At 53.3% G+C, this 70,798-nt stretch overlaps 1 protein-coding gene across 4 annotated transcripts; it reads left to right on the top strand.

Moving 5' to 3' along the window:
* Nucleotides 1-39,887: 39,887 nt before the first annotated feature.
* Nucleotides 39,888-68,965, top strand: SLCO4A1 (solute carrier organic anion transporter family member 4A1). 4 transcript variants are annotated; one of them, XM_049869124.1, is made up of 12 exons: nucleotides 39,888-39,972; nucleotides 53,330-54,208; nucleotides 55,336-55,426; nucleotides 56,039-56,160; nucleotides 56,644-56,755; nucleotides 60,445-60,599; nucleotides 61,489-61,684; nucleotides 63,163-63,328; nucleotides 63,410-63,603; nucleotides 63,884-63,948; nucleotides 64,696-64,844; nucleotides 67,670-68,964. In XM_049869124.1, the coding sequence occupies exons 2-12, from the start codon at nucleotides 53,416-53,418 to the stop codon at nucleotides 67,832-67,834; spliced, it is 2,208 nt and encodes a 735-aa protein (XP_049725081.1). In that variant the 5' UTR covers nucleotides 39,888-39,972; nucleotides 53,330-53,415; the 3' UTR covers nucleotides 67,835-68,964. The 4 variants fall into 4 exon arrangements, with proteins under 4 accessions (XP_049725081.1, XP_049725082.1, XP_049725080.1 ...); XM_049869125.1 differs by having other exon boundaries at nucleotides 63,431-63,603; nucleotides 67,670-68,963; XM_049869123.1 differs by having other exon boundaries at nucleotides 63,163-63,603.
* The last annotated feature ends 1,833 nt before the right edge of the window (nucleotides 68,966-70,798 follow it).

Below are 70,798 nucleotides of genomic sequence, written 5' to 3'. Positions count from 1 at the left end.
TCTGTCTCCCTCACCCTTCTCCCTGTCTCCTCCTACCTGTTTCGGCATCACAGGCAGGAAAGGGGGGGTGCTTATGGGCACCCCAAGGGGGAGAGAGCATTCTCTCTGGACACCCACTTCGCTGCAGAGCAGGGAACCTGAGGCCGTCTGCCCTCAGTGGGCTGGGGGCTAGCAGCTCATACAGGGTTCCAAGAGGACTCCGGAGGAAGCAGCGCTTCAACCCAAGGAAATGATGGCGGAACCTGGGGGGGCTGTGGTGCCGGCTCCTCAGCAAGTCCAGACTCCAGACAGCTGTCCCAGCACAGGACACTTGGGCTGGGATGTGTGGCAGGGTGACCTGGACAGGTGTCCAAGGACACAGGCCTCCCCCCTCCAGGGTGCTGCCCTGGAAAGGCCTGGGAGATGGTGACTGTAGGCATGGCCACAAATGCTTGTCCTCGTGGGGCCTGTGTAGCAGAAGGTGTTGGGGGCCAGGAGGTAAAAGTTGTTTGTCCAAGGTCACAAGCCAGAGACTCCCGGGAACCGCTGGCTGCCTGGTGATTGCCGCAGCATCCTCCTGATGGCTGGAGGCAGGAGAAACCCCCTGTGAACGTGGAGAAGAGGCAGGTCCTGCTGGCCCTCTCTGGCCAAGGATGAAGTGAGAAATGCTGCTGAGCATGTCTCCAGCCCACAGACAACCCCCAGGGAAACATTGGATTGCATCCTTTCTGAAAACTGCCACTCCAGGAGGAGTTTCTGGACATGGGGGAAAAAAAAACCCAGCCTGGATCGCTTCCTTCCCGGAATTAAGAAGAATTATCATAAAAGCATTTGCCGGCAGCGCATGCAGTTAAGTGAGCCACATTCTGCGCTTAATCGATCTGTTGTCCCTGCCGTAGGGACGCTCTCAGAGCAGGCTGGCTGAACCCCATCTGGGAGCCAGGCAGGTGACATGCTGCTGTTCCCAGTGGAGCACAATGTTCCCGAGCCGTCAGCACCGAGGCCTTGCCAGCCCCTCCTCTGCCCAGGGACATGCTCCTTGCTCTTGGTGCATGGAGTTACTTGGCCAGAGTGTGGTCTCTATCTACCTTGCTGGTGGTGTTGCCCACTGGAGCTCCAGAGAGTGGACACAGGAGAGGATGTGAACAATGGTCTCTGGAGTCAGCTCCATGACAGCAATGTCCAGTGCTATCAGCCCCATCGACCACACCTAATCCCAAGAAGAGATAAAAAACCTCCAAGAACTAATAAGTGAGTTTTGCAGGGTCACCAGATGTAAGATCACTGTGCAAAAATAATCGGATTTCTATTGACTAGCAATGAGCAGTAGCAAATTGAAATTTAAGACAATAAAGTTCACCATGGCACAAAAACAAATAAAATCTTGAAAAACTTCACTATGACTCTAGGAAAAAAAAAAAAAAAAACTTGGAAAGTAGGTGTAAATTCTGTAAACTGGAAACTACAAAACACAGATGAAAGAAAAGTAAGTGGGGAGATAAACCATCTTCATGGATCGGAAGACGCAATATTGCTGACGTGTCAGTTCTACCCAAACTGACCTGTGGATCCAAAGCAGTTTCAAACAAAATCCCAGCAGGATGTTTTTGCAGAAATTAGAAAATGGTTTTAAAGTTGATATTGGAATTTATATGGGAAGATAAAGGAACTAGAATCACCAAACATTTTTGAACAAGAACAGGCTGTAGGATTCACACTAGCTCGGCCACAGCGATAAAGACAGCGTGTGGTATCTCTGCAAGGAGAGATGCATAGACCAAGGAAAAGGAATAGAAACTCCAGAGCGCATAGGACAGAGTAGAGCTGCCCCAGAGAGTTTCCAAGGTGCGCCTGGTGGCTTTGAACTGCTGACCTTTTGGTTAGCAGCCGTAGCACTTTACTACTACGCCTATACCTATATGGTCAATTGATTTTCAGTGAAGGTGCAAAAGCAATTCAATAGTGAAAGGACAGTGTTTCCAACAAACTGTGCTGAAACAATTGGGGAAAACCAAAACAGAACCTTGATCCATGTCTCCCAGCAGACACAAAAATTAGTTCAAAATGGTTCCTAGACCTAAACCTAAAACTGTACAGCTTCTAGAAGAAAATACAAAAAAATCTTTATGGCCTTGGGTTAGGCAAAGATGTTAGATATTACACAAAAGTACTGATACATAAAAGAAAACAATTGTAAATTGGACTTTATGAAAATTAAAAGCTTCTCTTTCGAAGACAGTGGTAAGAGAATAAACAGAGAAGCTAGAGACTGGGGGGAAATAGTTGTGATCACGCATCTGATAAAGGACTAGTATCCAGAATATATAAAGAACCCTTAAAACTCAGGAATAATAAACAAGCAACCCTGTTCTTAAAATGAGCAAAGGATTTGAACAGACACATCATGGAAGAAGATACAGGGATGGCAAATGAGCCCATGAGAAGATGCTTAAGGTGCTTTAGACAAATGACACTTAAAACCGCAGCACAGATGCCACCACCACACCTGTTAAAATGGGTACATTTAAAAACAAAAACAAAACAAAACAAAACTCAACACCAAGTACCAACAAGGATGTGGAGCAACTGCAGCTCATATTGCTGGTGGGAATGCAAAATGGTGCAGCCACTTTGGAAAACAGTTTGGCAGTTTCTCATGAAGTTTAGCCTACATTTACCCTACTACCCAGCAATCCCACTCCTGGTTATTTACGAGGTGAAATGGAAACTTACGTTCAAACAAAAACTTGTATTGGATGTTTACAGTGGTATTGTTTGTAATAGCCCCAAACTGTACACAGCCCAAATGTCCTTCTGTGAGTGAACGGATAAACACACTCTAGTACCTCCACACGATGGAATACTACTCATCAACACAAAGGAACAAACCATGAGACGTGCAACAGTGTCGATGAACCTCGAAAGCACTGCGCTAAGTCAAAGAGGCCAGACTTAAAAGGCTACATACTGTGTGATTCCGTTTTGGAACATTTTGGAAAAGGTGACTATCGGAACAGATGGCAGGTCCGTGTCGCTGGGGTATGGGGGAGGGAGGAAGCGTTGGCTACAAGGGGCACTGAAGAATTTCCACTGGGAGAATGATATATGCATTTGTCAAAACTCACAGAACTATACATTTTTCAGGTGTGTTTATTAAAACTTAAAGAACTGCACATTTTTACTGATTCTAGTTATAAATGAAGGTGTAATCTTATACCTTAATTAAAAATATCTTAATTTAAATGAGAAAAGAATAGTCACTCCAGTCTTCTTATGCTTACTGTTTGCATAGCATCTCTTTTTCTATTCATTTAACTCCATCCACCTGTATCTTTATATTTAAAGTGTGTCCCTTGTATCCTGTCTCTTTGCTTTTTTGTATCTACTCTGTCAAGCTTTGCCTTTTAATTAAAATGTTTAGCCCATTAACATTTGAGGTAATTATTAGCGTGGTTGTATTTAGGCCTACATTTCAGGGTTGTTTGGTTTCTTTATTTCTCACTTTCCTTTCTTTTAAAAAAATGAATATTTTTTAATATTTCATTTTAATGTGTGTATTGGTTTTTTGGCTATATTTCTATTTGTTTTGTTTTAGTGGTTGCTTTAGGAATTTCAATATAAGTAAAATCTTCAAAAGCTGGAATATGTGTAAGACAGAAATCTGTCAGAGAAGGAAAGTTCAAATATTTTTCACTAATAAAGAGCAATAGAAAAGTGGTAGGACTGTACCCTGTCAAAGGCAGAAAACTTCGAGACCTGGAAAAGCAAGGCAGTCCTGTCGAGTTCCAGCTTTCACACGTTTCACTGTATATCCTTAACCTTCCACAGTCTCTTTAGAGTTAATATTTTACCAAGTCACATAAAACACAGAAACCGTGCAACCATTTGGGTCCATTTCGCTACCCATCCTCCCGACTTTTATATTACAGTTGTCCTGTGTGTATTGCCTACACACATTGAAAACCCCCTAGACAACATTAGAACTTTCGCTTTAAATAGCCCTTTGTATTTTAAAGAACTTAATGGGGAAAAAGCAACCTTTTGCATTTATTCTGATATTTACTATTTCTGTTGCTCTTTATATCTGAAGGTCTCTTTCCGTCTGGTATCATTTTCCTTCAGCCTGAAAAGCTTCCTGTGGTATTCTTCTCTGCTGGTGACCTGTTCTCTTTGTTTTCCTTCATCTGAAAATCTCTTTATTTTACTTGCATTTCTAAAGGGTACATTCACTGGAAATAGAATTCTGGGTTGAGGGATCTTTTCTTTCAGTTCTTTAAAGATGCTGTTCCACCAACTTCTGGACTCCATGGTTTCTGGTGAGAAATCTGAAGACCTTTGAGTAATTGTGTACGTAGTGTCTTTTTTTTTTTTTTCTCTTGCTGCTTTCAAGATTTTTTTTTTTTTTTTGGTTTTCAACAGTTTGATTATGATGCATTTAGGCATGGTTTTCTTTAAGACCCTCTTTGGGGTTTACTGAGCATCCTGAATCTTTAAATTTATGTCTTTCACAAAATTGGAATGTTTTCAGTCATTATTCCTTCAAGTAACTTTTCTACCCCATCTTTTTCTCCTTCCTGTTGGGGACTCCAGTTGTATGTTAGACCTTTAGATAGTGTCTCTCAGGTCCCTACGGCAATGTTCACTTTTTTTCTATCTTTTTTTTCTTCCTGTTTTTCATATTAGATAATTTCTACTTAAAAAAAAAAACCGTGCCGTCGAGTCGATTCCAACTCATAGCGACCCTATAGGACAGAGTAGAACTGCTCCATAGAGTTTCCAAGGAGCGCCTGGCGGATTTGAACTGCCAACCTTTAGGTTAGCAGCCACCAGGGTTTCCAATTTCTACTTACCTACCTTCAAATTCATGGAGTTTCCTTTTTCATCTCCATTCTGCTATTGAGTCCACCAGTGAATCTGGTATGTCAGTTATTGTACTTTTCAGTTATGAAATATTCATTTGGTTAGTTTTTTAATTTACTCGTTCCCTAATGAGAATTTTTATCTTTTTATTCATTCTGTGTGTGTGTGTATCTCACAAAGCACGGTTATAAATAAATACGTGTACAAATATTCACGTATTATGTAAATATTTGTAAGTAAGTATATAGAGCATAGGACAGAGCCGCTGTAACATCTGGGTCATTCAAGGTTGGCATCTGATTACTGTCGTTCCTCTTGGGAACTGGTCACAGTCTCCTAGATCTTTGTATGTTGAGTAATCCTGGTTTTGTATTCTGGACATTGTGAATGCGATGTTGTGAAGACTCAGTGGTCCTGTGAGGAATGTTGATGATTTTGGTTAGCGGGCGGTTTCACCTATGTTCTGTCTCATCTCCTGTGGGTGGTGGGTCAGCTAAGTTCTCCAAGCTCAGCTGTGCTCTTTGGGCCCACTCTGTGCCTGCATTGTTCAGTGGTCACTCTGAGACCCTTTTCTCTGGCTCTCCTCCTCCCAGGGGCCCCCACCTTAATGGCTTGCTCTGACACCTGCCTTCCCTGTGGGACCTACCAGGATGGAGGGGTCCCGAGCCATCCATTTACCCAGGCCACACATATCCCTCCAGCTTCAGCATGCCCTGCTTTGGGGAGACCAGTGAGGCCAGAAAATGCCTTGGGTATGAGTCCCTCAAAGAGCCCAGAGGAAGACAGGAACCCTCAGCCCAGGGTCTCCGGGGTGGCAAGAGCTCCCCTTGGGGTGGGCAAGGTCAAGGAGGTGGGTGGGTCAGTGGGGCCTTCTCTGTATCTCAGAGCCCAGTAAGCTCTCAGCAGAGTGGCCACCATCTGTCCAGGTTCTCACCTGACCTCCTTGTTTCTGAGCTCAGGGCCCAAGTGTCTGGCTCCTCCCTGGCTGCTCCACCAGAGACCTCAGGGACACCTCCAAGTCCACAGGGCCAAGGCCAAAGCTGAAACCCAGCCCCTCCCCTACCAACACGGCTGTCCGCCCACTGGGCCTCATGGTTTCCCTTGACTCCTCCACCCCTTCACCCCAGTCCCAAACCCAAACGAAGCCGACTGCTGTCGTGGTCAACTCCAACTCATAACAACCTATAAGACAGAGTAGAACTGCCCCATAGGGTGCCCAAAGCTGTGACCTTTATGGATGCAGACTGCCACATCTTTCTCCAGAGGAGTGGCTGGTGGGTTCAAACCACTGACTTTTCAGTTAGCATCTGAGTGCTCACCCCCATCCCAAGTCCCCTCCGTGTACCCTCTCCTTATCTTTCCTCCCCCGTCTCTGTCTCTCGCTGGCGTGATACTGCCCCCTGAACCAGCCCGCAGACTCCACCCCTCCAATTCCTATCAAAGGTGAGCTCTTCCTTCCTGTGGACACCCAAGAGTGCCCCTCCAAATCTGGTCAGAACCTCCAGTGACACCGTGGGTACGTCGTTAACTCAACATGGCCCGTGAGGGGGCCAAGCTGAGGCTGCTCCAGAACCTGGAGCCCCCACCCCCCTCTACCCTCCCCAGCCTCTATCCTCACCACCACCATCTCCCTCTACCCCCTCCCCAGTTTACACACCTCCTCCAGGGAAGCTGGGCTCCACCCCCCCTTGTAGGGTGTTACCTATCACCTTCTCCATGATGGGTGTTGCCCACCATCCACAGAGGGCTGCAAGCTCCCCACACAAGGCCCCTGTTTGGCTCACCAGCTGGACCCCTGCCTCCAGCAGGGCTGGCCCAGGGCAGGTGTTGGGCAGACAGCTGTGAAAGTTTAACAGTCAGGAGCCTTGGATGTTGTTCTCACAACTTCCACTAAGTCTTAAAGATCTGGATGCACTGGGTGGAGCAGTGCCTCCTTCCACAGCCCCTTTGTAAATCTTACTTCACGGTTTCCCTCAGACCCTTCCCCACTCCCAATCAACCCCTTGGAGCAGCCACTCTGTACTGCGCCAGGCTGGCCTGGAGGGGGTCCTCTGTGCTGAGACCCTCCAAGAACTGGGCTGACCCCTCCCACGGCTCTGGCTCCCACCCCAGCTCTGCACCTGGCCCCGCCCCAGCTCCTCCTGGAACCAGCCTTCTGCACTTTCCCCCCAGCTCACCTGGCGTCTTCTGGGGCCCCGAAACTGTGCTCTCACGTCCCTGGGGAAGGCCAGCTTTCTGCCTGGCTGAGGTCTGAGATGGACCCCGACTCTTGCTCCAGGGAAATGGGGTGCAGCCTGAGGTAGGGAATTCTGCCCTGGCTTTCACCCCAGAGTTAGGGGCCCCAGGCCAGCTGGGACCTTGGTCTGGTGGGCTGGGATTGCTGGGCACAGGCCAGGGAGGAAGACCCAGGGCATTTCTGGGTGTCAGAGGCCCCAGCTGGCCCTGCCTGCTTACAAACAATAGGCCTCTAGAGCGCTCTACCTTCTTGAAGGCCCAGCCCCCCCTTTCCTAAGTCTAGAAGGGGCTCTTCTGAGGGACCCTGAGACAGGCTGTGCTGCCTTTCTGGGCCTTGTCCTTTGGAGCAGGGACCTGCCCATGGCCCCCCAGTTCCAGCACCTGTGTAGTGTCAACTGATCTAGTTTGGAGAGGGTGACATGGGGTGGGGTGCAGCTGGAGGTTCCTTGAGTGGGAAGATGGGGCTGCTGGGACAAGGTCACTGGGACAAGGTCACCAGGACAAGGTTGCTGGCTGGCCCTGCTCCCCACACCCAACATCACCATCTCCCTCCAGCCCCTGAAGGGATGTCTCGGGGTCCACACCGCACCCCCCAAACAGAGACAGACAGACAGAGGAGGAGAGAGAGAAGGGCAAATCCGAAGCAGGTGAAACCCTGCATCAAGAAAAACCTTGGCTGGAGAACATGGCACAAAAATAGCAAATAGCAGCAAAGCTAAATGGACCACATTCCAGGCCGGGTTGGGGGGTGGCAGCACCTCTTCCTGTTCTCTGAGGACCCACACTGACCCCAGGCTGGGACGGGGGCCAGGGAAGCACTCTCCAAACAGTTCCAGGCCCGTTTTTTAACTGGGGTCATTGCCTTAGCAATTTTACTCAGCTGGCTGGCAGCCCCCCAGCATGGCACACCACCCCCGTGCTGCAGGGACGTGGTCCTCAGTGCTCCGTCCCAGCCCCAGGAACCTCTCAGTCACTGTGAGGTGCCAAGTGCTGAGGACTGGCTGCCCTCTGGGCTGGGGCTCCCCGGGGGCTCTGTGCCCCAGAGCTTACAGGGAGGAGTGGGGGCAGGGGGCAGGCAAGGGAGACTCAGTTTCCGAGAGCTGCTGTAGCAGAAACACCCCAAGTGGATGACTTTAAAGATCAGAAAATTATTTTCTCACAGTGCTGGGGCTAGAAGTCCAAATCAGGGTCTCAGCTGTGTGGATTCCTCCCTTGTTGGAAGCCCTGGACGTTCCTTGGCTCCTTGGCTTGTAGACCACTCTCACGTGGCGCCTGTCTCCCCGCCACTCCCCCCCCTCCGGCCGTGTGTGTCTCTGTGTCTATCCTGGTCTTTTGTAACTCGGAAGTGATTAGGTTTAGGACCCACCCTACACTCATTAATGTAACAAAAGAAAACTGTATTTCCAAACAGGGCCAGAAATTCAACACATACTCTGTTGTTGTTATGTGCCGTTGAGTCAGCCCCTGACTCCTAGCAACCCCAGGTGACAGAGTAGAACTGTCCATAGTGTTTTCTTGGCTGGTGGTGCAGTGATTAAGATCTTGGCTGCTAACCAAAAGGTCAGCAGTTCAAATCTACCAGCTGCTCCTTGGAAGCCACAGGGGGCAGTTCTACTTTGTCCCATAGGGAACTGACTTGACCACAATGAGTTCTAATCTTTACGTGAGCAGATCATCAGGTCTTTCTCCCACGGAGCTTCTGGGAGGGTTCAAACTGCCAACCTTTTGGTTAGCAGCCGAGGGCTTAACCATTGAGCCACTAGGGCTCCTTCTACACATACTTTCGAAGGGCAGAATCCAGGCCATAACAGCAGCTCCACACACTTCTCCCCTAAGCCACTTACTGTATCAGTCAGCTGCTACTACGTAACTAACAGCTACAACGCATCGTAGCGTTCTTTCTCATTCCGCATCTGCGGGTTGTTTGGGGTTGGGCAGTTCAGCTCTCCTCTATGAGTGTCTTATTCCTCTGGGACTAGAGGGTGACCCAGGGCCAGTTCTCACAGGAATGGCAGGGGTACAAGAGCACAAGCCATATTCTAAGCATACTTCAAGCCTTTTCCTCTCTGTGGCCACCAGTGTCCCATCGGCCAGTGACGGTCATGCCCAAGCTTGAGTCAAGGCCAAGGGAGAAGCTCCCCGCTGTGCAGCCAGCATACGTAGGGTGGGGGCATAAGGCTGCTATGGGGGATGAAGAGTCGGCCGGTCATCTCATCTGTGAACGGACCTGTGGCCAGGAGCACACTCCCTGTTCATCCGTCCTTTCGGGGGACTCTGCAGAGGGAGAATTACAAACACAGCCTGTGGTGTTAGTCGCCCTCGAGTCCGCTCTGACTCGTGGTGACCCCATGGGTGTCAGAGCAGAACTGTGCTCCATCGGGCTTTCAAGGCTGTGACCTTTCAGGAGCAAATTGCCAGGCCTGTCTTCCGAGGAGCCTCTGAGTGGATTCAAACCACCAACCTTTGGGCTCGTAGTTGAGCACATAACCATTTGAGCCACCCAGGACTCCAAACACAACTTTTATTGTGAGTTAAAGGAAAATTTCACAAAGGTGAGCTCCTGGAGTCACCGACATGGGATGATTTAACAGGGCAATGTTCATTACAGTGAACAAATATGTTTCAAAGTCTCCCTTAGCCCAGGTATGTCGGGTGCCAGAGACAACCCAGCCAGTGAACTAAGGAGGTCTTGAGAATGTCTGCTGTACCAGCGACCCTCCACTGCTACCGGTGTGGAGAGGTCAGGGGGTCCAGGCAGCATCCAGCTGCAAGGCAGGGGAAGGGGACAGCCTTGGATAACTCCCTGAGGGATTATAAAAGGACAACTGATTCCCCAGGTTGGCCAAGATTTTTAGGAGCAGAGCGGAGCCAAGAACTGAGCAAGCGCAGCCAGAAACACCCTTGTCCATCCTTGGCCAGCAACAGCCGCCACAGGAGCAGCCAGAGAGCACTGTTACAGGAATCCGCCACGATGACGATAAATGTAAAAAGATTGCTTTCCGGAAAAACTGCTGACACTGGGCTCCTGGGAGAGAGATGGCTTGAGACAGCAGGCCGCTGGAATCCATTCCACAAGTGATGGCTCAGACGTTAATCAATCACCAACCCCTGAAAGTAAAGTAGTCTTGATGGGTAAAATTCCAAAATCAGTCCTTGATGCAGAGAATTCCACAGTCAGTCCTCAATATAGGGAATTCCACAGCCAGCCCTTGAGGTGTGCAATTCCACAGCCAGCCCTTGAGGTGTGCAATTCCACAGCCAGCCCTTGAGGTGTGCAATTCCACAGCCAGCCCTTGAGGTGTGCAATTCCACAGCCAGCCCTTGAGGTGTGCAATTCCACAGCCAGCCCTTGAGGTGTGCAATTCCACAGCCAGCCCTTGAGGTGTGCAATTCCACAGCCAGCCCTTGAGGTGTGCAATTCCACAGCCAGCCCTTGAGGTGTGCAATTCCACAGCCAGCCCTTGAGGTGTGCAATTCCACAGCCAGCCCTTGAGGTGTGCAATTCCACAGCCAGCCCTTGAGGTGTGCAATTCCACAGCCAGCCCTTGGTGCAGGGAATTCCACAGCCAGTTCTTATTGATGTTGCCCAGTGTTCTGAGTGGGGAGAAGGAAGTCCGTGTTGACCTGGGGTGTCCTTGGACAGTCTCATCGAGATCCTCCTGGACGTCTACCCACACCAGCCCCCAGCACACAGACCTCCAAATTTCACACAATGCAGGCACACACACACACAACGTGTTGTGGTCCATCAGAACCACACGTTCATGCCTGCCATCAACAATCACACTGATAAATAAATTGTGATGTCTTCACACAATGGAATATGATATAGCAGTGGGAGTAAGCACTCTCACCTGAGCCAACACCCTGGAAGAACCACACAAACACAAGAAGGCAGATGCATGATCTACTTCCAAACACCAACCAATGAAAACCCTGCGGCTCACAATGGTCAGACCCTGCAGCCAGCAACAACGATAACACTTTGGGGCTGGCGTAGGATTTAAATGAGTTATCCTAGGGGTTAGAACTCACCTAGACAGGAAGTGTTCAATACCTATTTGTGGTTACTGTTAACCTTGTTATTGTTACTACAATTACTCAAGCATGACGCAACCTCTTTCCAAGGAACGCGATTATGAAAATCCAGTGAAGGCATTTGCATACCTGGCCCTCATGGACCTACCCCACCTGCCTTACCAGTGTTTAGGTCCACCGAAAGGCACGTGCTCCAGCTCACAGCAGCACTATTCGTAATGTCCATCAACACTCTAACAGATAAATAAATCGTGATGGTTTCGTAGGATGGAACAGCAGAGCAATTTGAATGAAGCACCCTCACCTTTATTCAACAACCTGGATGAACCTCACAAACACAAGAAGGCAGACATATGGCTGCATACTGGTTTAGCCAAAACAATGGACTCAAATAAGCCAACCATCATGAAGACGGCGCAGGACCAGGCAATGTTTTGTTCTGTTATTCACATAAGGTCGCCATGAGTTGGAGTCAACTTGACAGCAACTAACAACCACAATATAGTGTTGTATGTTTATATAATGTATGTATATATAATGCATGTGTACACAAAGTACATGGATATAATACTGTATGTGTATGTAACGTTGCATGTGTATGTAATAGACATGCATATAAAATGCGCCAATGCCGTACTTGTTTACATATGCGTCTTGTAGCCTGTATACAGGTCTACGTACATGTTCCTCACAAGCGCACTTAAGTGTTCCGGAATTCCCATTCTTTGCGATGTTACCCATAATTGGTTATGATCCACACAGTCAGAAGCCTTTGCATAGTCAATGAAACACAGGTAAACATCTTTCTGGTATTCACCTGACATCAGCAACGATACCTCTCGTTGCCCATCCTCTTCTGAATCCGGCCTGAATTTCTGGCAGTTCCCTGTTGATGTACTGCTGCAGCCACTTTTGAATGATCTTCAGAAAAATGTTACTTGTGAGTCATGTTAATGATATTGTCTGATAATTTACACAATCTGTTGGATCACCTTTCTTTGGAATGGCCACAAATATGGATCTCTTCCAGTAGGTTGGCCAGGTAGCTGTCTTCCAAATTTCTCGGCATAGGCGACTGAGCACTTCCAGCACTGCACCCTCAGAGAGATAGATTGACACAGTGGCTGCAACAGTGGGCTCAGGCATAACGACAATTGTGAGGATGGCACAGGACGAGGCAGTGTGTCATTCTGTTGTACACAGGGTCGGAACAAACTCGACAACACCTAACGGCAACAACATTGTAGTCTATATAATGCTGTACATGTACACATTACTGTACATGTATTAATGTATGTTTATATCTGTATGTGTTTGTCATGTCGTACATGTAAATATTGTATTATATGCTGTGTGTATATAACATACATTTACATAATACACATGTATGTAATGTACACGTATATAATGCTGTATGTGGATATAATGTACATGTATATGGTTATAAGTATATGATGGACATGTATATACTGTATGTGCATATAATGTACATGTATATACACTGTACATGTGTGTAATGTGTGTATGTAATACTCTGTGAGTATATTTTGTATGTGTATATATTGTACATGAACACAATGTACATGTACATAAAATGGACCTACGCTCTACATCCTGCACGTGTCTGTCAGTTTGTCATACCGTGGGGGCTTGTGTGTTGCTGTGATGCTGGAAGCTATGCCACCAGTATTCAGATACAAGCAGAGTCACCCATGGAGGACAGGTTTGAGCTGAGCTTCCAGACTAAGACAGACTAGGAAGAAGGACCCAGCAGTCTACTTCTGAAAAGCATTAGCCAGTGAAAGCCTTATGAATAGCAGTGGAACATGTCTGATATAGTGTTGGAAGATGAGCCCCACAGATTGGAAGGCATTCAAAATAGGACTGGGAAAGAGCTGCCTCCTCAAAGTAGAATCGACCTTAATGACATGGATGGAGTAAAGCTTTTGGGACCTTCATTTGCTGATGTAACACGACTCAAAATGAGAAGAAACAGCTGTAAACATCCATTAATAATTGGAACCTGGAATGTACGAAGTATGAATCTAGGAAAATTGGAAATCGTCAAAAATGAAATGGAACACATAAAGATCTTTATCCTAGGCATTAGTGAGCTGAAATGGACTGGTATTGGCCATTTTGAATTGGACAATCATATAGTCTACTATGCTGGGAATGACAACTTGAAGAGGAAGGGCGTTCCATTCATTGTCAAAAAGAACATTTCAAGATCTATCCTGAAGTACAAGGCTGTTAGCGATAGGATAATATCCATACGCCTACAAGGAAGACCAGTTAAAATGAATATCATTCAAATTTACACACCAACCACTAAGGTCAAAGATGAAGAAACTGAAAATTTTTACCAAATTCTGCAATCTGAAATTGATTAAACATGCAATCAGGATGCACTGATAATTGCTGGTGATTGGAATGTGGAAGTTGGAAACAAAGAAGAAAGATTGGTAGTTGGAAAATATGGCCTTGGGGATAGAAATGATGCTGGAGATCCCGTGATAGAATTTTTCAAGACCAACGACTTCTTCACTGCAAATGCTTTTTTTCACCAACATATATAAACATGGACCTCGCCAGATGGAATACACAGGAATCAGAACGACTATATCTGTGGAAAGCTCAATATCATCAATCAGAGCAAGGCCAGGGGCCAACTGTGGAACAGACCATCAATTGCTCATATGCAAGTTCAAATTGAAACTGAAGAAAATCAGAGCAAGTCTACCAGAGCTAAAATACAACCTTGAGTATATCCCACCTGAATTTAGAGACCATTTCAAGAAAAAGATTTGACATATTGAACACTAATGACTGAAGACCAGACAAGTTGTGGAATGACATCAAGGACATCATACATGAAGAAAGCAAGAGGTCATTAAAAAAACAGGAAAGAAAGAAAATGGATGTCAGAAGAGACTCTGAAACTTGCTCTTGAACATTGAGCAACTAAAGCAAAAGGAAGAAATGATGAGGTAAAATAATTGAACAGAAGATTTCAAAGGGCGGCTTGAGAAGACAAAGTATTATAATGTTATGTGCAAAGGGCTGGAGATAAAACACCAAAAGGGAGAAAAGAACACACTCAGTATTTCTTAAGCTGAAAGAACTGAAGAAAAACTTCAAGCCTCGAGTTCTAATAGTGAAGGATTCTATGGGGAAAACATTAAAAGATGCAGGACGATGGAAGGAATATATAGAGTCATTATACCAAAAAGAATTAGTTGATGTTCAAACATTTCAAGAGGTAGGATATGATCAGGAACTGATGGTACTGAAGGAAGAAGTCCAAGCTGCTCTGAAGGCGTTGGAGAAAAACAAAAACAAAACAAAACAAAAAAAACCAAACCCACTGCCGTTGAGTCAATTCCGACTCATAGCGGCCCTGTAGGACAGAGTAGAACTGCCCCATAGAGTTTCCAAGGAGCGCCTGGCGGATTTGAACTGCCAACCTCTTGGTTAGCAGCTGTAGCACTTAATCACTACGCCACCAGGGTTTCCGGAGAAAAACAAGGCTCCAGGAATTGATGGAATATCAACTGAGATGTTTCAACAAACAGATGCAGCACTGGAGGTGCTCACTTGTCTATGCCAAGAAATCTGGAAGAGAGCTACCTGGCCAAATGACTAGAAAAGATCCATATTTATGCTTATTCCCAAGAAAGGTGATCCAACTGAATGAGGAAATTATAGAACAATATCATTAATGTCACACGCAAGCAAAATTGTGCCGAAGATCATTCAAAAGCGGCTGCAGCAGTGTATCGACAGGGAGCTGCCAGGAATTCAGGCCGGTTTCAGAAGAGGACGTGGAACCAGGGATATCGTTGCTGATGTCAGATGGATCCTGGCTGAAAGCGGAGAATAGCAGGAGGATGTTTACTGTGTTTATTGACTATGCAAAGGCATTCAACTGTGTGGATCATAACAAAATTACGGATAATGTTGTGAAGAATGGGAATTCCGGAACGCTTACTTGTGCTCATGAGGAATCTGTAACCGTAGATCAAGAGGCAGTCGTTTGAACAGAACAAGGGGATACTGCATAGTTTAAAGTTAGGAAAGGTGTGCATCAGGGTTGTACCCTTTCACCATACCTACTCAATCTGTATGCTGAGCAAATAATCTGAGAAGCTGGACTCTGTGAAAAAGAACAGGGCACCAGGATTGGAGGAAGACTCATTAACAACCTGTGTCATGCAGATGACACAAACTGGCTTGCTGAAAGTGAAGAAGACTTGAAGCACTTACTGATGAAGATCAAAGACCACAGCCTTCAGTATGGATCGCACGTCAACAAAAAGAAAACAAAAGTCCTCACAAGTAGACCAATAAGCAATATCGTGATAAATGGAGAAAAGATTGAAATTGTCAAGGATTTCATTTTACTTGGATCCACAATCAGCACCCATGGAAGCACCAGTCAAGAAATCAAAAGACACATTGTATTGGGCAAATCTGCTGCAAGGGACTGCTTCAAAGTTTTGACAAGCAAAGATGTCACCTTGAAGACTAAGGTCCACCTGACCCAAGCCATGGTGTTTTCAATCACATCAGATGCGTGCGAAAGCTGGGCAATGAATAAGGAAGACTGGAGAAGAATTGACGCCTTTTGAATTGTGGTGTTGGCGAAGAATATTGAATATACCATGGACTGCCAAAAGAACGAACAAATCTGTCTTAGAAGAAGTAAAACCAGAATGCTCCTTAGAAGCAAAGATGGTGAGACTGCGTCTTACATACTGTGGACATGTTGTCAGGAGGGATCAGTCCCTGGAGAAGGACATCACGCTTGGTAAAGCACAGGGTAAGTGGAAAAGAGGAAGACCCTCAACGAGATGGACTGACACAGTGGCTGCAACGATGGGTCAAGCGTAACGATTGTGAGCGTGCTGCAGGACCGGGCAGTGTTTCGTTCTGTGGCACATAGGGTCGCTGTGGGTCGGAATCGACTCAACGGCACCTAACAACACAACAAGCTGTACGTTTTGTGACCCACTTGTTAGACTTAATAACACGCTGAGCTGTGGGCACTCGGATCGTTACCTTACGTGGCAGGTTAATACCGCATCCGGTCGGCTTGCCTTGGTCCTGGCGGTGTGGTGTGGGGCAGAAGCAGGGGGCAGGAGGGCTGTGGTCTGTCCTCCCTGTCCTCTCGGCTTCGTTTCTGGAAGGTGCTGATGGTACTTTGCCTTTGCCCCCATTCCCCTCACGGCCCCCATCAGGGAGTCAGGGAGAAATACCTTCCTTGCCTCCTGGGCTGGGGTCCTCGCACTAGGGCAGGGAAGGGATGATGGAAGACTCTAGAAACCCTGCCCACAGCGTTAAGATAACATCTGTTCACTCATTTTTTGCAGACACCAGTGTCCCCCCACCCATAGAATTAGAAGCCATTTTTATCCCACCCTCTTGGTTTACCTGCATTTTTCTAAATTTTATATAATGTACTTGTGTACGTTTTGAAAAAAGAAAGGAAAGAAAATTTATTTCAAAGCAAGAGAGCATGGCCAGCTCCAGCCCACGGGTGACAGGTGTCCCCTGATGATAGTCCTCGGCCCACAGGTGACAGGTATCCCCTGACACTGGTCCTGGGCCCAAGGGTGACAGGTGTCCCCCTGACACTGGTCCCAGGCAGGATCTCTGCACTCTTGGTTTATCATGAATTAGGAGGAGCCCTGCTATTGGGATTTCATCCTGGGAACAAAGGTGCCCTGCCTACCCAGGCATGAGAACCTCCCCGGGTGCTGTGGGGAGTAGAAGACAGTGGGTCCGTGAGAGCAGATGCCGGGGTGACCATCACCTCGGCAGCGCCAATCCTCTCCTGAAGTTACCAATACTGACCCCGAAGACAAGTGAAGATGGGCATGTGGCCACATGCAGATCACACACACAGGCCCTTCCTGGAGGTGGGCCCTCCCCACCCAGGACTGCAGACCTCCCCCACCTGAGGGTCGGGAGGGGCACAGGTGCCCAGCATTCACAGCCACAGGTGGAATCTGGGTGAGGCAGCTGCCCTCAGGGTGACAAAATAAAGGCTGCACATGGTACGGGGTGGCCAATTGCCCCTGCTTGACTCACCCCCTCCTCCGTGGGGAAGTGAGCGTCGTCAGCTCTGGGGCCACTGGGCAGTCTTGTCCCAACACTGTGGTCACTGTGGTGGGCCAGCCGGCCACCCTATAGCAGTACCTGAGCCCACTGGTCCTTCTGCCACCCCTGTGACAGTCCTAGGCCATGGCACAGGGGGCAGAGATGCCTGCATGACGTCCGAGGTCCCGAGCTCAGCCAAAAGGGAGCAGTGATGAGCCGGAGCGCCTCTGGGCTTCTTCTGGGGTCTCAGCTGAGCCCCAGGGCCCGGCAGGGTGGCTTCCACCACACCTTGCTGACCCGCCTCCCTCAACCCTCCTCTGCAGACATAGCAAAAGCAGCACCCCTCCATTAGGGCTGTGGAAGGGGCACCCAGAGCAGGGCACCTGCTCAACAGAGGGGCCGGGAAGGCAGGAGGAGGGGTAGGGTCAAAGAGGAGCCTGCCCGGCACTCTGCCAGCCTCCCCAGAAGTTAGGGTCCCCCTGAGCACCCACCCTGAAAGCCAGGCTGACTTCCTTGCCTTCCTGGCTTCGTCTACCTTCTCCTCAGACTCGAAACGCTCTGGGCTCTTGTTCCTCATCAGCCACCCTCCCACAAAAGACCATGACAGCTCCCAGCAAGTCGGCCTCATAGTCCAGTACTCCAGCTGGAGGGAAAGGGACGGAGCCAAGGATGGGCCCAGTGGCCACCTCTAAGCACGTGCCTCACTCAGTAGCAGGTGGGTTCAAGGCCACCCTACATCTGAGCCCCCCACCCTGCGTCCCCCCAGCCATGCAGCTCCTCGCTCAGGATGCCCTGGGCAGCACAGCCAATCCCAGGAACTCACCACGCCCCCACCCCCAGATGCCAGCCTCAGCCTCCTCCCTGGGGGGCTCCAGCTGCAGACACCTCCCCCCTACCCCTGGACTCAGCTTGGGCACGGCCACCCTCACCTGGCCCAGTGAGGCACTGCCAGAGGTGGGTAGTGGAGCACAGTTTCCAGGAGCCTGGGGGGCTTCACCAGGTTCCATGAGACCTGTTGAGGCACTGCCCTCGGAGTCTGAGGGGGCAGGGAATGTGGGGGGCTGCAGGGAGAGGAGTAAAATCCGCAGGTCCATGCTGCTGGGTGCTCCTTGCTGTTGGAAGCTGGAAAGGTGGATGCCCCAAAGAGGGACTATGGCAGGGGATTGAGCATCCAGCTCCCTCATTTTCAAGGTGGGGAAACTTGAAGGGACCTAAGCAGGGGCTGTGTACGCTCGGGACGGGCAGCAGGTGGGACATGATGGGGACAAGCGGGCGGAATACTGACTGACTCTGAGCTGGTGGGGGGATGCTCCTGCTCTCAGGATGGGTGTGCTCTCCATGGGGCCCACCAGCTGTGTGCTTGTACCGCTGTGTACACCACAGCTCTCCTGCACACGCAGAAGGTAGATTGTTGGTAACACAAGAAAGATAGGAGGTCCTGGGTGGCGCAGACAGTGAATGCGCTTGGCTGCTGACCAAAAGATTGGAGGTTCGAGCTCAACCAGAGGTACCTCGGAAGAAAGGCCTGGCAGTCTACTTCCAAAAAATCATCCACTGAAAACCCCATGGAGCACAGTCTACTGTGACACACATGGGGTTGCCATGAGTCAAAGTCGACTTGATGGCAGTTTTTCTTTTTTTCTTTTTTTAATGAATGTATGCCTTGGTGGTGCAGTTGTTAAGAATTTGGCTGCTAACCAAAAGGTCAGCAGTTCAAATCCACCACCCGCTTTTTGGAAACCCTATGGGGCAGTTCTACTCTGTCCTGTAGGGTCACTACGAGTTGGAATCGAGAATCGACTCGATGGCAATGGGTATGTATGCATAGGTGTATACGCATACATATAGGTGTATATATATATATATATATATATTTAAAAAAAACCCAAAAACGCTGTTGTCATTGAGTCGATTCTGACTCATAGTGACTATACAGGGTAAAGCAGAACTTCCCCATAGGGTTTCCAAGGAGTGGCTGGTGGATCTGAACTGCTGATCTTTTTGGTTAGCAGCTGAGTTCTTAATCACTGCTCCACCAGGGCTTCATAGGTTTCTATCCACATATACTCACATACGTATATACACACAGAGACCCTGCGTGGTGCAAACAGTTAAATATTTGGCTGCTAACTGAAAGGTTGGAGGTTTGAATCTACCCAGAGGCACCTGGGAAGAAGGGTCTCGCGATCTGTTTCTGAAAAACCAGCCGGTGAAAGCCCACAGACCCCAGTTCTGCTCTGACACATGCGAGGCTACCATGAGTCGGGAGAAAGGACTAGAGGAAGCAAGTGACTGCAAATAGGATTCGTCGGCCTGCCATCCTCGGCCAGCTAGTACAAGTAGCCTTGTGAACAAGGGTGGCTGCTCTATCTGCCCCTTTCATAACACCCATTCCTGCTGCCCAGGGCAGGGGCCGGAAAAGCAAAGTCAAGCCGGCATTCCTTCTGGCTTATTTCATACCCAGGGCCACTCATCCTGGGCATCTTGGAGGAGGACAAGGATGTGGCCACCCTAGTGGGGCTAGGATGTGAAGACAGGGTCTTGGGTCAGGAACTTCCCACACACTGGTTCTTTGAAATGACTCAGCTTTCACCAGGATGAAAAGGTCCTGCTCCCATGACCACTTCCTGCCCTGGCCCCTGGGGTTGGGCGGCCTCAGGGACCCTGGGTATCTGCTCAAAGCCCCGGCTTCCCGCTGCAAACCTCGTGTGTTTTGACCTTATTCAATTCTCTAAGCAACTCGGAAAGAAGGAGGTCTTGGCGGCCCATTTTACAAGTGGACAAACCAAGGGCAGAGATCCAAGGCACTTGCCTGTCTGTGGTCAGAACTCAGGTCTGCCCCAGCTCCTGGCTCTTCCTGCCTGCCCCAGCCTGAGACCGCCAGAAGCCCCCCCCTTCCCGCAACCCACAGAGCCTTCCAGAACAGCCCAGCCTGGCACAGAACACAGCAGATTTATCAAAGGAAAGAATTACGCAGTTTCCACGCTGGCTCTGATGACAGGCCAGTATGAAACCGCTGGCCTTGTCCCCCATGAAGCCCACTTCCTGATAGGGATCCAGGCTACTGATTAATTCCATGACGGAGGAGGGGGCTGGTCACCACGTCATCAGATCCAGGGTGGGAGTAACCAGCAGAGGAGCTTGGCATCCCAGGGGCCATGTGGAGGTTGCAGGTCTCCCCACAGAGAAACGAGGTGCCCCCTAGAGTCGAGCTGCCCCCCAGAGACGAGCCCCCCAGAGATAAGCCCCCACAGAGACATGCCCCCTAGAGATGAGCCTCCCCAAGACATGCTGTCCCTAGAGATGAGTCCCCACAGAGACACGCCCCTCCTAGAGACACACACCCCCAGAGATGAGCCTCCCACTGAGACAAGTCCCTACAGAGACGTGCAGTGTCCATCCCTGAGGGCAGGAACGCCACCTCTCACCACACGTGGGGTATCCTATGCAGCGCCACCCACCCACTTATACAACCATGCTTACACACTCCATGCTTACACACACCCTGCTTACATATACCACACTTACACACACCTACGTACATCACCCCACTTACACACAGCACGCTTACACACAGCACGCTTACACACACCCCACTTATACAGCATGCTTACACACACCACGCTTACACACAGCATGCTTACACACACCCCACTTACAGCACACTTACACACACCCCACTTACACAACCCCGTTTACACATATCATGTTTACACACACCCACTGACACAACCATGCTTACACACACTCTGTTTACACACCATGCTTATACATGCCCCGCTTACACACAACCACGTTTATGCAGGCATGCCCACTCACACACTCACCATGTCACACGTGTCACACAAGACATGCTCACTCACACTCATGTCACACATGTCACACACAGGTGTGCCCACTCACACCTGCAGTCTCCTTATACACGTCACACATGTCACATACAGGCAATACCCACTCACACCTTCAGTCTCCTCACACACATCACACATGTCACACACAGGTGTGCCCACTCATACATTCACTGTCCTCACACACATCACACACAGACAGGCCCATTCTCTCATGTCACGTGCATCACACGTGTCTCACACTGGTGTGCCCACTCACACACACCACACACACAGATGTGCCCACTCAGATATGCACACACACACGTTCACACACACAACACCCAGGCTCACATGCATATGCACTGATACCTCACACTCATGTACTCATACACCCATCATGCATGTACGTGTTTACAGCCATCGCATACACCCGCACACAACTCACACACACCATTCCCATCACACACTTGCACCTTCACACGCTCACTCACACATTCACACACACCACTCACACACAGATACACACCCACTGACGCACACACCCATCACATACACACATTCACTCACTCGGACTCACACACACTCACACATCTTTACACACACTCAACCACACAGATGCACACAGGCTCACACACCTCCACGCCTACTCACTTGAACACTGACACACACACTCACGCTCACACGCAGGGCACAGTCGGTACTGAATCCGGCGGTGCTGTTGCCCTTTCCAAGCTTCCACTAGGTGGTGCATCAAAGCCTTCCACGTTGTTTAGTTTTGTGTGGATGTTTTGTGGTCTGGAAGAGCGCAGACCAATAAAAGAATAATGGAGCCACATCTGTAGTTTAAATTTTTTCTGGTAGCCCCATTAAAAAAAGGAAAAAGCAAGTGAAGTGAATTTTAATAATATATTTTATTTAACCCAATATCACCAAAATATCACTTCACCATGTAATCAATATGAGAAATTATTAATGAACTGCTTCACTCTCTTTTTTCTTGGCCTTTGAAACACCGTGAATATTTCACACTCAGAGCACATCTTAATCCAGAGATTAAATTTTTAGCAGGAAAGCTCGATTTGTATTCCTAACTCGCTGCAGTAGCTTCCATACCGACTCGTAGCAACCCTATAGGATAGAGAACTGCCCCACAGCGTTTCCAGGAGCAGCTGGTGGATTTGAACTGCTGACCTTCTGATTAACAGCTGAGCTCTCAATCACTGTGTCGCCAGAGCTCCATCGATTTGGGTTGTTGTTGTTGTTGTTAGGTGCCGTCGAGTTGGTCCCGACTCATAGCGACCCTGTGCACAACAGAACGAAACACTGCCTGGTCCTGCATCATCCTTACGATCGTTGTTATGCTTGAGCTCATTGTTGCTGCCACTGTGTCAATTCACCTCGTTGAGGGTCTTCCTCTTTTCCGCTGACCCTGTACTCTGCCAAGCATGGTGTCCTTCTCCAGGGGCTGATTCCTCCTGACATGTCCGAAGTGTGTAAGCCGCGGCCTCGCCATCCTTCCTTCTAAGGAGCATTCTGGTTGTACTTCTTCTAAGACAGATTTGTTTATTCTTTTGGCAGTCCACTGTGTAGTCAATATTCTTCCCCAACACCACGATTCAAAGGCGTCAATTCTTCTTTGGTCTTCCTTATTCATTGCCCGGCTTTCACATGCATATCATGCGATTGGAAATACCACGGATGGGGTCAGGCGCACTTTTGTCTTCAAGGTAACGTTTTTGCTTTTCAACACTTTAAAGAGGTCCTTTGCAGCAGATTTACCCAATGCAATGAGTCATTTGATTTCCTAACTGCTGCTTCCATGGCTGTTGACTGTGGATCCAAGTAAAATGAAATCCTTGACAACTTCAGTCTTTTCTCCGTTTATCATGATGTTGGTCATTGGTCCAGTTGTGAGGATTTTTGTTTTCTTTATGTTGAGGTGTGATCCATACTGAAGGCTGTAGTCTTTGATCTTCATTAGTAAGTGCTTCAAGTCCTCTTCACTTTCAGCAAGCAAGGTTGTGTCATCTGCATAACGCAGGTTGTTAATGAGCCTTCCTCCAATCCTGATGCCCCGTTCTTCTTTATACAGTCCAGCTTCTGGGATTATGCCCTCAGCATACAGATTGAATAGGTATGGTGAAAGGATACAACCCTGATGGACACCTTTCCTGACTTTAAGCCAATCAGTATCCCCTTGTTCTGTCCCAACAACTGCCTCTTGATCTATGTAAAGGTTCCTCATGAGCACAATTATGTGTTCTGGAATTCCCATTCTTCGCAATGTTGTCCATAATTTGTTATGATCCACACAGTGGAATGGCTTTGCATAGTCAATAAAACACATGTAAATATCATCCTTCTGGTATTCTTTGCCTTCAGCCAGGATCCATCTGACATCACAAATGATATCCCTGGTTCCACGTCCTCTTCTGACTCTGGCCTGAATTTCTGGCAGTTCCCTGCCGACATACTGCTGCAGCCATTTTTGAATGATCTTCAGCAAAATTTTGCTTGCGCGTGATATTAATGATATTGTTCTATGATTTCTGCATTTGGTTGGATCACCTTTCTTGGGAATAGGCATAAATATGGATCTCTTCCAGTCAGTTGGCCAGGAAAGCTGTCTTCCATATTTCTTGGCATAGACAAGTGAGCACCTCCAGCACTGCAGCCATTTGTTGAAACATCTCAATTGATATTCCGTGGATTCTTGGAGCCTTGTTTCTCACCAATGCCTTCAGAGCAGCTTGGACTTCTTTCTTCGGTACCATGGTTCCTGATCATATGTCACCTCTTGAAATGGTTGAACATCGGCTAATTCTTCTCGGTATAATGACTCTGTGTATTCCTTCCATCTTCTTTTGATGCTTCCTGCGTCATTTAATATTTTCCCCATAGAATCCTTCACTATTGCAACTCGAGGCTTGAATTTTTTCTTCAGTTCTTTCAGCTTGAGAAACACCGAGTGTGTTCTTCCCTTTTGGTTTTCTATCCCTAGCTCTTTGCACATGTCATTGTATTACTTTACTTTGTCTTCTCGAGACGCCCTTTGAAATCTTCTGTTTAGTTCTTTTACTTCATCATTTCTTCCTTTTGCTTTAGCTGCTCGATGTTCATGTGCAAGTTTCAGAGTCTCCTCTGACATCCATCTTGGACTTTTCTTTCTTTCCTGACTTGTCAATGACCTCTTGCTTTCTTCATGGATGATGTCCTTGATGTCATTCCACAACTCATCTGGTCTTCAGTCATCAAATGTATTCTTGAGATGGTCTCTAAATTCAGGTGGGATATACTCAAGGTCATATTTTGGCTCTCGTGGACTTGCTCTGATTTTCTTCAGTTTCAGTTTGAACTTGCCTTATGAGCAATTGATGGTCTGTTCCACAGTCGGCCCCTGGCCTTGTTCTGACTGATGATATTGAGCTTTTCCATCATCTCTTTCCACAGGTGTAGTCAACTTGATTTCTGTGTGTTCCATCTGGCAAGGTCCATGTGTATAGTCACTGTTTATGTTGGTGAAAGAAGGTATTTTCAATGAAGAAGTCATTGGTCTTGCAAAATTCTATCATTTGATCTCCGGCATTTTTTCTATCACCAAAGCCACATTTTCCAACACCGATCCTCCTTCTCTGTTTCCAACTTTCACATTCCAATCACCAGTAATTATCAATGTGTCCTGATTGCATGTTCGATCAATTTCAGACTGCAGCAGCTGATAGAAATCTTCAGTGGTTGGTGGGTAAATTTGAAAAATAGTCGTATTAATTGGTCTTCCTCGTAGGCATATGGATATTATCCCATCACCGACAGTGTTGTACTTCAGGATAGATCTGGGTATGTTCTTTTTGACGATGAATGCAACACCCATTCCTCTTCAAGCTGTCATTCCCTGCGTAGTAGACTATGTGATTGTCCAATTCAAAATGGCTAATACCAGTCCATTTCAGTTCACTAATGCCTAGGATATCAATGTTTATGCATTTCATTTCATTTTTGACGATTTCCAATTTTCCTAGATTCATACTTTGTACATTCCAGGTTCCAATTATTAATGGATGTTCGCAGCTGTTTCTTCTCATTTTGAGTCATGTTACATCAGCAAATGAAGGTCCTGAAAGCTTTACTCCAACCATGTCATTAAGGTCGACTCAACTTTGAGGAGGCAGCTCTTCCCCAGTCATCTTTCGAGTGACTTCTAACCTGGGAGGCTCATCTTCCAACACTAAATCAGACAATGTTCCGCTACTATTCATAAGGTTTTCATTGGCTAATGCTTTTCAGAAGTAGACTGCGGGTCCTTCTTCCTAGTCTTAGTATGGAAGCTCAGCTGAAACCTGTCCTCCGTGGGTGACCCTGCTGGTATCTGAATACTGGTGGCATAGCTTCCAGCATCACAGCAACACGCAAGCCCCCACAGTACGACAAACTGACAGACGTGGGTGTTACCAAGTACTACCAAGTACTAGACTTCATAAAATTCACAGTTGAAAAAGTATACTCATATACTTACGTTATTCCAGACATCCTTAAAATCTTTCAATCATTGAATTGATTATCAGTTTTAAATTTTAAATTAAAGTTAAATAAAACTGAAACTTCCGTTCACCAGCTGCACTGGCCACGTCTTGATGGCCACACTTGGCAAGGGCTGCCATATTGGACGGTACAGATCAGACTCTTCTATCTAACAGTGCAGCTCTGCATTACGGAGTTGGGGTTACCAAGGCCATACCCCTGCCCACAGCCCACGCAGGTCAGTAACGCTGAGATGGAGCTAACGAGTGTCCCATGGAACGCAGTCTCCGCAGTCAAATGGACTCAGGAGCCCCATGGCTATAGCCACCTCGGAGGTTCATACTGCAGGGCTCCACAGGGACCTGAGGAGCCCCCCAGTAAAGAGCCTGGATTCCCCCAAACTTTCTCCCCAGGCCGCCCAGTCACCGCCTCAGAAGTCCAGGGCTCTGTGCACCCCAGTTCTGCAAAGGCAGTTCTTCTGTTGAGTCCTCCTCTGCCTCCACCATGGTGAGAGACAGGGGTCATTTGTGTCTCCTCTCACCCACAGTCAGGCTAACCCGTCTGCCGCCTCGATGATTGTGTGAAAACCCGGGGAACGGAGGGAAAAGGGGAGAGCGCCCTTCTCTCTTTCACACACTCACCCTGCCAGGACTCTCCTGATCTAGGATCATGGCCTGGAGGTCCCTGTGTGCCTTCACCCCAATATCATCCTCCACACAGTCCCCCTCCCTCCCAGGTGCCAGACCCCAGTGTCTCACCTTTTCCGGTACTTGCCTAGCTTCTTCCTGCCGCAGGGCCTTTGCACCAGCCACTCGCCATCCTTGGGCAAGCCCTAGCCCTGGGAAGGTGAGGGCCTTGTACAGACAAATGAGTGGCACCTTGTCACTCCTAGACATACCATCAAGGTGTGCTGCAACATTTGACCTACCCTGTCCTTCGAGTGGCCTGTCTTAACTCATGGCATCTACAGCGCCATGAAAGACTCTGCCTGGCTTTGCTCTCCACTCTGTCCCCAGAATGAGGACATTTGCTGAATGAATGAAACAATAGGTAGAGGGACAAAAGCTCTGAACCCCCCCTGCCCCTGGACTGCCAAGATCTGTAGCTATTAGCCCCCCTGCCTCCTCCAGGAACGTGGTGCAGCTGTGGCCCACGGAGCTGGAGGTGGGAGAGGAGAGGAAGGCTGGCTAGGCCTTTGGGAGGCCCTGGGTGCTTGTTGGCATTCCTGGCTGCTTGTAGATGCTTCTGTCTCCGTGGTCACGTGATATCTGTCCCTCCCTCCCCCCTCCCCCCGTATCTGTCTCTCTGTGTCCATCCTCCCCTATTATAAGAACCACCTGGAAGGGGTTAGGCCCCCCTCCCCTGCCACTCCAGTATAACCACCTACGTAACTGAACGTGATCCCCAGACAGGGTCACGTGCACAGGTACAGGGCTCAGGACTTGACATCTTTCGGGGAATGCTGTCCTGGCCCATGGGGCAGAAGCTCAAGGCCCAGGAAATCTGGAGCAGGGACCTTGTTTTGACGTGCGCTGGTGGGAGTCCTGGATCTCAGGGGTTAAAAAAACCAAACCCGTTGCCCAAGTTCGATTCCGACTCATAGACTCATAGTGACCCTATAGGGCAGATTATAACCCGCCCTATAGGGTTTCCAAGGAGCAGCTGGTGGATTCCAACTGCTGACTTCTTGGTTAGCAGCCGAGCTCTTAACCACTGTGCCATCTCAGAGGTGGGGCCTGTGAAACGGGCCAGAAGTGTCCCTTTCTTGTCTTGAGAACCTTTCCAGGCTGTTCGCTCATTCATCCAAAATACTGTTTCTGAAACCCTGCCAGCCAAGGCCGTACTGGGCTGGGCCCGAGGATGCACGCTGGGAGCTGAAACAGCTGTTGGTCTGTGGACAGGAAACCAATTACTACCGAGTTGACTCTGACTGCTGGTTACCCCCGTGTGTCAGGGTAGAACTGTGCTCCCCAGGGTTTGCAATGGCTGATTTCTCAGAAGTAGATCCTTGGGACTTTCTTCCGAGGAGACTCTGGGTGAGCTCAAATCTCCAAACTTCTGGTTAGCAGCTGAGCGTGTAAGCTGTTTGAACCACCAGGGGCTCCAAGAATAGCACACTAGCAAAGGTGCAGGGAGGCCTCTCTGGGGAAGGGGTGTGTTGGGCTGGGCCCCAGAGGGTGAGAGAACAGTGGGCTGAGGGTGGGTGAGCAGCCTTCGGAGCAGGTGCTACATGGGCAAAGGCAGAGGAGGAAGAGGAGAAAGGGGACCGGAGGGTCCGTGTCAGTGACGAGTGGTAGACAGATCTTGCAGACCCTCTGTGGTCAGAAGAATAACCAACGGGCCCCAAAGTTGTCCATGCCCTCGTCCCTGAAACTTGTGGACATGTTACCCTGCATCACAGATGTGGTTAGTGTTACAGACCTTGAGCTGGGGGGATTATCCTGGATTATCCAGTGGACCCAACATAATCGCCTGCAGGTTGTGGGGTAGACAGTGTCACCTGAGTGTTGTGGGGTGGGCGGCATCTCCCACACAGGCTGGGGGTGGGCTGTGTCTCCTATGTAGGTTGACGGGTTGGTTCAGTGAGACCTGGACCTGCCCCTCTGGAACTTCCGCCTGCGCCTGCTGGCTGCCCAGTTGTGTTTTCTGCTGTAATGATTTAACTGGTACCTATCTCACCTTGGTATTTACCTGGCCTCAGGTGCTTTGAACAGGAGTTTACCTAGGGAAAGTGGAGCAGGCCTGGCTCCTGTAAGCAGGTGAGTCATTCCAGGCTATCTGGGGGCTCGCTGGGCTTTCTGAAGGGGCCCACGCCACACAAGCAGAGGCCTGGAGCCTGCCCTATCCTCTCAGACACCGACCGTCTCAGATGTGGCTGTAGGGCTGGGGGAGAATCAGGAAATCTTCTAGGAAGGGTTATGGTGAACCCGTGCGGAGCTCTCACCCTGGAGCTGCCCAGGCAGAGACCCCAGGCTTCTGGGCGGGTAACTTTCCAAATCGAAACTTTCCTCTGGGGCAGGAAGCGTGCAGCTCTGGCAGCTTGACCAGAGGCCCTGCCGACAGAAGCCCAGAGCAGAAGCCACAGCCAGCAATGACTCAGCACAGCAGGGCGAGGTGGCGGGGCTCAGGCCAAGGGAGCCTGGCCGCCTGGCGGGTGAACGCACTCTTGCAAGCTTCTAGAACAAGGTCTACAGGGGGTGCCGAGGGTCTGGCTCCATGCCCATCTCTCATAGCATGTGCTCCTCTGGCACACATAAGCAGCAGAGACAAGGCACAGAATGTTCCAGAAAGGAGGCTCACGTGGGCAGGGACCACAATCTGGGCCAGAAGTGGATGAGAAGGCCCCAAGAGGCAATGAGTTTCCTGTCCTTACAAAAAAAAAAAAAAAACCCCAGAGCCATCAAGTTGATTCTGACTCATAGCAACCCTATAGGACAGGGTAGAACTGCCCCATAGAGTTTCCAAGGAGCACCTGGTGGATTTTAACTGCCGACCCTTCTGCTAGCAGCCATAGCACTTAACCACTATGCCACCAGGGTTTCCATTCCCGTCCTTGGAGAGGCTCAATTAGAGGTGAGGGGACATCAGACGACGAAGGCTTGGACCAGAGGACTTCAGGCTTCCGTCAGCCCTGAGAGCTGAAGGCTCCAGCTCACTGTCGGATTAACAGTGGCTTTCAGCTGCTCCTGAGATGAGGCCTGAACCAAACAAAAACCTGCTCTGGGGCCCATGATGGGATTCACTTCCCCACCCACTCAGGCTGGAGGGCTCTCACGGCTTCTTTGTGACATGGCCACCCTCCTTGTCCCTGTCCCTGTGACCTTGGGGAGCCCTGGGGTCTTGGATCTGCTTATTAAGGCAGTGTGACCTGCCTGTCCTGACTGATATGCTGGAGCCAGGCCAACCTCGCTGCTAAAAATAATTTATTGGCAACTCTGTATTGGGTTTTTTTGTGGGAAGCTGTCATCCAAATGTGTCACTATCAAAAAAGGGAAACAATCTTCCAGCCAAAAAAAGCCAGTGATGCCAGATTCAGTGAGAAACACAGGACAGGCAGTCTCTCGCCAACAACAATTCTTTGCAAGAAACACCAAATTAGTGGGACACCGTAGGACCTGCCTTGCTGTGCGGACACAGACATCTCTAGCTGGTCTGAACCGCACCAGGGGCAGAGGCTCTGGGCCGGCCAGCAGGGTGGCACCTACTCTGGGGCTCTCGCACAGATGCCAGGCTGGCCTTCAAAGAAGCTCTGTCAATGTAAATTCCTTGCCGTGAACTCAGCTTTAGTCACAGGCATCTTCCCGTCCACCTGGTCACACCCCTGGTGCAGACCAGCTTATAATGAGCTCCAGCAATGCAGATGGGAGGTTCCTTCCACTTGTTGAGCAAAGCTGGGTGGTAAGTGGGTGGAAGCAGGCCAGTTCCCCAGCCTTCCCTGGGCAGGGCTGACTGGAAGCGTTTCCTGGCCATGGCAGTCACCATACCGCCAAGTGCCATAAAATCTTCCGTGTTTTCCACCATTCAGTTTATAATTTAATGCTGCCCTGAACCCAAGTCAAAATAAACCAATAACGACAGTAAACCCCGGGTGGCCACCCTCTGGCAGCACGGACAATGAGCCGAGGAACACAGTGTCCGTGCCGCCTGGGAGTGTGACTGCCCGGAAGCAGGGCCAGGCAGGGGAGGGGAGCCTGGCCTTCATGGCCAGGGGCACCCCACCATATCCTGAGACACAGGGTTGAGGGCTAGGATGTCAGAAGAGATGAGGAGGACAGGTCTGCACAAAGGGGAGCAGCCATGGGCTCCCCACAAGACCTCACCAGCCCCTCCCCAGGCCCCACCGTCCTACACACCGTCCCCAGCCAAGAGATGCTGAGCTGAGTTTGCTCTACACAGGCAGGGGCTGCTCAGAGTGAGGACTGCGATGGGAGACAAGGGTGGCACCCTGAAGGGCACTCTCTTCCCTGACTGGACCTGCCCTCTCCACGGCCCTTCCCTTCACGGTTCACCCTCTCCTTCCAACACCTTAGGCCCACCAGTTGGGGTGGTCCTGAAGCCCTGCAGAGCCAGGTGTGCCCGAGGGCATGGGGAGAGACTGGCCGGTGAGGAAATGGCCCCTGCCGTCCCTGCGTCCCCATAGCACTCTGTCTGCTTCTGTCCTATTCACTGGGCTCTGGGTATGGGTCAATTCTGCCCCTTTACAAGTGGGGAAACCGAGGCTTCAAGGGGGCTTGTCACCTGCCCAGAGCCTTTGGGAAAATCTGAGGAAGAGCAAGGCTGGGGCCCAAATGGAGGCCTCGCAGCTGTGTCCAAGTGACTCCGTGACCCAGTACCGTTGGGTCCTTCCTGGGTGCCTGCACCACCCCCCCAGCAGCTCTGCCACTCCAACCTTGCCACCCCCACCCCCTAGCGGCTCTGCCTGCAGCAGCCCTTGGCAAGTGGTGGAAGCTGCCCTCCTCCCACTCTGGTCCCCGTTTGGAATCATCTGGTGCTCAGGCCCTGGGCCCAGGCACATCCGTGCTCTCCTCTCCTCCCAGGCTGCCTGCGGGCTTGGTGAGACACAGAGCTTCCCCTGATTTTGGTCAGGGGTTGATAGCTGGTTTAACCTCCCCAGGAAGAATGGCACCTGAGGACAGGTCAATAGCCTCCTGGTGGCGGCTTGAGCTCCAGGGCCACAAGGAGAGCACTGGTGCCCCTCCCATCTCTCCACTGGCCCACCCACTCTTGTCTCTTCCCTGCCAGCCCCCACCCTGAGCACCCCAGTCTTAGACCCAGATAAATACCACCAAATCACCACCAATGACCTCCATTTCTTGCCTCCAGCCCCAACTGCCTCTGAAACCCAGAGCTGTGCCCTAGTAGCTGACCAGCATTGCTTCTGGGGGCCCAAGGGCATCTCAGACCATCTCTGCCCAGCCTAGAAGCTCTCTGATCCCCCGCAGACCCACCCCCCTAGTCTTCCTTACCTCATGGTGACCCTCTCTCTCTTACCCACCACAGCTGCCCCAGGACCAAGTCCTAGAGGCCTGCCTCCAAAACATCTCTCTTGTCTTCTCTCTGTCTCCCCTGCTCCTATTCTGGTCCCCACCAGTCCCTCATACAGCTCTCAAGACACTTCCTGAAAACACATGAGGCAGCATGACAGCTCAGCATAAGGCCTTTCCATGGCTCTCCTTCAATCTTCAGGTAAAGTTCAAGCTCTTTACCACACACTCGGGGGAGGGCTGGCATGAGGCAAGACTGCCATACATCACACTCGTCCTTGTCATCCTCATCGTCGTCATCATCATCACCATCATTATCTTCATCATTGCCGTCATCATAGTCATCATCATTGTCACCACTATCACTATCATCATCATCACCCCATTATCACTACACCATCATCGCCATCATCATCATCCCCATCCCCATCATCGTCACCATCATCCCCATCACCATCATCATCATCATCACTGTCATCGCCCCATTATCACCATCATCCCCATCACCATCATCACCCCATGATCACCAACACCATCATCATCCCCATCACCACCACCACCATCGTTTTCCTACAAAGCAAGAGGGGGTCTTGGCTCGGTGTAGATGGGTTTTGGTGCTCCAAGCACACCCCTTAGAAGTGGCTGGCAAGGGCCCAGAAAGCAGGGACAGCCCAAGACAACACCACTGGACCGAGGCCCACAGGCCTGGGTGAGAGGGAACTAACATGTCCCAGCCATTTAGAGACCATCATTAGTGAGGTTTATGAGGAAATTATTTATTAGCACACTTGGGGTTTTTCTATTTCCCTAATATGTTGCAACCAGCTGTGAGTCACTCGTCACTACAGATGGGGTCTGCCAGCCTGGCAGTGGCCCCTGCCTTGCTCAACCAAGTGTGAAGTCCACTGTCCTGGGCCCCACCCAGTGCAATGCCCAGACTCAAGTTCCTCAGCCGGACCATCTTCAGGCACGGTGGACCCCGGCCGCTCACCCCACCGAGCCCTGCTGTGGCTCCAGAGATGCAAAACTCATGCTAGCCCTCTGGTGGCCCTCGTGCCTGCCCCAGCGCTGCCACCTTCCTCCTCTGCTTCCCCTCCTTCTGGGTATGCTTTGGCCATCCACACAGACACTCCTTCTGGTCTGAGCCCCTCAGGCCTGTGTGGACCCCACCCCACCTGGCACCTCTCTTCTTACATCCATTAGATTTTTTCTAGGTCTTGGCACTACTGAACATGAGCTGGTCTCTTGTTTGCTGGTCTGCCTCTTTCGTCTTCCCAGGCATGAGCTCCGCATCGTCTTTGCGCTCACCACTGTCCCCGGAGCCTGGACCAGCTCTGGCTCACTGCAGGTGAACAGGTCACCAGAACTAGACACATCACCTGACCCTCCTGGCAGGGGAGCCCTTGTGTGTGCCATCTAGTTTGCCCTCCCAATAGATCTTTTTGAAGATGAAAAACAGGAGGCACAGAGAGATGGAGAGACTTGCCCAGTATCACACCGCGAGTATCCACGTAGCCAAGAATCCTACCCAAGTCTGTGAGCCCGAGGCCTGGGCTCTAAGCATCCGTAACCTGCCTCCGGCATGCAGCCAACACAGAGCAGTGCCTGCTGCCTGCATCTTCAGCATCGAGTATTATCTACTTCAGTAAAATGCACCCACTTTAGTGCCCAGGTCTGTCAGGTTTGCCCAATGCACACAATGGTGTAATCACGCGCCAGAATATTGCACCCCTCAAAGTTCCCTTACGCCCTTTGTAGTCAGCCCCACCCCCCACCCCAGCTCCCGGCCACCACCGATCTGATTTCTAGACCTACAGTTTTGCCCTTTCCAGAACATTCTATGAATGGGATTGTACACGGGGCAGCCGCTTGTGCCTGGCGTTGTCCGCTCAGCACAGCGCATTTGAGGTTCATCTGCCGTTGTGAATCAGTATTCCTCCCCTTTTATTGCTGAGCAGGGGTCTATTATACAGGGGTTCCTATGTGTCTGTGCATGTTGTGGGGAGGGGCAGAGGGCCTTGGCCTGTTTCCAGTTTAGGGCAATTTATAATAGAGCCACAGTAAACACTCATATTCAGAGAGGCAGAGTGAGAGACATAGACACAGAGAGAGACACACGCACAGAGAAGAGAGACATATACAGGGACACGGAAAAAGAGGCGGAAAGGAGGCAGAGGGGAAGGAGATAGAGGGAGAAGAGGAAGGGGAGAAGAAGAGCTAGAGGCCAGAGAGACTGATGAAAAGCAGGGGGGAGGGAGGGATGGCCTGGATAGAAAGGAGCTGGCAGGGGGAGGGCTGGCAGGAGTGGACCTAGGCCCTTTCCTGACTGCTGACTGAGGACCTTCCTGGCGGAGATGCCCACACGTGGGAGGTAACTGCCATGGTAACTGTCTGAGCCATGGAAGCCGGAGGCCATCCAAGGAGGAGGCCAACATGAGCAGAAGCACACCCCCCCTTAGGGAGTGTCTGCAAGGGTAGCTTGCAAACAGAAGCTACTCGTGCTCAGTGGATGGATGAGGGACATTTGGAATAGAGCCCTTCCCCTCCCCCTGTCCGCTAGGTGACCCCCCTGCTGACCGCAGGGTCTGTGTACAGGCAGCTAAGGAGTTACCTGCTTGTCCCTGTGGCAATGTGTATTCTCATGATAATAGCTGGGGCGTCTGGCTCCTGGGCAGGGGGCAGCTAGGGTGGCCCCGAGCCTTGGCTGCAGAGAAGGCTCTGACCCTCCATTTGCTGAGGGCCTACCAAATAAAGCAGGAAGCAAAGCTGAGACGAGGTTTCCAAGAACTGTGGGCATCTTAAATGTTTGCATTTAGCAAATTAATGTTTTCAACAGAAAAAACATCAATGTGATGTAATTATATGGTCACAGGCCAATGCCAGGACCTACGAGCCACGAAGAGGGTGAAGCTGGTGGTGTGACCAGGCATGAGGGCCAAGGGTCAGTAGGTCCAGTGACAGTGAGATAGTTTTATTTGATGGCAACTTAGTGACTTACCTAACAGGAGGTTCTTCTGGAATGTGAGGGCCTGGCCAAATGGGCTTCTGACTCCACCTCCACCCCAGGGCTGAGGGGTGGGCGATGTGCAGACCTGGGCAGTGTGATGCCCTCTGTCAGCAAAGGTATTTGCAGGGAGACCCACACAAATGGGCCCGGTGAAATTCACATCACCTGAGCAGGGAGATGCCGGCGGCCGTGGATGCTGGAACACGCATCCAAGGCCCAGGCCTGGACAAAGACTGTAGCTCTGTGGGCAGCAGAGGCATCTCCTCCTGGGGCTCCCATGATGCCTGTATGTGGGGCCACCGGCATGGAGTTGGCCTTCTCCCCACCCTGCTAAGTCTGCCTCTCCTTGGGGCACCCCAGGTCTCCTTGGATGCTGTCTGGGAAACCCAGTATAATGAATCACATTGTGTCCCCCAGAAAGATATGTTGAAGCCTTAACCTTGTACCTGTAAACATGACCTTGATTGGAAAGACAGTCTCTGAAGATGTAAGCAGTTCACATGAGGTCATTCTGGAGTAGGATGGGCCCTAGTCCCACCTGAGTGGTGTCCTGCAAAAGAGTAGAGACATAGGGACAGGGAGACAGAGGGACACCTGGGGCCACCAGAAGTTGGAGAGACAAGGAAGGACCCTCCCCTGGAGCCTGTGGAGAGAGCATGGCCCTGCCAATGCCCTGGATTTGGGTTTCTGGCTCCAGGAGTTCCAGACAATACATTTCTCTTGTTTTGAGCCACCCCATTTGTGGGTCTTTGTGCCAGCCGGCCCAGGACAATACACCCAGATTCCATCTTTTCTACTCAAACCACGTTCAGGCTCTGAACACTGAGAGCTACATGGTGGTGTGTAAGGTGACATGGTGCCATCCCTGCTGCCCAGACCCCAAGACCTGCACTGTCATTGCGGGATGTCCTGTACCAGATGCTTGTGGTTGGCGGTCTCTGCTCTCCGGGCTGAGTATGGGCTCTCACCATGCTATCAGGGGGCAGCTAGCCTTGCAGGCTGAGGCTACGCTATCCAGTGTGACCCATCCCAGGGAGCCAAGCCCCAGGGAGGCCCCCATCCACCAACCCTCTGGAGGAACACCTGTGACTCAGCACAACGGAGTCAGGTTCCTGGGAGCTGCTTTTAAACATGGCAGAGTCCCTGAAAGAGTCAAAGACGGAACTGAGATCGTCTCTGGGGTCATCTTGCTCCAGGAGACACAAAGAGTGGGGGACAGTGGCTGTTTGTTGCCAGAGTGGCTGCGGCCCCTCATGCCAGTCTGCCATCCCCAAAACCCCCACAAGCTTTGTTGGAGTTGGCTGGTACCTGAGGTGAGCCCGAAATCCCAGCTCATAGTAGCGGCTACACCAAGCAGCACAGAGTGGAAGGCAGAAATGAGTGGTGTTGATGAGGTTTACCACTGGCACCAAAGGTTGGTGTGTGCTGGTGCAGATGGCTCCGGGTCCTCCAGTTGCCCCGCAGGACACTGAGTTAATGAGATGGCGAGGCAAAGGTCAGCAGTGCCAGGGCTCAAGGCAGGCAGTCAGCTCCAGAGATTCTGGCGACAACCCTGCTCCAAAGGGGCTCTCTCCCCTCAGGTGGAATTACAATTAAGGGACCAACAATGCTTTTTTCCCACCTATGGAGCCCTGCCCATCACTGTGGCCTCCCATCCCGTCAATCCTAATTTTCTGGATCCGAGGAGTGGGATGACTATGGGCTGGGATGGGACAAACGGCCCTGAGGACCGCCTTCTCACTGGCAAGCAGGGCGTCAGCTCCAGCCGACACCCTGCCTGTGCCATGACCTTCCTCACCTGAGGCTGAGTACAGGGCTGTACAGGTTATCACATGTGCTCACACCCACCACCTCAACCAAGGATACGAGGCTATGTTTCCCCTCTACGCTCAGCAAAATCGTCTTTCTCATGCAAAACAGTAAAATCATAACTTAAATATATATTTTTAAATCCTTTCCCAGAACCTGCCGGGTGATCACAGAGGCTTTGCTCCCAATATCTCTGCATCATTTCTGAGACATTTCGTCAATTGTCATTATGTTGAAATTGCTATGTTTGTTAAGTCAAAAAAAAAAAAAAAAGGAGGAACATTGGAGTTTCAGATGATTCAGCTAATAAAAAAAAAAAGAATCGAGAAGCCCACAAACCAAGACCTTCACATGGGCTGCAAGGTGTGCTTCCCACCAGCCTTTGCACAAAGAATGAACAGCCACGCTGGCTCATGCTTGAGTATCCTCCCTGGTGAAAGCACCAAGAACAATGTCGCTTTTTCCAGGCTAAACCCACAGACAGGAGCTTGGGGACTCGGGGGCCACTGGCCATGAACCTGCTGCAGGGCCTGAGAAAGTCCTTCCTGTCTCTCTTCCCTTCTCTCCTGGTTTTGAGAGGAGACAGTATTCCTCACAGTGAAGACACCCATCAAACAGGCCGAGGTCTGGGGAGAGACAGAACGTGTGCACACCAGCTTTGCCCATTTCACTCCTTGGGTACCTCCACAGATGGCACAGAGGGCAACCTTGGCCACAGCCACGTCAGGCCCCTGCTCTGAGTCCGACAGATGCCCTAACACGCCGCAGCACATGCCCCGTGGGGCTGCCAGGGAGCCAGTGGGGGCCAGGCTCTTTCTTTCTCTGAATCATTTCCTTTCCAGAAACCCCACTGGGGTGGAATTTATTGAGTTCAGTATGTTCCGTGCACATTATCAGACTGGCTTGTTCCAAAATGGGGCTCCGCCGTGGGGGTGATCTCCACCAGCCACCTCTGCAGGCCTGCTCCACACCTCCCTCACCGTCCCTCCCTCCCCCCGCCCCCGCCGCACCATGATAAGACTAAGGATAAAGTTGGTCTCAGGAAGCCAGCCACAGCCCGGCCCCACAGAGCCCGTGGTTTGGCATTTGGGCCAGGTCTTCTGTTCCCCTGCCACCCTGAGGCATGACCCCGCGGGCAGCATGTACAGGGCGCAGCCTGGCCCAAGGTCTCAGGGCACACCAGAGCTCCAAGGGGCCTCAGGTGCCTGAGGTTCCGGCTGGCTGGTGTGTCCTCACTCCTGAGGGCAGAAGGTCAGCACTTTGCATGAACAGACCTGAACACTTCACTCCCGATTTACATTACGTTTCAAATCGTGGCAGTGAGCAAGGCCTGCGGAATCCCAGTAGGGAGACCACTTGGAAGCTCTCCAGGGAGCTAGCCACAGCTCCCAGCAGGGCAACAGCGTGGTGACCCACTGGGCGAAGGCCGGCAGGGAAGGGCCACACACCAGGTTCCTTGGGGCCTCTAGGCCAGCATTGCCCACGGGGGCCAGGGCAACTGAGGCGGCACCCAAACGAGGCCTCCCACCGCAGGGAATCATCCACCTGCTGGCCGCTCCCAGGAGGAGGTCTCCATGGTGACGCCCCCCCCCCACAGCCTTCAGCAGCAGTGCTTGGAAATAATTTAATTACCACTTCCTGTTTACGTTTATTTTAACAGTACTTATTAAAATAAACTTACTCTTTTAATAAAAAATGAGCGTTGTTTAAAGGGAAAGATTGTGTAACCAACGGTTCTGGGGGCTATACTCCAACAGGAAGTTTCAGAAACCAAGTCCGAGCTGCTCCTGACACTCCAAGTGCATCTGCAGTATCCCCAGTGAAGGTCACCAGCTTCTGCTCACGCCCCTCCAGGGACCAGGCACTCCCTGCCTCTCAAAGACATCTCCACTCCGCTCCGGCAGCAGGAAGTGCTGCTCCAGGCAGGTTCCACACCTGAGGCTGGGTCTCCTGGGTGCTCAGTCCTCTTCCTGCTGGGGAACGTTCGCAGAGTGAGCTTGGCCCCTCCCTGGGCCTCCCATTAGAGGCCAAAACCCGCTTCACCAGCAAGTGGGACTTCTCCATTCAGGAACAATAAAAAGACAATAGGTGGGGTTTCCCTCAGAGGACAGTGCTTGGAATGGGGCCCAATATCCCAGGACCTTGGCCCAGCTGCCAGGGAGGGGAGGCTTACACAGACACAGGTGCCCTGGGGCACCCTGGGACCCCCAGGACCAGCCACGAGTGTGCATAAACTCCACCCTCTGAAGAAAGGATAGAAAAGTATTTTATAAATAACTGCAGCGTGGGGCCATGTCCCATAAGACTCAGCCCTCTTTCTCTTCCGGATGTGACACCCCCTGCCCCCCTACACACACAGGAAGAAGCCAGAACCCCTGCTTGCCCCTCCACTGTGGTTTTCACGCTGAAGCTTGAGTTGTGCTCGCAGTTACCAGCTGAGGCCATGCTTTGCCCACTTATCAGGATTCCATCACACACACGGTGGAATTTTGCAGCCTTCTTTTAAAATACATTCATTTTATTGAAACTAAAAAGGGAAACTTGTGGGAGTTGCTGGGACCAGCTATTAACACTTGGCCGAGTTCCTGGGCTCTGTCCATTATTTCCTGTTTTCAGAGGCCCTTGGAGGGGGATTCGCCACCACTCCCATTTTACAGATGAGGACACTAAGGCTCATGAGATGAAGCGCTGTGTTCAAGGCCCCACAGCAGGGAGCTCAAACAGGGCCCCTTGTTGAAGGGGATGTGTCTGGTATCTCCCTCCTGCCCCCACCGCATTGCTGATGTCAAAAAGAGGGTCGTTCCATCGGAAAAGGCAACAGGCAGGAAACCACGGGACTCCCTTGGCGAGGGTGCCAGCCTCCCATGCGCCCAGCGCGCGCCCCCGAGTCGGCCCACCCCCATCCCTCGGGCTCCCAGGGGCGCCGCGGGCGCACCCTAGGCGCGCACAGGCTGCATCCGGGAGGCGGACAAAGGCCCGAATGACCTTCGCGGCCGCCGCCCTCCAGCCCCGCCCTTGCCCCTTCCCGGAGCCTCCCCGCCCCACACGGCCTTTCGGAAAAGCTAGGGCGGGAAGCTGAGGCTTCCCTTCGCCCATATGTCCCCTCCCACCGCCTCGGCCCCTCAGCACTCGGGTTCGAATCACCGCACAGTTTCGAAATGACTCGCCCCGGGACCGGGCAGCTGACTTCGCCTCTCGGTTCTGCGTTTTCGACTGTAACCCTCGGACGCCGGTCTCCTGGGGCTAGGAGGAGATTCGTCCGCGGAAAGCGCGCGGCTCCACGCCGGCCTCCGAGGGGCTCCGCGGCCCGGGTGGTTGCGATGGGGGGGAAGAAGACGCGTCGCGGTTCCCTGCTTCCCGCACTCACCCTTCTCGGCCAATGCCCAGCGGGCCCCGCCCCTGCCGCGGGCCCGGCTGTCAGTTTCGTGGGCGGGCTGGGGGCGGGGCGGGCCGCCCGGACGGCGCGGCCATTGGCCGCGGTGGGGAGGCCGCCCTGCGCCCGAGCCCGCCCCCCGCCTGCGGAGGGGCTGGCCGGCCTACGAATGAAGTCTGAGAGGGCCTTGTGCAGCGGCAAGAGCTGAGAGCGCAGCGCGGCGGCCTGGTCCGAGCGGTGAGTGTCCCGGGCGCGGCGCGCGGGCGGGCGGTGGGGGGCGCTGGCCAGGTCCGCGGAGGCCAGCTGCTGACGTCAGAGCTGGCAGGTGTCCGCCGCCGGTGGGCAGGGCGCGGGGGTATCTAGGAAGGGCCGGACTGGCTCGGTGGGGAGGCCCAGGAGTTGGGAAGCCTGGGCCCCCGCCTGCGCCCAGAGCCCCTCGCCTGGGGCACGAGAGGGACCGAGCGAGGACCATCGCCCACAACCCAGCCGCCTCTGGGAGATGGAACTCAAAGTGCACCCTTTCTCGCTCCCAGCTCCCGGGCTGGAACCTGCCCCACCTCCCTGAGTCCCGAGAAGGCGGGAGAAGGGAACGGGGTCCCTGCAGCAGCGGATGCGGAGGGCTGGAGGGTGGGTGGTGAGTGGTGCTTGGGAAGGGGATGGAGGAAGCGGCCAGGTTTGGTGGCGGGTCAGGCGGAGGACAGACGCGCCTCCTGGTGCCATGTGGTTAAGGGTGCCATGTGGTTGCGGCGGGTCACCCACCTGCGTCGGCAGCTGAGTCAAGGAGGAAATGGTTGTTCACAGAAGTTCTTCGCGGCCGCTGCCGGACCTTGTTCGCGCCTGCGGCTCTCGGGACATCTCGGGGAGGGAGCTCAGGCGGAGATGTCCGCCGCCGCGATGCCGGCCGCTCCCCTGTCCCCGCCCTGTCACGCCACGTGAGATCCCCTCGCCCGGCGCAGGTTCACGGCTGGGATGGGGGCGAGCTCCCCAGGACGCGGGCGGAAGACCCAGCGCTCCCGCGCCGCTGACGGGCGGCCCTGGCTGGGAGGGTGGAAACTGAGCGCGGCCCTTGGCGCCTAGCGGTACGCTGGCCCTCGACCCGGAAACCCGGGGCCGACGCCGGGATTTCCACCTGCGCAGCGGAGCATCGGCAGTGCGTAAGCCGGTGGGGAGAAGCTGGCTCCACCCCGCGCCGCAAAGGAAGGCAGAACCGACTGGCCTGTCCCGGCACGGGGAGCGGGTTCCCAGCCCACGGTGGCCCGGCTTTGGAGACCTCCCACGCGCCGCCCTGAGCGCGGAGGCTGCTGCGATTCCAGGGGCGGGCTGCAGAGGGGTCGTCTTAGGAGCCGTTGCCGCTCTGTCTGGAGACCTGTTCCGGAATGGCAGTACTTTTCCACAGCGACTGAACCAAAGTTTCAGCTCCCTGCTTCTGGGCTGTGGCTTTTGAAACTGGGGTTACCAATATCTGATCAGAAGCTGGCTCTGGGGAGCCGGGCTCTGCTCAGTGAAAGGGGAACACAGTTGTGCCCAAAGTTTTTATTGGAGGGGGAGAGGATGAACTTCAGGGGAGAGACAACCCCGATTTCAGCTGGTTCCACTTATGGAATATCATAATAACAATGACAATGGGATGATTTATGGAGCATGTAGAATGTGCCAGGCCCCACATAAAGGGCTTTGAGGATTATCTCATTTAATCCTCACAACTCCTTGAGGTAGCTACTATCACTCTTATTTTACAAGTGAGGAAACTGAGACTCAGAGAGGTTAAGTGACTTACGCAAGGCCACACAGCTAGAGAGTGGTGGAGACGTTTGAATTCAGGCTGGTCTGACTCCAGACTTGGGCTGGTAACCACTTCACAGCTCTATTCCTAAAGAAGGGAAGAAGGTAACCCAGGAGAGCCAGGGTGGAGACGAAGAGGAGTCTCCAAAAAGAGGGGCCACAGTTAGGAGAGCAAGAGTGTCTGACTGGCTGTTGAAGGCCTGCGGAAGCAGGGAGGACGAAGTTATGGGGAACCCTGCACAGCCCAGATTTCCCATCAATGGCAATGGGTAAGGAGGCTCCTGGGAGCCAGCTTGCTCCCAAGCACCTGTCCTCGCTCGTGCTGGGCAGGGCCCGCAGGCACTCCTGGACAATTGTTCACGTGGTTGGTATGGCCTAACCGGGCTCCCTAGGTGTGGCCTCCAGCAGATGCTGGTACATCCCCCCCCCCACACAGGGGGAGGTGGCCAGGGCAGTGGAAGTGGGCAGGATGAGGGCAGTGGCCGCTTGGGGCAGATTTCCTACCCTTATTCCAGCAGCTGGGTCTGGTGACTCAGCTCAGAGGGCAGCCCCCAAAAGAGGGCTGCCACTGTGTGGGTTCTCCTGTGTGTCCTAACTGACTCCCACCCCCAAAGGCTGCTCTACTCCCCAGCCCCTTTGCACTAGCATCCCATCCACACCCCTACCCACTGCAGCAAGGCGGGGTGGGGTTTCCTTCTGAAGAAGGCTAGTGGCCAGCAACCCTGCCCCACGCCTACCCTCACCCCCCATTCACAAGGGTCACGGCCCCCACTCACCTTCCAGGCCCCAGAACCAGAGCCTCAGACCCCAAAGCAGATCCATGGGCAGGAGCTGGTGCCCCAGGACTCACTGCCCCACTGGGAGTCCTGCGCCCCCTACCCCCCACAGCCCCTGTCATCAGGGACCCCTGACCTGCAGGAACAGGAAGAGATGACCTGGTGCACACACTTCCTCACCAGCAACCGAGGTGAAGTAGGCAGCAGGGGTGTGGATGGGGAGACTCGTCCTTGTCCCCGGAGTGAAAAGAGGCTGAAGAGCGGGGTGGACGGGCAGACTAGTGTGCGGACTGGGGCACTACAAGGTGCCCAGGCCCCGCCCTGAGTGGCAAGGGGCTGGCTCCTTCACCTCGGGCTCCTTTTCTCCTCCCCATGACATCACGCCCATGGTACAGGTGGGGGAACTGAGGCTCAGAGAGGGCCGTGACCTGCACAATGTGGGAGGGCCTGCCTGGCTCCAGGGCAGCTTCTCTCGCTGTATGCTTCTAGAATCTTCCATTGAATTGCGGGGGGGGGGAGGAAGGGGGCGTGAGGGTTGTTTTCAACTCCATGGACGGAATACTGAATCAGAAAAGAGGATACTTCCCACGTAAGAACACCTGGGGCTTCCTCAGTGGCCGTGGATTTCTTTAAAGGCCAGCCGGCCACACGCTCTGGTCAAGGCAGGCAAAGAAACTTTAGCACTTCTGCCCTCAAGGCACAGAGAACAGCCAGGCCAGCACAGGGAGCCAGAAGAGAACTGTGGTCTCCTAAAACAGTACACACACGTGTCCACATGTGCGTAACATGAACACGCCCCCTCATCACCTCTTGCCCTCCCCGTACCCCCTCATGGCACCAGCTAAACTAGTCCCAGTAGGCCGTACTTGGTCACTCGGTGCGGTGGGGATGAAAAGGGAGCAGGGTTGTGCACGCTGAGGCAGCAGGATCCCACCAGGTGGAGAGGTCCTTCTGGAGAAGGCAGCCCCATACCTGGCCTCCTCAAGGTCCCACAGACACCCCTCGTTGTTGGCCCATGCAAAGCAGGCAGCTTCCTGCTCCCTCCCCTGATGCTGACTTGACCCAGCCGTGCAAACTGGGGGCATGCCGGAGCCCCAAATCCTGCCCTGTGGGTTTCTGTTTTATGAAAATCTTTTGAGCCTCGTCTTAGAGAAGTGAAAACCTTCCACCATGTCCCCACTCACAGGAATGGATACCAGCGTGGATTTAGGAGGCAAGAGAAGAGAGATGGGTCTCCACAGATTCCCCTGTGATGTGGAGAAGAGGGATGCCGCAGGCAGTTTAGGGCTCTGGGGCTGGGGGCGTGTCCCATTCGACAGCATGGGCTGTGGTGCGGCCAGGAGAAGGCACAGCTCACAGCCTGGAATTTGCTGGCTGGAGCACAAAGAAACTAGAAGAGTGAAATCTGTGGTCCCTTACTACCACGTGTTCAAGTACAGCTCAGGAGAGGAGCCCATGCAACCCTAGTGCCTACCCGGGGCCAGGCCTCCTTGGGGCACCTGCTAAGCCACTGCTGCCGGCAAGTTGTCCCTCTGGGAGCAGGGGTTGGACGTAGCGAGGATCAGAGGCCACCCATCTGAGGCTCAGATGGGACTCTGGGCACCTTGGGTCCTGCCCGCCTGGTTGTGCCAAGAGCTGACTCTGTGGACAGCCTCCAACTGTGGAAACAAGGTCTGCCTAAATCCCTGAGTAAACGGATGAGTGGAAGTGAAATGTACATGGGAAAGCTATTTCAGTCCCACTTTGCAGAGACTTGGTGTGGTCAGCTGCGCACACATACCACTTCCCATGTAAGAACACCAGGGGCTTCCTCAGTGGCCGTGGAGTTCTCTAAAGGCCAACCGGCCACACGCTCTGGTCAAGGCAGGCAAAGAAACTTCAGCACTTCTGCCCTCAAGGCACAGAGAACAGCCAGGCCAGCACAGGGAGCCAGAAGAGAACTGTGGTCTCCTAAAACAGCATACACACGTGTCCACATGTGCATAACATGAACACACTCCCGCATATGCACACATGCCCACACATGCAGAACATGTAACACTCCTGCACATATATATGCACACATGTACACACTCCCACACATACATAGGCACACATGCACACATGTACACATTCCCACATGTACATACATACGTGCATGAACACCCACACACGTGCACCCTTGTGATGCAAACACACACACCTACCCAATGTACATGTACTCAGGCACAATGTACACACACCTGTATACACATGCGCACACGCACGCACACCACTCCCCACAGGAGCCCCAAGTGCAGAACCTCCTGGTGGAGGCTGCAGGGTAAGCACTGTCCTATTCCTAAACCGCCCTGGCTAACCCTCAGCAGGCCTGTGACTTCCAGGGTTGCGGAAGCGGGATGGCCTCTGGCGGTGGATGGGGGCTCTCGCAGCTCCCCTCTCTGCCTCTGCATAGCCGTTTGCCAGTCTGAGGGTCAGGTGGGTCCAGGGGATGGATCCACTCTGCTCCAGCAGCGCCATGCTCCCCACATGGCTGGAGGGGGCCCGTTCCTATTCGCCCTCACGTGCGGCCAAATGCTCTGCATCTGTGCCCTTCCCAGGTGATGGAACCCATCTGGGCTGTGGCAGAGCCTCTTCCTGCTTCAAAGGTTCTCCATGAGCAGGAGGCAGCAGGAGGTGGAAGGAGCCGAGGGGGAACAGGTGCCAGGCCCAGAGGCCACAGCGGCCCAGGGTGGGTCCACCGGCGGTTCTGGTTGGGGTGAGGTGGTTGGAGCGTGAGTGCTGACCCAGAGTGGCTCCAGATGCCGTCTTAGACCCCCTGTAGGGCTGGGGTTTCTTAAGTGCTCTTGCCGCACTTGGCCCTTGAGTCCCTGGAAGGCCCAGCTGCCCCCTTTCCAATGAAAATGCTGCAAATAAGGGAACGCGTCCAAGGGAAGAATCCCAGCCTCCGGAAGGGAATGTGATACCTGGAGGCAGAAGGCCTGTCTGAGTGTGCTGGCAAGGAGCGTGGATCGCAGAAAGCCTGGGGCTGGCTCCGCAGGCACGCGTAGCTCCGGGGAGCCAGGAGTGGGCCTTGTCAGAGGCTGAGTGGCCCATTTCATGTTCACAATTGTAGGACAAGGGAAAACATCATGTCACCTGGCTGGCACTTGAAATGTGATTTTAAATTCACTAATTTAAACACAGCCCTGTTGGCACAGTGGTTAAGGGCTCGGCTACTAACCAAAATGTCAGCAGTTTGAATCCATCAGCTGCTTCTTAGAAACCCTATGGGGCTTTCAACTCTGTTGGAATCAACTCAATGGCAATGAGTTTGGGATTTTGGGGGGTTTAATGTAAACTTTTTTTTTTTTTTTAATTTAAACGTATGTGATAAATGTGTAGTTTAATGTGAAGCTTTACATACACGAGTCAGAGAGTCATAGCTTTTCATCCAGGCCAGCCGGTGTTAACAGGGAGCTGTCTGGACAACGTACAACTAATTGTTCTTTGGTTGTTGAGGTTTTTATTTTCAAACAGGAAGTCGCTCTCTTTCCTGTGGCCATTCCAGGTGACAGGCCCTTGGCAGTCTGGCCTTGCTCTAAGTCCTGCTTTGGATCTGGCACTTCTGCAGCAGTCTGCTCTGATCCGCCACACAGCAAAGGACCCAAGGCCAGGTTTAAATGACACCATCTGCAGGCAGCTTGCCCAGACTCTAGGGCTGTGCAGGTGTCCGAAGACCACTGGTGCCTGGGTCCTGGTTTTGCAGGCCATTTACGTAGGATGGCCACCAAAGGTGACTCCCCAGGATCCATCATATCTTTTCAGAAGCGCTCATCAGTGTTGCAACATGTGGGATCCCTCCAAGCGCGTGCCCTAAAGCTCTGCTTCACCCCAGGACTGTGCTCCACGCTGCCCTCTGCCTGGGGTGGCCCTTCTCTTCGAGGTCTGGCCCCATCCCAAGTCCCCTGTTATTTATGTACATACCTCTGCAGATATATGTGTGTGTGGGCACACGTGCAGATGTGTGTGCATGTGTAGATGTGTATGTGTGTCTATGTGCAAATGTTTGTGTATGCCCACTTGCAGATATTTGGTGTCTGCAAGTGCATATGTGTGTATGTGTAGTGGCTGTGTGCACACAGGTGTATGCATGTGTATGTGCAGGTGGCTATGTTCACACACAGGTGTGTGCATGTGCAGGTTGTGTGCAGGTGGCTGTGTGCACACAGGTGTGTGCACGTGCAGGTGTGTGTATGCGCAGGTGGCTGTCTGCACACAGGTACATGCATGTGCACGTCTGTATATGCAGTGGCCATGTGCACACAGATGCATGCATGTGCAGTTGTGTGTGTATGTGCAGTGGCTGTCTGCACACTGGTGTGTGCATGTGCAGTGGCCATGTGTGCACAGGTTTGTGCATGTGCACGTGTGCGCATGTGCAGATGCTGCCTCTTGCTCCCTGACTCTCAGTGTACTCCCCAGTGTACCCCACGGCTCTGTGTGTGTGTGTACATGTATTGAGAAAAAACACTAGAAGGAAATGCACCAAAATGTGAACATGGAGTGGTCTCTGGGTGTTGGAATTTGGGGTAGCTTTGAGCCTTTTTTTTTTTTTTTTTTTGAGCCTTTTCTATATTCCTCCATGGTCTTAATCTTGGACTTGAGCCATGTGTGCATGTATGAAAGATTGCTTTTGAGAGCAGTACCCCCCCTCCCTGCTCTGCCCCTTGGGCTAGAGGCACATGCAGAAAATATGCTCCTGGCTGTGGTCTTGGGACAGCGTGTCTGTCGCCAGCCTGTGTTACGCATGTGACGTGGGTCACTGTTCCTCTAGGAAGCTTTGCTTATTAAAGCTTAGAAACTGCTTTGCTCTCAAGGGCTCTCTTCATGGCATCAGCACTTGTCGTGACCGAGCCAGCCTTGAAGATGTGTTGGCTTGCGGAGAGGTGGTGGCCCGCTAAGAAGTGGTGGCTAGCAGAGAGGTGGTGGCCTGCCAAGAGGTGGCAGCCCACCAAGAAGCAGTGGTCCACCAAGAGGTGGCAGCCCTATAACGAAAGCTCCAGAAGTGTACATGGGTGGCTGGAGTGGGATTTGTGCGGCCCACACCTCACTCCCTGGCCATCAACAGCCTAAAAGCGCCATGCCCAGGGAAAACTTGTGTCTGTGTTGAATGCCCGTGTTGAATGCCCAGGGAAACCTTGTGTCCGTGGTGAATGCCCGTGTCAAATGCCCAGGGAAACCTTGTGTCCGTGTTGAATGCCTGTGTTAAATGCCTAGGGAAACCTTGTGTCCGTGGTGAATCCCCGTGTTAAATGCCCTGGGAAACCTTTTGTCCATGTTAAACGCCCAGGGAAACCTTGTGTCCGTGGTGACTGCCCATGTTAAATGCCCCGGGAAACCTTTTGTCCATGTTAAATGCCCAGGGAAGCCTTGTGTCCGTGGTGAATCCCCGTGTTAAATGCCCAGGGAAACCTTGTGTCCTTGGTGAATGCCGTGTTAAATGCCGAGGGAAGCCGTGTGTCCGTGTTGAATGCCAGTGTTAAATGCCCAGGGAAACCTTGTGTCTGTGTTGAATGCCCATGTTGTATGCCCAGGAAAACCATATGCCCATGTTGAATGCCCATGTGAAAATGGTGCGGTGGGGACGTCTGACCTCCTCTAACTTCACGAGGGCCTCTTGGGTCAGCCTGGCCTTTGCCCCGCTTGGGCAAGTGTTATAAAGTTCTTTAGCTCTGTCAGTAAGTGCCCGGGGACACTACATTCCACCAAGAAACCTCCTGCCCAAAGACGCTCAGCTCTCTCACTCCATGGGCCGTCTCCTGCCAATCTCCTTGTTCTGCTGCCACGGTTTCTCTCCTGCCACTTCTCATCGTCTTGCACCATCTCCGATGTTACTGCTCTCTGTCTGTCTCTTGAGTCTAAGGGGTTCTCAGCACAGGGACCCTGGGTCCAAAGGACACACTTCTCCCATCTTTTCTTTCTTGGTGGCAGTAAGGTCCCCCCTCTCCTCTGGGATTGGCACTCTTTTAAGCCTCGTGGAATGGCAAAAGTGACCAATCCTCTTGTGAGGGTTCCATACACCTTATTTGCGTGGTCCCACCCCCACAAGGGTGCCATGCACCTTATTTGCATTATTAGAAAGCTGTCCAGTCCCCTTGGTGGGCCACAAACACCTTATTTTTATAGTCCCACTCAAACATTTTATAGGAGTCACAAGGCCATGGTGAAAAAGTCCGTAGAAAAGTGATTTATCTCACCACATGCCACTTCCTGGCTTTTCTAGCCATGGTTCTTCTGTACCCGAAGGATAACTTCCCCCTCCCAATCATTTTACCAGTCCAAAAGAGTCATCCACAATTAGTTCTGCAGTAGAGCAAAGAGTCCTCAGGGTGAGGTTACTCAGGTACCAGCCATTCAGGTCTGCTGCAGGTGTCCATCTGATCTAGTCAGGTTCTTCAAAATTTCAACTCATCGTCACCTTTTCTGGCCTCCGATAAAATTTAACTGAGAGAAGATTCTTCCCTTGCTCTGAGCTTCTCTCAATGTATCATCATCACAACACCGTTAAGGAACTCTTGGTTTGGCCACTGTACTCCTGTCCAGCTGTGCCTTTCCCTTAGTCCACCCTTTCAGAGTTACAGCTTCTACAATTACAGTGTTTACAGTCACAATTAACTCTGTTAACAATTAACAGCTGAATCATATAATTTTATCAGCCTCTTCCCTCACCCTATCTTCCCCAGACCCAGGAATAGGAATCTATTCAGTGGGGGATCCTCCCTGGCCCCCTCATTTTGAGTGTAAACACACCCACAAAAGCACGTAAGTCAGCTATTTCATGCCTTTATCTCCCTCGTTTTAGATACCGATGTTTAAACTGCCCATCCCTATCTAGCCAGTACTCTGAGGAGACAGGCATGTTCCTTGATCTGAAGAATCTTCTGTTCTGCTTAGAAATTTGAGGAACTGCATCCATAAGCAAAGTCCAGTCTAGAGCAAGTCATCAAATTGCAGCAATCTACACCAGCATACGGTGTCAAGCATCTCTCTTTCTCTTCCCCCTTTACTTGGGGCTAGGTGGTCTCATCCCCATTCAGTCAGGGTCAGCTCATCCCTAGCCTCCAAGCGAGGTCAGTAAGTACCAGCCATAGGCTTGGGAGTCCACATACCTCCCTGCCCAGACCAGCTTGTCCCTTCTCTCATCCTTGGCTACCAGGCCTAGGTCAACGGGTTTCAAAGGAACATGTCCAAACTCAGACCATCTCTTCGTTGCTGCACTTCCTCCACTCCCATTTATTTTGTGACCTGAGACATTCACCTCAAATGAGCATACCAGGCTGTCTACTCGCTGGTTCCCTTTAACTTTCAGTTCTAGAAGGGGGATCTTCTGATGGTCACTGGTGTTTCCTGCCTCAATGCACCCAAAGGCAAATCCCTTGAAATTCAAAAATGAAAGTCACTTTTTTTTCTGCAGGTCCTTTCTTCAAACGCAAGTCTTCTGGTCTCTCAGCAGTTCTGAGTGGACGTTCATGTCTTTCCAAATGCAAATTTCCTGACTGGAAAGACTCTAGGTGGGGTTCAGGTTTTCACCCTAAGCCCCCAGTACTCTATACACAGGACTACTGCTTTCAAACCAACAGCTTGTGTTTCTTTCAGGCAAATTCTAGTTCCCCTTTTAGCATATCTAATCAAGTATTGGCTGAAGGTGGAGTTACACACTCTGTAATCTATAATATCCAATATTTATTTCTGTCATACATTTATGTCTGTTTTACAACACAGAGAAGCATTCAATACCCATAGTACATTCAGATAAACACATAATCTTTTTTAAAACATTCCAGTTTCATCTTCTCTTCTTCACATCTTAACTGTCTTCCCATTCATATGCATATGGCCTTGGGCCTCTGGCTGGGTGGAACCAGAAGACCCTGGCCCCCCATCAATCATCTTGTTTAACTGGCCTGGCTTTTGCCCCAAGACACTCCAGGTGTGGCTTTTCTCCCCTCAGCTGCAGCATAACATCTTTTACTTTCCTTTCAGCCATTACAGGTAACAACAACAAAAGTAATGATCTAAGAATCAAAAGTTTCACTTCACATGCCCCTTCATTCTTTCTGTACAAATCCCATGCTTCTTTGAGTCTGGAGCCATTACGACAAATCCCACTTCTGACACCAACTGTAAAACTGGTGTGGTGGGGGTGTCTGACCTACTCTAACTTCACAAGGGGGAGAGAGAATCACCATCAGCATCAGCCCAAAGTTGATTCCTGTGAAGCAAAGGTCAAACATACCTCCTCTCTCCAACCTTTTTACCAATTCTGACACCAGTCGTTCCTTCCATGGGACTCTCTACTTCTCTGCTGGGTTTAAGAATTCATTGCAGTGGCCACACAGAGCTCACAGGCAGTACTCATGGTTATGAGGCTTATTAGGGAAGTAACAGGTTACAGTTCAGAATCAGGAATGACTCAGGATGCAGTTTTTTGGTCAGGACAGTGTCTTGGCTGTGCCCAGACACTTGCCCTTGGCTTCTCGATCCTCGGCGTCTCCCTTGCCCTTGGCCTCTGAATCCTTGGCCCCTTGAGCGTCTTGGGCTGGCCCAGCCTCTGCCCTGCTCAGGAAAGTGTTACAAAGCACTTTAGCTCAGCCAATAAGGGCCTAGGGGTACCCCACTCTGCCAGTAAGCCTTGGCCCAAAGATGCTCAGCTCTCTTTGTGGGTTGGCAAGCCTAGCTCTGCCAAGTGCTCAGAGGCACACCACTCTTCCAAGAAGCCTCCTGCCCAAAGGCACTCAGCTCTCTCACTTTGTGGGCCAGGAATCCCAACATGTCATCTCCTGCCAGTCTCTTGATTCTGCTGCTGCTGTTTCTCTCCTGCTACTTCTTGCCATCTCGAGCTGTCTCCAGTGTTACAGCTCTCTCTGTCTCCTCGATCTAAGAGGTTCTCAGCATAGGGACCTCAGGTCCAAAGGACACAATCTGCTCCCATTTCTTCTTTCTTGATTATAGTGAGGTCTCCCCTCTGCTCTGGGATTGGCTGCCTTTTAAACCTAGTGGGATGGCAAAACTGACCAATCCCCTCATTAGGATTCCATATACCTTATTTGCATGGCCCCACCCCCACAGGGGTTCCATGCATCTTATTTGCATTATTAGAAAGCTGTTCAATTCCCTCGGTGGGCCACAAGCACCTTATTTGCATAGTCCCACCTAATAATATTGTAGGAGTCACAAGACCATGGGGAGAAAGACCATATAAAAGCAAGTCATCACACCACAGCCCGTGTTAAATGCCCAAGGAAACTGTGTGCCCATGTTGAATGGCCATGTTTGGGGTTTGGCTCTTTCAGTGACATGCTTGGGGGGGAGCAGTGATGCTCACAGCCCACTTGGGTTGAGTCCTACCTGCGGCCAGCTGATTCTGTGGACTCAGGGAGGTTACTGATCCCTCAGGCCACTCCCCTCATCTGTCAGATGGACCTCATCCCCCCTGCAGAGCCTGGCTGGGTGTGAGAGCTCACTGCCAGTGCACCATGTGCAGGGTTGTGGGAAGAGCTGTGCCAGAATGTCACAGTGAGTGGCGTTCTTCAAAACTGGCTGATTCTGGCTCAACTGCATCTGCCCCAGGCCCTCAGAGGCAGGAGTGCAGCCTCCTGGAGGCTTACGTGAGCTCCAAGCATGTGACCCATATTTGGAAATACGGTCTTTGCAGGTGTGATCAGTTAGGTTAACATCAAGTCACACTGGCTCAGGGTGAGAGACATGGAGACAAATGTGAAGATGCATGTGTGAGCCAAGGAGCACCAAGGATTGCTGGGAGGCACTGAAAAACTGGGAGAGGGGCCTCAGAGCCTCAGAGAGAACCAACACAGCTGACACCCTGGTCTCAGACTCCTAGCCTCCAGAACTGTGAGACAATACATTCCTGTTCTTTAAAGCCGTCCACTCTGTGGTACTTTGTTACAACAGACCCTGGAGACTAAGACAGACCCTCTCTCCAAATGAGCCCCCATTCGTGGTTCCTGATGGACGCGTCTTTTGGGGGCCACCGTCCCACCCATTGCTGGCCCAGTGCAGAGCCCAGCACATCCGTGGGTCCAAAGCAGAGCTTGAACTTAGCAGCTGCACAAAGTATGAAGTGGACACCATGGTGTTTGGAAGGCTCTGCCAATGGCAGTGAGCGCTTCCCTCTCTAAGAATAGGTGTGGCATGTGAGGGTGCTGGAGGGGCTTCCCAGGGCCCCCCAGAGCCTCACAGACAGCTTTTACTCCACAGGGGCTGGTTCTTTGGGTTCAGTGGGCAGGTGGGCATTGGGGGCTGGATTGGGGGCAGGACAGAGCTGGGTTGCGGGGAGTTTGGCAGAAAGATGGGGTTTGCATGCAGTTCTTGCTGGCTTGACCACAGAACTTCAGAAGGCTGTCACCTTATTTGACATTTTGAGAATTGGCCCCATCAGTGGCTGCCCAGTGCATCAGAACCCCCCCAGGCTCTTTCTGGATCCTGGGGAGACCCCTGTGGTGAGCTCCCCTCTTTCCTAATGTCCATGCCCTCCGAACTTTGGACTAGGAAGGATTTCCTTTTCATGCTACGGTGCTAAGAGCTTCCCGGGAGTGAGCAGGTCTAAGGTCAGGTTTGGTGCACAATGTGGGGTGTGTCACGTGGGGAGAAGGGCTCCCCCAGGAAGTCTATCAGGGCACTTTAGCTGTATCCAGCCCTGCTGCTACCAGCTCCACACCTGCTGGGAAAAGGTCTGCGCTCTTGGGCAGTTCTGACAAGGGTCCTGATAATGAGTGCTCCAGTTCTGATAATGGGGGTGCTGGTTCTAACAAGGGTGCTGGAATTGACAGCCCTTGTCCGGCCGGCATGGACCATCCCAGAGCGGATCCTGGGTCCGTGAGACTTGACACTTGGTGGCATGGGCCTGGGTCAGAGAGGGTCAGCCCCTTCGGACTGTGGATGCTGGGCAGGCAGAGCCATTGCTGCCCCAAGGTTACAGGGTCTGGAACGTTCACTGCGGTGAGGATGTGTGTGTGGGTAGATGCAGTTTTCCTAACCAGAAATCCTTCCTACAGAACACGTAACACCTAGCTGTGCTTGGCCCTGGAACCCACCTGACGGCCCCCTGCTGCCGGATTGGAAAGCCCAGCACAGTTCAGTGATGCCCCAGCACCTGAAGGGGGACGGGCCCTTCGCCTCCATGCCCCAGCTCGCCTTTCCTAGCTTGGCCTCGGCCACCAGCCCTGGCTTTGACCACATGCCCCCCAGCCGGAGAGAGTCCCTGGGCATGCTGATGGGCAGCAGCCCCCTGGACCCCTGCAGCAGGCCCCTGTGCGAGCTGAGGGCTGGAAAGCAAGGCCAGAGCCCAGACTCTGAGGTACGCTACGTGTCCACAGAGCCACCAGGCACGGCTTGTGGCTGGTGGGGCTTCACACCCAAGTGCCTGCAGGCCTTCAACACGCCACGGGGCGTGCTGTTGTTCCTGTGCCTGGCATCCTTCCTTCAGGGTATGACGGTGAATGGTTTCATCAACACCGTCATCACCTCCATCGAGAGGCGCTTCGACCTGAACAGCTACCAGAGCGGCCTGGTGGCCAGTGCCTATGACATTGCCTCCTGCTTATGCCTCACCTTTGTCAGCTACTTTGGCGGCTCCGGCCACAAGCCCCGTTGGCTGGGCTGGGGCGTGATGCTCATGGGCCTGGGCTCATTCACCTTTGCACTGCCCCACTTCACCGCTGGCCACTACAAGGTGGAGGCGGCTGAGGAGGTGACCACCTGCCGGGGCAACAACAGTACGGCCTGTGTGGACAGCACCTCGGGCCTGTCCCACTACCGGCTGGTCTTCATGCTGGGGCAGTTCCTGCACGGCGCTGGTGCCACGCCGCTCTACACGCTGGGCGTCACCTACCTGGACGAGAACGTTAAGTCCAGCTACTCGCCCGTCTACATTGGTGAGTGTCACCAGCAGAGACAAGTGGGTGGGCGGGCAGGTGGGAGTACACCTCCTTGTCTTTGGACCTGTGGTAGTGCTTGTGACAATGCCAGTCTTACCCATCCAAGCCCCCTGCCCGTGTGGCCTCCTGGGGTCCAGGTGTTCCTCTGGGATAGCAGATGAGGGACTCTTATCTCACCTGGGGTGGCGCAGGTGAGGGAGAGAGTGCTGCCTTCATCTGTTGCTGCTGCGGCAGTGGCAGCCTCGGACGCTGCCTGCCTGGCTGCCGGGCAGGGATCACAGTGCACGCGTTGTGGTCAGGCACCAGCAGCCAAAAGGGGGGCACCGTCCCCTCCTGCTGTGGCCCTCAGGTGTCCCAGCATGTCTACCTAGTGATGAGACTCTTGGGTTCGGGTGAGTGACCAGGGACAGACCTCCCGGAACATTCTCACGTCTCCCCTTACACACCAGCTCTGCTCAGGGTCTGGCAGCAGGAGGGGTAGATGGGGGGAACCCTGGAGGCATTAGACTGGGAGAACGAGGACTATAAGCAGAAAAACAAAACCATTCCAGACTGTTCTTTATATGTATGAAGATTTGTACATAATAAATCAAGGCAGCAGCATCGTTGCCAGGTGTGGGCCTTAGGGGCAGTCTCAGGGCTTCACTGAATCTGCTCTAGTGGTTGTTGAAACAAGTGCAGAAGCCCCCAAAGTGCCTCCGACCCAGCTCTCCCTGGGCTACAGCAGTGAGTCCAGCTGGCCTCTCTGAGCTGCAGCTTTGTGCTCCCCCAGCCCCCAGGAAGGACCCCTTTGGGCCCTTGGCAGAGGGTGGCTGGCCAGCAGGGCAGGGCTTCTCGAAGAGTGGACTCTGCATGTCACAGACGGGCTCCTGTGTAGGGGCGCGGGTTACCTGTGTCAGGGGGTGGGCTACCCATGTTGGGGGGCGGGCTCCCATGTCAGAGCACAGGTTCCCTGTGTCGGGGCGCGGGTTCCATGTGCCAAAGCATGGGCTCCCTGTGTCAGGGCATGGGCTCCCCATGATGGGGTGTGGGCTCCATGTGCCGGGGCATGGCTGTGAGCTGTGTCTGCGGCCCTGTGCTACCCAGAAGGGCTGGCGGTACTGACCACTGTGCTTCCTTTGCAGCCATCTTCTACACTGCAGCCATCCTTGGCCCCGCAGCCGGCTACTTGGTGGGGGGTGCCCTGCTGAACATCTACACGGAGGTGGGCCGGCGGTAAGTGACCATGCTGTCTGTGCACAGACGGGCTTGCACACCTGGGAGGTCTCTGGCCTGGCGGCGTGTGATGGGGAATCCAGGCTGGGTTGGCGCCTAGCTGTTCAGAGCCCTAGAGGGCACCGGGGCCTGCCCCTGACTGGCACTGGGGGGCTTTGGGGGTCTGTCGGCTAGGCCTGGGGGAGGCAGTGCAGGTGTAGGCCACAGCCAAGGCTCAGGGGCTCTTCGGAAGCTGCCTGAGACATAGTTACAATTTCTCTGGAGCCTTTTGTGAACAACAGCAGGTTTTTCTGCTGCCCGTGTGGGATCCTTGTGTTTCTCTCGTGTCCTGGTGTCTTTTGTTTGTGATGCTAGTTTTTGTAAATTTAAGCAGGAGAGAGAGACCAACAGATGGATAGAGGGAGAGAGGACCTGGGTCCCTGGCCACCGGGGGAGGCCAAGCAGCAGGGAGGCAGCTCTGGGCCAAGGATTGGCTGTGCCTTGGGCTGGCAGACCATGTGCTGAGGGCTTGCCACGTCTGCTCGTGGAAAGAGCCAGAAGGGGGCCCAATGTGCATGAGCAGAGGGCACGTGTTGCCACAAGCGCTGACCAGAGCTTGGTGTCTGTCCCCAGGACGGCGCTAACCACGGAGAGCCCACTGTGGGTCGGTGCCTGGTGGGTCGGCTTCCTGGGTGCTGGGGCCGCTGCCTTTCTCATCACCATCCCCATCCTCGGCTACCCTCGGCAGCTGCCAGGTGGGTGTCCTGCTCCTCTGAGTCTGTGTGGAGACAGACATGCCACTTCCTGCCCTTCCTCATCCTACACGAGCAGAGTCACAGCACATCCATCCACTCCTGGTCGTTTTGAACCAAGAGGCTTGTGGGTGGTCATGGGCCACAATCTTCCAAGGATGGGAGACCCAGCCTCGCTGTCCTGCAGGGCATCCTGGGGACCCATTCCCTCCTTGGGATCCTTGGGACGGGCTGGTTTCAGCCGAGGGAGTTCCCCACCCTAATTTCTCTTCCCTCGAGTCCCGACTACCCACTCTCCCGCCTCTGTTCCCGGTGGTGCCTCTGTCTGTGGCGGTGTATCTGCCCACGGCTGTCCCATGCCACCACCTGGGACCAAGGCTGGAGCTCGAATGTACACAAAGTACTACAGGAGGGCCTGGCACCCATGGGGCACCGCCACCTGCCGGCTCAGGCAGTGTGTGGCCCCTGATGCATGTGCTCTTCCAGGAGCCCAGCACTACGTGGTCACGAGAGCATCAGAGTCCCACCAGCTCAAGGACAGTGGCCCCAGGACCACAGCCAACCCTGACTTTGGTAAAACCGTTTGGGACCTGCCTCTGTAAGCACCAGGGGTTGGGGACACTCAAGGGCCCTGTCTTGGGAGCTACTGAGGGACCCACGGCAGGGAAGCTCTTCCTCCCCCATGCTACAGCCCCAGGGTTGGGTCGGGGGAGGGCCGGGTGACCCCTGTAGGGTCACAGGGTGTGCGGCCCTCACTGTACTCTTAGCCACTGGAGTTTCAGTCTTGGCCTTGCGGCTGGGGCTGAAAGGTGGGGGAACAGCAGGTGGAGCCTCCTGGGTGGAGGTCACGGTCCCAACTTAGGGCTCCAGCCTCAAGGTCAGTCCTGCAGGAGGTTCAGGGCCTCAGCCTGGGCAGCCCACAGCCCTTGACTCATGCCTGCCTGCCTGGCCTGGGGCATCTTTGCCTCCGAGACTAGTGCACTGAGCCCCCCGTCCTCCGGCACCTCCTTGGTCCTGCCTCTCAGTAGCTGGTCTAACGGCTACATTGGGAGTGGGGCTATCAGCCATATGATCAGTTCCACCCTCCTCCCCCCGGCAGGGTGGAGGGCATCAGCCCCCAGAAACCCCTGCTGCCCCACCTACCTGCTTTTCAAGTCTTGTTCCACTGACTGCCTGCAAGAGCCAGGAGCTGCCCGCTGGGGGCCGGCCTGAAGCATGACCAAGCAAGCCTAGGGCCAGAATGACTGGTATTACCGGACATCATGAGAGGGCCAGCCTCCCTTCTCCCAGCACCCATAGACCGAGGGGCTCAATGGAGGGCTGGGGACCAAGTGCACCATAGTCTGGTGCCCGTGTGGACGGGGGACAGTAGGTGTCTCCCAGCATCCAGACACTGAAGGGCTCAGGTGGAGGGCTGGGGGCCAGGCACCCTGTACCCACGTGGATGGGGGACGGCAGGCCTCTCCAGTTCCTCAAGTGATAAGGGAAGTCAGGCCCAGGCTTAGTTCCCCAAACCGGTTTTCATTTATAGAAAATTCCAGAACTTGTATCTTCTATAAGGCCATGAGTAATTCCTGAGCAAACTCAGCCTAAGAATTTCAGCCAAGGAAGCTACAGGCTGGGGCCATGAAACAAAGAAGTGTGCAGGCTGCCAGGAGGGTCTCCCCTCATTGCTGAAAGCGGCGATTGTCCCCAGACCCAGGGCATTTTCCACAAGGGCAGGTTTGGGCAAAACTCAGGAAGGGACCAGCAGCCCCACCCAACCCCAAGCTGGGGAAGGAGCTGGCTGGGGACCGACGTCCAAGCCCACCCAGCCCAGCCCAGACCAGCCCCTGAGTCATTCTGGGGTGGAAGTCCCTCCAAGTTCTGTTTTCTTTTCCTTCTTTGAGACATGGGATGAAAATAGTCAGCCTGAAAGAAACCCTTTTCAGCCCTGAAGTCTGGAAGAGAGGTCTGAAAATGTGGCCCGGTTTTTCATCAGGAGGGGAGCGAAGCGAGCATGTGGTGTCAGCTCTCAGCAACCTCAGGATTCCATCAGCATCTCCACGTCATTAGTGTGTCTAAAAGCCGGAGGGGGACTGGCCCTTCCTCACCATCAGCACCCCCAAACTTGTCTGTTGGGAGTTCTGAGGTTCAAAGACTGGTTATAGCCTTTGAACCCCAAATAGCCTTTGCACATTTCTACTCTTTCAGAAGTAAATTAATTCTTGACCTGCGGCCTCCAAAATGAAGCACAAAGCTGCTTTAGCCAGTGCTCCAATTCCTCATGGCAGCTTACTAGGCTGGCTCGCATGGGGAAGAAGGGGTCCCTGCCTCATAGTGTGACTGTGACGAGAACTAGGAGCGGGTGTGTTTAAGCCCCGATCTCCAGGCCATCCGGCTTCCCCAATAAAGTGTCCCTGCGTGCACACAGGAACGAGGTCTCCTCACACACCCAGGGCCCATAGCCATGGAGCGAGAGGCCAAGCCCCGTGTTAGGGGCTGATGGGAGACACCGAGCCCCTGTGTCAGTGGGTGATGGTCGTTTATTGCAAGCAGTCGCTCTGTGGTTGGTGGATGTTCATCTGCTGTGGAGGGTCCAGAGCCCAGACATCTGACACGTGGGGATGGTCACGGAGTTGCTGAGGTTCACAGACAGCAGACACTAACAAGATGGTTTTTGTTCCCCCTCCTGATTAAAATGGGGACCCACTTCCTTCAGAATTTACTTGCAAACCAGGGGTGTCTGTTGATGGGGTCGCTCATAAGTTTGGGGACAGGGAAGTGACCCTCAATCAGGGAACACCCCTGGTCTTGGTCAAGGGCCCTGCAGCTCTCTCGGAGGCTGAGCTCAGTCCCAGGAAGCTTGAAAGGAGGCATTGGATGGAGCTGGGAGGCTGAGCACAGGGGCTGGAGTTGGCGAGTGTGGGTGATTTCTGCCCCCTAGAGAAGGACAGGCTCTTTGTCTGGGATTCTTCCCAGTGGTTGTACTTTCTGAATTTATCTCAAAATTCTACACCCTTCCCTGCCCAGGGCATGAGTGAGTTGCCGTTGCCCTAACAAACCACAGCTTTAAGCTACAGAAGCTGCTCTGTCAGGGACGAGAAGCCGAGGCCTGAGTCAGCATGTGGGCAGGGCCGTGCTCTGAGCCCCGGTTCACGGGGGGGCCCTTCCTTGCCCCTTCCAGCTTCTCAGGGCCCCTGGTGTTCCTGGCTCCTGACGGCATCACTCCAGTCTCTGCCTCCTTTTTCATATGACCCTCTTCCCTCCGTCTGTCTGTGTCTGTGGCTTTTCTTATGATAACACCAGTCCTGTAGGATTCGGACACACCCTTCCAGTGTGACCTCCTATTAACTTCAAAGATCCTATTTCCAAACAAGGTCATGTTCGCAGGCTCTGGGGTTAGGACTTCAGCATATCTTTTTAGGGGACAGAAATCAACTCATAGCACCTAGTAAAGAGGTTTTTTTTTTTTTTTTTTTTTGGAATTTTGACACATTTTAATAGACTTTTAGCTGCCTTCCCAGGGCGCTGCCATGGTTGACCGGGGCATGTCCAGGTGGATAGTCCACTTCAGAGATGCCTAAAAAACCCAGTCTAGCTGAGTGTGCGACAGCTTTTAAGCGAATGCCCTGTGCCCAAGACCAGGTATCACGTGGAGTGTGGAAGCCACACCCCCACCACCCGTACAGCCTGAGTCCTCTCAGTCCTCAGAAAGGGGGCACTAGGCCCCCCACAGATCCCCCCAGGTGCAAACCAAGAGAAGTTGGGGAGCCAGCCCAGCCCCTGGGGGTTCTTCAGGGGACCTCTTGTTCTAAATCCAACCATTCTCCTGGGCTAGTGAGCAGGCCCCACCCCTCAGTGGCCCTAGTGCCCCTGCCTAGGGGCTGCCCAGCCCTGGACTTGGTTTTGGCCCAGCCACCTCCTGTGCCCCAGCCCCCAGCTCCCCTGCAGGCCCCTCTGCTGCCCTTACAGCATCACCCAGAGGTTGTGCTTACTTGACATCTCTGGAGAGATGTGTGGGCTGTCCCGTCTCTGAAGCCAGAACTCTGGCCCAGGCAGTGATAAGACTCCATAGTCAGCCTTGCCACTAAGCGGCCACAGGCTCAGCCTCAGGGTGCTAGCTCTCTGTCCCTGAGGCCTAGCAGGCTGTCCCCTCAGCTCACCTGGCCTCCACTCATACCACTCTCAGAACGGGAGCCCTTCGTGCTCAGGTGGGAGAGGCAAGGTGTCCTCAATCTGGGACCTGGTACATCCTGACCTTCTGTCTCTTCTCTCTGGTCTCCGTGCCCCCACGCCTCCATCCAGCTCCATCTGGATCCTTCTGAAGAACCCCACGTTCATCCTGCTCTGCCTGGCTGGGGCCATGGAGGCCATGCTCATTGCCGGCATGTCCACATTTGGCCCCAAGTTCCTCGAGTCACAGTTCAGCCTCAGTGCCTCAGAAGCCGCCACCTTGTTTGGTGAGAAAACTCACTGGATCTCAGGGGGAGGTCTCTGCTTTCTCGTGAGTTCTCAGACAAATGAGGGTCTTTGAGGGCATCTTCTAGAAAGACCCTCACAGGGCTGCTCCAACCGTGAGCACAGGAGGGTCCCCTCCAGGCCAGTGCAAACAGAGAGCAGCTTTGGGCTTTTCATCAAGTCCATGTTGCTGCACAACTGTCAGGCAGCAGGATGAGCGGCTGCCCTTCCACAAGGGCTTGCTGAGCTCTGGCTGCAGCTCTTGGTGGCTGACCAGTCCCCTGCATCAGGGCCCCATCCGAGTGGGTATGCACTGCCAGCAGCTTCGACTGGAGGGGGTGGGGGTGGGGCTCCAGCTCACCAGGCACACTCCTCACCCCAGCGCCCTGGCCGCAGGCATCAATGGCTGGCTAAGAAAATTTGGGGGCAGTGCCCGCTGAGCACCCAGACCCTGGGTGCCCCATAAGCTGGGCACACAATGTCCCGGGGCCTCAGACCTTTTAGCCAGAGCACCTGCATCTGCCTGGTGGGTGCATCCCATGGCTGGGGGCTTGGTTGACCCTCCTGGGGCTGTGCAGGTGGGGCAACCTCCTCTGATCCACCCTCCTGGAGCATTCACAGGGTACTCCAGAGCTCCGGGGCCTCCTCAGCCTCACCCAGACCAGAGGGAGGTGCCAGGCATGGGTGATCAGGGGTGGGCATGGAGGAGGGCAGGGGGCCTCTGGGCAGCGTGTGGTCACTCTCAGCCAGACATCACCTCCTACGGTTCCGTTCCCTGGGCAGGAGAGGGCACCAGATTAGGGGTCCCACCATCCCCTCCTCCAACTAATGGCATCCAGATGCTTCTCCTGGCCATACCCCCCTGAGGCCTTACTGAACACCTCCTCCCAGGGTACCTGGTGGTGCCATCAGCAGGAGGTGGCACCTTCCTGGGTGGCTTCTTGGTGAACAAGTTCAAGCTGCGTGGCTCAGCCATGGTCAAGTTCTGCGGGCTCTGCACCCTGACCAGCCTCCTGGCCTTCTTCATGTTCTTCCTGCACTGCCCCAATGTGCCCATGGCTGGCGTGACAGCCACCTACAGCAGGAGGTAAGGGCAGGTGGGGTCTGGATGGAGGGGAGACTCTCAGCTAGGGCAATGACATGGGGACACGTGTATGAAGACACACCTGTGTGGAGGCTCACCTGTGTGAAGGCACACACCTGTATGGGGGCTCACCTGTGTGGAGGCTCACCTGTGTGGAGACACATCTGTGTGGGAACTCACATGTGTGGAGGCTCACCTGTTTGGAGATACACATATAGAGACACATCTGTGTTGAGGCACACCTGTGTGAAGGTACACACCTGTGTGGGGGCTCACCTGTGTGGAGACAAATCTGTGTGGGAACGCACCTGTGAGGAGACTCACCTGGGTTGAGGGGAGGGCCGGCAGGACAAGGAGCAGTGATGGCCAAGGAGGACACCACCCAGTGCCAGTTCAGTTAAGGCTCATTTGTAAAATGGCACCAGGTCAGCCATTAAGGACACCTGGGCTCAAGTCCTAGCTCTTCATCTCTGTGGACCTCAGTCTCCTCTTCTGTGCCCTGGGACAACAACCACCCACCTTCCGGTGTCCTCAAGGCTTGTCTTCACCTGCAACCTGTAGGACAGCAATCTGGGAATGTCTAAGTTACAAATGTACACACGGCCTGAGCCCCACCTGGCCGTCTCCCTCCCAGGAACCTGCCATGTAGATGCGCTTGCAGGGTGAGAGAGCAGAGGGAGAGAGAGGACCTGTAGCGTGTCTGAAACAGCAAGAGCCTGGGAACAACCTAAAACCTGGTCAGTAGGGGCCTGGCTAAACCGCCGTGCATCCCATGGGTTACTATACTGGCATTCAAAGGGATGAAGAAGCTCTTTCTGGGCCATTGCCAAGACACGTTGTCAAGCAGAAAAAGGAAGGAGTGGAACAGAATAGGTTGTGCTCTGGTGTGAGACAAAAAAGGAGAAGGGAAGGTGTGTGTGTGTGTGTACGTGTACATGCATATGAGCATGTGTGTGCATGTTTGCTGCACGCATACGAACCGTCTCTGGAGGCATGCAGCCACTGGCCTGGGCTGAGAAGAGGGGGCTGGGCACAGGGAAGAAGGTGTTTTTCCACCTTGTACTCTGGCACCAGTTTTAGGCACAGCCTATCCAAAATGCAAACACATTCCAGGCAAGTGAGCTGAACAGGGTAAGCGCTTGGCTGCTAACCAAAAGGTTGTCAGTTTGAACCCCCCAGTGGCTTCGCAGGAGACAGAGTTGACAATCTGCTCCTGTAAAGATCACAGCCAAGGAAGCCCTATGGGCAGTTTTACTCTGTCACGTGGGGTCACTATGAGTCAGGATTGACTCAAGGGCACCCAGCAAGCAAAAACCAGGTCACGGGAGGCTGCGTAAGACAATGATCTCCCAGAACAGGGTCCAGGGTGTTGACCACCCAAGGGCACCGACCGGCAGGGCCCACTCAGATGTAGGTGGGGTGGGGACAGGACCCCAGGTTGTGCCTGGGCCCCATCCCGCATCCCTCCCCTCCCACTGCAGCCCCCTGCCCGAGGGCCACCTGCAGCTGACAGCTGCCTGCAATGCCGCCTGCAACTGCTGGCCTGAGCACTACAGCCCCGTGTGTGGCTCTGATGGCACCATGTACTACTCACCCTGCCACGCGGGGTGCCTGGCAGCAGCCACCAGAGACTCCAGTGGCCGGAAGGTGAGTGTGGCCGCTGCCCGAGGCCCATTGTCCCTGTGGTGGACCTGGGAGGGGCCCCCTGGACCTTCCTTGTGTAATCAGCGCTGTTGTTGGGCTCCCCAGGTATACCGAGATTGTAGCTGTATCCCTCAGAATTTTTCCTCTGGCTTTGGCCATGCCACCACAGGAAAATGCACCTCGGCCTGTCAGAGAAAGCCCCTCCTTCTGGTTTTCATATTCGTTGTAATTATCTTTACATTCCTCAGCAGCATTCCTGCGCTAACGGCAACCTTACGGTAAGAAACCCGGCCTGGGTCTCTCTTATGTGGAATCTTTCCTTGCAGCCCACAATGGTGGAAGCTCTACAGACCCCATGGCGGGCGGTCCTACTGTGGAATGTGCCAGGCCCTGTGCCTGCACAGGCAGCACACAACTCGCTGCCCCAGGAGTGCCGGGGTGCTGACCACTGGGGAGGTGGGGAGGGGGCCTGGGGCTTGGCGGGACTTGGCCCTGGAGCAGAGGTGAGACAAGGCGAGACTTCCGTTTGCTGTAGCCAACGCCGCGTCGTCCTTGCAGGTGTGTGTGCGACTGGCAGAGGTCCTTCGCGTTGGGCATCCAGTGGATCGTCGTTAGAACGCTAGGTACTGCGCAGCATAGGGGGAGCCATGTACAGTTGGGCAAGGTGTTGACTGCACGTTGGCGCTGGCAGGGTCCACTCACCAAGCCAGGCGGCGTGCACCCCTAATTGTCCACTAGAGGGCCCTCTGTCATTTCATTTGCCAAATCGAAAAGAACAAACCAGTGACCCTCAAGTCAACCTCTCAGCTCGTGGTACCCCATGTGTGTCAGAGTAGAACCGTACTCCATAGGATGGATTTTCAATGGCTGATTTTTCAGAATTAGATCGCCAGGCCTTTCTTCCAAGGTGCCTCTGGGTGGACCTGAACCTCTAGCCTTTCAGATAGCAGCTGAGTGAGTTAACCTTTTGTACCACCCAGGGACTACTTTTCCTCCTTAACCAAAGGCTCTATAGGAGCCAGAGACATCAGGGAATTTCCCAGCCCTAGATGCCAAGTCCCCATAGAAGTAAGACTCACATCCCCTGAGCCCCTTGAAAGGAGCCCTGGTGGTGCAGTGGTTAAGGACTCGGCTGCTAATGGAAAGGTCAGTGGTTCGAACCCATCATCAGCTCTGCAGAAGAAAGACCCAGAGATCTGCTCCCGTAAAGATTACAGCCTTGGAAATCCTATGGGCCAGTTCTGCTCTGTCCTACAGGGTTTCTATGAGTTGGATTGACTCTATAGAACACAGCAACATCACCCCTGATGTCCACAGCACTGCCTTCCCCGAGAGCCACTTGCTGGGTCCTGAGCCCCCTCTCTCTGCAGGGGGTATCCCGGGGCCCATCGCCTTCGGCTGGGTGATCGACAAGTCGTGCCTACTCTGGCAGGACCAGTGCGGCATCCAGGGCTCCTGCTTCATGTATCAGAACGGGGCCATGAGCCAGTACATGCTGGCCACCGGGCTCCTGTGCAAGGTGAGTGGGCAGGGGCCGGCTCCCGGGGCACTGTAGGTCCCTCCTGAGCCGGGTTCTCCCCTGATAACCCCAGGAGCCAGGGTTCTCCCTCTGCTGACCCAGGCTCTCCCCCCGCTGACCCAGGCTCTCCCCCCTGCACCAGGCTTTCTCCCCTGCACCAGGTTCTCCCCCCAACCCGGGTTCTCCCCTGATGACCCAGGCTCTCCCTCCCCTGACTCGGATTCTCCCCAGAACCCAGGGAGCCAGGGTCCTCCCCCTGCTGACCCGGGTTCTCCCCCTGGTGAACTGGGGAGTTGAGTTCTCTTCTCCGTAGACCTAAGGAGCTGGGGTTCTCCCCCTGTTGGCCCAGGGAGTTGGGTTCTCCCCACCACTGATCTGGGGAGCCAGGGTTCTCCCCCTGCTGACCTGGGGTGCCAGAGTTATCCCCCTGCTGGCCTGGGGTGCCAGGGTTCTCCCTACCACTGATTTGGGAAGTTGAGCTCTCGCCCGCTGATGTGGGGAGTCAGGGCTCTCCCCACTGCTGACCCCGGGAGCCAGAGTTCTCCCTCCACTGATCTGGGGAGTCGGGTTCTCCCCCTGTGACTTGGGGAACTGGGTGCTGGGAGGAGGTCTAGTGGCCACTGTCACAGACTCTCAGATGTGGTTTCTAGCAGGAGTCATGCTCACCTGGTGGCTGTTGGGGCTGCAATGACACAGGGCCAGTTGAGGGCCAGAAGGAGGGTGGCCCTGGGCGTGGAGAGAAGGGCCACAGGTCAGCCTTAGGGTTTACCTCTGAGACCTGCGCTCCCCTCAAGGATCAGCTGAGCTTGCACTCCGCCCACCTCCCGGGAGCCACCTCATCACAGCCTCACTGGGTGCCCGGGCCTTTCTGCTTAGCTAGCGGCTTTGGAGAAACGAGGCCCTCATGTGCGATGTGGCACCTTTCCCAGCCACAATGAGCCTTGAATGCGGCTATGTTCTCACTCAGCCCTCTTTCTTCCCACTGCTAAGAGAAATTCCTGCCATGGCTCTCAGGCTCATTTCCCTTGGCTCCTGCTGCCTGGGAGATGTGCAGTCTTTATATTTTGGGTTTTTCTTCCAAGGAGGAGAAGGCCTCAAACCTTAAAAAACCAAAGGAAACCCTGGCGCCCGTGGTCAAGACCAAGGGTCACCGGTGACACAAGGACTCTCAGCTGCAGGGCCCTCGCCTCCAGGCTTTGAGCCACGGAGAGAGAGAAGGTCTCTCTCTGGGAGCCAGCAGCTGCCCTGGGGCTTATCCCCACGGATTAGCATAAAAATAGCCAAGGACAGGGCAGGATCTGGGTGACTCTGGAGAAGCAAAAAAAACCCCTTGCCATCGAGTTAATTCTGACTCAGTAGACTGCCACATCTTTCTTCTGCAGAGCAGCTGGTGGGTTTGAACAACTGACCTTTCAGTTAGCAGCTGAGCTCTTAACCATGCGCCACCAGGGCTCCTGTCTCTGGAGAAAAGCACCTGGTTAGCTTTGAAACGACGTCTGTTCCCAGGAGTGGGCCTTGAGCTTTCTGTTTTCTGGGTTTTGTGCCGAGAGCCGCAGGTGTGGCGGCCATGGGGCAGACAGTACTGGGGAACCCTCCCCGGCATGTGAACCCTGCCAGAGAGTGACGGCAGCTTCATACACAAGTGTTGGTGCCAATGCAGGGGCAGACAGGTCTGCCCTCAAACGAGAGCACTGTATAGAGGGATGGAAACAGGGCCCTCTGTGCAGGTGGATTCCAGACTCAGTGCCCAGGTGGGAGCTCCCGGAAACTCGGGGCAGGGTGGGGGTGCATTTCTGCTTAAGGTCCTGTTTTCAGAGGTTTGATACACGCACACATGCACACGCGTGCACACAGCGGCCAGGAGACATGCTCAGAGTGTCCCCTTCAAAGAATCCAAATGCCCCAGGCCTGGGGCTGGTGGGCGGCCTCAAACCTGTATCTGAGCCGTGAGAAGGATGGAGGGTGTGAGCATGGCCACACCGCCCCGGTCACATGGAGGACGTTGTCTCCCGTGGCCCCACACCCCCGAGTTGGCACAACCCTTTGCTGTAGAAAGGAACCAAGAGCCCAAAGGTCAGGTGACAGCCCACAGACAGGGTTCGAGCACGGGTTGGCAGGAACTGAGGCCTGGCCAGCTCTTCTTGAGTCTCCTAGGGCAGCTATAGCAAAGAACCACAGACCCGTGGCCTGAACCCCCAGGAAGGAACGGTGTTGGCAGAACCCTGCTCCCACCAAAGGCAGGAAGGGCTGCTTCCCTCTGGAGGCACTGAGCCAGAAACCGCCCTAGGCCTCTCTCCCAGCTCATGGCGGCTCCCCGCATTCCTTGGCTTGTGGCTGCATCGCTCCAGCCTGGGCCTCCCCCTCACACAGCCCCAGCCCTGGGTCTCTGGGTCTCAAGTCTCCCTCCCTGTCCTATAAGGACACAGTCCTGGATTTGGGGCCTGCCCTAATCTGGGACGGTCACCTCATCTAGAGGTCTTGAACTTAATCACGTCTGCAAAGACCCTGTTTCCAAATAACGCCCCGTGCTCAGGTTCTGGGGCCAGAGCTTGGACATATCTTTTTGGGGGACACAACCCAGCCCACCACACACTCCTCTCATCTCTGCCTGTGCCTCTGTCTTTAGTCAAACGTGTTTTGTTTCCCCCTTGGCAAATGTCTGCATCTGCCCTAGAAACCGGGTCAGTAGGAAGACCTGTCTCCTCAGATGAGCGAGTTGTGGCCTCGGGGCCTCGTGAGACCCCTGGGATGGGGGGTCAGCCTGCAGTAGGTGGTTTCTGGACAAGGCATGAACCCAACAGCCCCTCCTCTCCCCCCTCCCCCAGGTGCTCGGCTTTCTCTTCTTCGCAGGGGCCTGCTTCCTGTACAAGCCCCAGCCCTCGTCTTCCGATGGCCTGGAAGCTTCTCTGCCCAGCCAGTCCTCAGGGTCTGACAACCCCACGGACCCTCGAGATGACTTCTCCGCCCTCCAGCACCAGAGCAACGTCTGACCCCCACCTCTGGGCCCCAGCCAGCACAGAGCCCGGCCAGCCACGAAGCACGACAGGGGACGGAACACCAAACCTCGGCCTCCTCCGTGAATTCCTCTAAAAAGGGCTGACTCCCCGACTCCCAAGTGCTGGGGGTTCTGGAACCCTCACACTGCAGTCGGGGCTGCAAGACTGCCCCAAGGTTGGGGCCGCGTGTGTCCAAACTGTGAAAGCACTAATGGGAAACGGACTTGAGGCTGACTGGGGGCTCCTCTGGACAGAGGATGATGCCACCCCCAGCCCCCCCCACCTCCGCTTAGCCCCTCGCAGGACAGGAGGAAGGGCCCCCACCTGCCCAACCGCTCTGCCCACCTCCCCCATCTCCTTTTTCCTGCCCGTTCCCCACACCGGGGGTTTTCCCAGTGGACTTGCCCCAGCAGCATGGGTGGACCCGGGACAAGCAGACAGAGGCCTGTGCATTTTACCACAATCTACACAATCTTCAGTTACCACCATCATCGGTTATTAAAGAACCCAGTTCTCTGCAGACTTGCGGAGAAGCCACCCCACCTTTCTTTTAAACGCTTTGGTCTGTGGGTGCCATCCCCTGTGAAGCTGGTGAAGGTCCTGCTCTCAGGGGACAGGGAGAAGCAGCTGGAGGAGGAAGAACCCTGGTTTGTGTCTGGAACTCGTGCTCAGTTTTTTATTTATTATGAAAGCCCAGGAGCTAGCTGCTCCACGTGGGCAGGATAACTGCCCTGCTTCCCACTTCGGGATCTCGGGCCATGGCCTTCGCGCCTCCTGGCTGCCCGTCAGGCCCTGCTCTGCGTTTCTTCTGGATGGGGTGGCTTCCTGGAACCCTGCACACGATGGGGTGTTGAAAACCTGCCAACACTGCCTCCCTCTGCCACGATGGGACAGGGCAGCTGCGTAGACATGTATTTCTGAATGGTTGTTTTACATAAAATGGTTTTTATAAGAAGTGCTTCTTTTCCTGACGGCGCAGCATGCACGGGGGCAGCTCCGGTCACCTTCGGGGTGGGTCCCCGGGAGTGTCTCTGTGGAATGCATGCCCCTGTGGGTCCTCGTTACACTCGTGCAAATGTGAGTATATTTTCATATTTAAAGCCCACATCCCTGTGCAGTGTCTCATGTTTCTGTCGATTTGCAAACCTTGCTGGTTTGACATTTCCTTGTTTCCAAAGGTGGCTTTGGGCATCCCCGGGGGTGAATGGTCTCCTGGCCCCACAGTCCTCCTCAGGGCCCCCCTCCCCTTAGTGACTCCCCCCTTGTGACCAGAGGGACAAGCCAAGGAGTCTCCCCCTTCCAGGTCCTGTGCCCATATGGGCCTCGGTCCTCCTCCTGGGTCCCCACTCCTGCCACTTTTAGGAATGACCTGGGACTGCAGAGAGGGGTGGCCAGACACTGCGTGTTAGCACAAAGGAGTGTGTGTGCATGTGAGCACGTGTGAACATGTGTGTGCACATGTGCAGTGTGAGTGTGCTATATGTGTGCATATATTTTCTGTGTGTGCATGTGGATATGCATGCATGTGTCTGAGCACTGTGAGTACGTGTGTACCTATGTGCACTGTGTGCTATGTGTGCGTGCATGTGCCTGAGCACTGTGAGTGTGTACATATTTGCACTGACTGCTGTGCATGTGTGCATGTGTCTGAGCACTCTGAGTACATGTGTACATATGTGCACTGTGAGTGTGCTGTGTGTGCGTGCATGTGTCTGAGCACTGTGAGTACATGTGTACATATGTGCACTGTGAGTGTGCTGTGTGCGTGCATCTGAGCACTGTGAGTACCTGTGTACATACGTGCACTGTGAGTGTGCTGTGTGTGCATGCATAAGGTGTGCATATGGGTGTAACCAACTGAAGGAGACCAGCATGGGCTATCTTGTGTAACGGGACTCTTGGGTGGTGAGGTGCTCTGCAGGACCCCGAGACCTGCAGGCAAGGCTCCTGGAGGGATGTCTCTGCAAAGCCCAGAGGCTGAGTGGCCATTCCTAGAAACCCCAGGAACCAGGGAGTCACGGGTCCTGGCTTTGTCCCAATGACTGCACATTCCCAGGTGACAAAGTGGAGGTTTGGGCACCAAGGAAATAACAATCTGAGGCTGACATGTGGCCCCTTGGTTGGGAGCAGTGGAGCAACGAGGGAGTCATCATATCAGGAGATGGATCCTGTCGCTTGGATCCTGTATGTGATCCAGGGACAGTGTGTCTTCCAGAGAAAAGGAAACCAAAGGAGCCAAGCCCTTGTTCGTCCCCTCCACCTCCAAGCCCACCACGGCAGCCAGGCTGGGCTGTGATCAGACGTGCCAAGTGTCTGATGCTGTCCATTTTTGTTATTATTGTTGAGAATACACACAGCAGAACACACACCAACTCAACAGTTCCCACATGTACAGTTCAGTGACGTTGATCACATTCCTTGAGTCATGTAGCTATCCATCCTCACCTTCCTTTTCAGAGTTGTTCCTCCCCCATTAACATGAACGTACTGGCCCTTAAGCTTCCTATCTAATCGTTCAAGAGCCCTCGGACAGAGCTCAGCCGCAGGAGTGGATTCTGCCACTCCCAGGAAGGCTCCTTGACACCCCCACCAGCAAGGGCATCAGCCCCCAGCACCAGGGTCTAGCATCTCTGGAGAAGCCAGGGACCACAGAGTGGACAGACAGCCTTCATCCATGTTGGGATGGGGTCCAGGGTATACATAGGGTTCACCAGCTGGGACCAAGGGGCATTTACAACTGGAGGAGGGGCTGGCTATGCTTGGGCCTGGGGTGAATATTTTGGACAACAGACCCGGGGGCAGGAACAATACACTCCTTGAGGCAAAGGTGGCCTCAGCTCCTACCTGCACAGAGCCCTCCAGGGCAGGCAGAGCGATTCCATCCTTTTTAGCATTTGCCCAGTTCATTGCCAGGCAGGCCATGGCCCGGGTTCCTCCATGCCTCCCATCCCAAAGCAC

Source organism: Elephas maximus, chromosome 25 (assembly GCF_024166365.1).
Source record: "Elephas maximus indicus isolate mEleMax1 chromosome 25, mEleMax1 primary haplotype, whole genome shotgun sequence".
Lineage (NCBI taxonomy): Eukaryota > Metazoa > Chordata > Mammalia > Proboscidea > Elephantidae > Elephas > Elephas maximus.
The sequence above is the reverse complement of the archived record's forward strand: the minus strand, read 5'-3'. Positions and strand labels throughout refer to the sequence as shown.

Bases quoted from the DNA above. Each gene is read 5' to 3' on its own strand.
- SLCO4A1 (XM_049869123.1), top strand. From the start codon at position 53,416: ATGCCCCAGCACCTGAAGGGGGACGGGCCCTTCGCCTCCATGCCCCAG. The intron at 55,427-56,038 runs GTAAGTGACCAT...GTCTGTCCCCAG, and splicing joins TACACGGAGGTGGGCCGGCG to GACGGCGCTAACCACGGAGA. The intron at 60,600-61,488 runs GTGAGAAAACTC...ACCTCCTCCCAG, and splicing joins AGAAGCCGCCACCTTGTTTG to GGTACCTGGTGGTGCCATCA.